At 39.5% G+C, this 72089-nt stretch overlaps 2 protein-coding genes across 7 annotated transcripts in view; one reads left to right on the plus strand and one right to left on the minus strand.

Moving 5' to 3' along the window:
- Nucleotides 1-7268: 7268 nt before the first annotated feature.
- snta1 (syntrophin, alpha 1) lies at nucleotides 7269-39829 on the plus strand. The gene is made up of 8 exons (XM_053636441.1): nucleotides 7269-7744; nucleotides 15764-15949; nucleotides 29298-29481; nucleotides 29716-29905; nucleotides 29986-30107; nucleotides 34263-34459; nucleotides 36412-36599; nucleotides 37048-39829. Exons 1-8 carry the CDS (start codon nucleotides 7327-7329, stop codon nucleotides 37138-37140), a joined length of 1578 nt encoding a protein of 525 aa, XP_053492416.1. The 5' UTR covers nucleotides 7269-7326; the 3' UTR covers nucleotides 37141-39829.
- Nucleotides 39830-51620: 11791 nt separating this feature from the next.
- tox2 (TOX high mobility group box family member 2) overlaps nucleotides 51621-72089 on the minus strand; it is a 114694-nt gene continuing 94225 nt past the window's right edge. For 2 of the 6 annotated variants that reach the window (XM_053637050.1, XM_053637049.1), the window contains exons 5-10: nucleotides 69698-69931; nucleotides 64735-64965; nucleotides 59895-59975; nucleotides 56598-56987; nucleotides 55949-56085; nucleotides 51621-54269 (exon numbers count right to left, since the gene is read on the minus strand). In XM_053637050.1, coding sequence (XP_053493025.1) covers nucleotides 54227-54269; nucleotides 55949-56085; nucleotides 56598-56987; nucleotides 59895-59975; nucleotides 64735-64965; nucleotides 69698-69931 — 1116 coding nt within the window. In that variant the 3' untranslated portion in view covers nucleotides 51621-54226. The remainder of the gene's footprint in view (nucleotides 54270-55948; nucleotides 56086-56597; nucleotides 56988-59894; nucleotides 59976-64734; nucleotides 64966-69697; nucleotides 69932-72089) is intronic. The other 4 variants (XM_053637052.1, XM_053637051.1, XM_053637054.1 and 1 more) reach the window with 2 other exon arrangements.

Genomic DNA, 72089 nt, shown 5'->3' on the forward strand with positions numbered 1-72089 from the left:
AAAAATAAAACCTGTATTTTGTGTTTACTCAGGTTGCCTTTGTTTTAATTTCTGAAACAATTTAATATGAGATATACACAAAAACAGAAGAAATCAGATGGAATTTCTAATGGAAATGAGAATAGTCATAAAATTAAATTATTTAATCAAGAAAGTGTACAATGAGACAGATTTAAATTCTTATTAATACCTGTCTGGTAAAGCTAGTGCTGTCTAACTATGTCATGCGTTTATCTCAATGCACTGTGTGTGTGTGTGTGTGTGTGTGTGTGTGTGTGTGTGTGTGTGTGTGTGCGTGTGTGTGAATGTCAGACAGAGACAGCCAGGATCCACATAGTTCCTGCTCCATATGGGCACTCAGTAGAAGCCAGGATTAGATACAACACTGGTCCAACTGGCTATTGTTTCTGAGGAGATAAGCTCTCGGTATGTGTTCAACAGCCATTTAAGACTTTTACAGTCTTTATAGTGACATCTACAGGGCAACAGAGCAAAGCAACCATGCAAACTGCATATATGAGTACAGGAGGGTGCTTTTTTCTTTTAGAGTTTAGGCTTTCTTGGTTCTTTTTCATTCACTTTTAACCCTGATAGAACACTAAGGGCACAATGTGGTATTTTTAGGGTTAGAATAAAATTAGGTGAAGCCTGTAATTATTTTTCAGAGACCAAGGAGGCAGAGTTGAATATAAACATCAAAAACGAGGGTCAAATAATCCATAATTCAATTTACTTGGGTACTGTCAGAGAGTAGAATATCCAAGCAAAAGGTCAAATATTATTATGCAAAAAACAGGAATATAAGGGTCGAGCAGGTTCAAAAACGGTAAAGCAAAACCAGGTCATACAAAAGGAAGGCATGTTAATGATTCAAGGCTCAGAACTTCACAACCTGTAAACAGAGACTTCACAATGAGTCCTATCTAACAGGCAGTTTAAATAGGTAGAATAGAAACCTATACATTGAAATAAATGGAAACTAAATGAAATGAATTGTGAACAGGTCTGCAGGTCATTTCATATCCTGAGTAGGACCTTTTGTGGTCATCAAGAGATGTGCAAATAGTGATTTTGGTTGTAACTTGTCTGATCTTGTATTCAATATACTTAGTATGATATAAATATACTAAATATACTTCCACTGTTACAGTCGGTGTCATCATCAAGGTCATCATCTTCATTTCTTGGTTCTGATGCTTCATTTGGTTTGATACCTTTTATCTTATGGAAAGGTCCTTGAAAGGTTCTCATTGTCAAATCTCGGAAGGCCAGAGCACCGCAGGCTTTCTTAATTTTGCTAATGAATCTCATCAGGTCACTGTCAGCTTGCATTAGGGAGAACACTGGCAAGATAACTGGCTAGATAACTAAAAGCCAACACATAAACATCCAAAACTGCATCATTATCATTTAGACAATGTCTATTGTAAAAAGCGCTATACAAATAAAATTGAATTGAATTGAATTGAATTTATATTCCTTGTATATGGAATTTGACTGACATGGAAAGTGGACAACTGTTGCATTTATATGGAGTGTTGGAGCAACTGTGGAAATGGTACTACAGTGAAAATAGACACGTGTAAAACAAAGTGATATACCATGCCTCAGATACTGTACATCTTAGTTTGTTGACTGGCCTGCTGCTGACTGACAGGAAAGTTCATATTTAGAACTGTTTAAAGACCATGCAAGTGCTTGCTATTGGTGATTTGCTAGAATTTGGCTTGTTAAACATCATTAAAATAATATGAAACCTAGCTTTCATCAACTGGAAATTTAAAAAGACAGCTTTAGCTTTTTGTTCTTGCAAAACATGGGGGGGAAAAGGTATATTGCTAATATAAATTCTGCATGATTATGCATACCTAAGTTAAATCTTGCACATGAATCTTGTTGCATCATCCCCTAGCGATGGACTGGTGTCCCATTCAGGGTGAATTCATCCCATGTACACAATAATTCCCAGGGTCAGGATCCAACTTGAGTGGGATGAAGTGGTTAGTGAGGGATTAATGATATGCATAACTCATCATTTCTGCCCTCCGACTAGAAAAAAAACAAAGTAAATGCCCCCTTAAATTGAAATTCCTACATGGAAAGTTGGTAACACTGAGCTCAGCATATGTAAAATATATCATAAACCCATGATTACTAATGTAATTACTAAAACAAACACTCTCATGGGAGTGTCCATGTTTTTGCCCAGTCAAATGTGCTAATGTGTTCAGACATTCCATCTCCAAGTTAAATCAAATGCGGCATAACTCTCTGAAAGGCAAGTTTAGATACAGCGTCCTATTGATGCACCTCCTATGAAAAGAATTTGACAGTTTTACTGATTAAAAAAATTACTGCCCATTGTATTAAAAGACGTGAAAAGTTGAGAACTAATATCTTGAAACAAAGTACTATTACCAAAGCTTGTGGAAATGTCTTTATAATAATGCAATATTGTTTCATTGACAAGATTTCCACAAAATTCTTCTTGTAACATAAATGTTTCCTCTTTCCTGATTAAAGACATTTAAAGCAATGTAGACCAAACTCCCTTTTCTAACCATTCTGTAAGTGATATGAAATTACTCCAGAAATGTTATGAGGGGTGTGAAGTTACAGCTTGTTAATATAACAAAACTTCTTGTTGGAATAAAGATGAAAAATTAAATTAACATAACGTTGAATGTTTAAGGAATTTACCGAGGCAAACATTTTGATCTGTTGCTGAAGTGCCTCATAACAAATTTATACAGAATTGAGATATTTTTGCTGTTCCCCATAATATAAAAACACTTTGGAGAGACATAAGAAAATACGTCCATCATGTCCTCTTAGCACCTGTCATAACTAGCTGTTCCATTAATTGTCAAAACATTCAGGCAAGATCAGAAAATATTCATTATCTGTTAACAGAATGACATGAACAAAACATTCTTATTCACTGTAAGAGGGAGAAACTTTAATTATACAACACTTTGATAGACCTGTATTACTGTATACAAAAAATATAGTTCCCTACAGAGCACAGTGACTAATTTCCCAGATTATTACTCAGTGAAGTAAGTTAAAATAAATAACAATAAACTTTAACATAGTCTGATTTTAAAGATAGACCAAGGACATAGCCTATGGAAACAATATTTGCACAAAATTAATATGCTTCCACATTCCCTTTAAGTTTAGACCCAGTGTTATGCTGCAACCAACTTATGCTCTGATTGTTTGTAAAGCTGTCCTAGGTTGTCCTCGGGCTGTGATGATGGCTGTGAAGGAACATCTACATTAAGTTTCCATATTTTGAGACAAGTTAGATCAGATCATGTTGGAAACACAATGTGACCACTCCTTAAAGCATCTGTATGTAACATTATGGGAATCAGAGAGCTTTCTGGTATAAGCAATTTGCTGAATATTTCAACCATTTTGCCATTCCAGAAAAACTATTGCATTCAATAGTCAGAACTGGTGGTAGCTTTAGGCAGAATAGGCAATTACTGGAGGCCTCCACATCATTGCTCCACACTGAGAGAAAGAGTCAATGTGTGTTAATTTTCTTTCCTAAATTTCTTATAGGATACATTGGTCATAAACAGAGTTTGGTATAACATATTACTGTATTCTAAATACTTTTTCTGATAACGCAGTAATGTAACATTGCATTTTAAATTTTATATAATTTGATTAAATTTACAGATGTCAATAAAATTACGTTGTGAAAACAATATTAAGTAAATGCATTTTTTGCAAAACATGCAAATCATGTTTTGTGTGGCTTATTCCCGCTACTCCTTGCTGCAGAAGCAGAAGTCTCGGAGCTGGAGTCGGACCTGTTCCAACTCATCCCATGTCACGATTTCAGTGGTATTGCTTTTTTTTTTGGTCCTTGCTTAGTACGTTGGTTTTGCTGCAGTCAGTTACCACTTGTAATTAGGGTGAATTCAGATATTTTGGAACTTTTTTGAAATTCCAAGCTGTCTTATTTTACTTTATGTGTATTTTTGCAACAGTGGTATATCTTATATAGGGTGAATTTGGGTAGATTGGAACATCAGGTAAACTGGGACAATTAAAATCATCATTCATTTTCTGCCCTGAAAAGTGTAAGTGAAGACTTATGGTACATGCTTATGGTAAGTGGAAGAAACTGGAATCTGACCCTGAGGTAAGAAGTCTAATGTACGAACACTACTGTAACTAACTAACTAACTAACTAACCAACTGGCTAACTAACCAACTAACTAATTAACTAACTAACCAAACAACTGGCTAACTGACTAACTAACTAACTAACTAATTAAACAACTGGCTGGATAACTAACAAACTAACTTACTAACTAACTGACCAACTAACCAACTGGCTAAATAACTAACTAACTAACTAACTAACTAAACAGTTGGTTAACTAACTAGCTAACTACCTAACTAAACAACTTGTAACTAAATAACTAAACAACTGGCTAACTAACTAAACAACTGGTTAACTAACTATCTAACTAACTAACAAAATAACTGGCTAACTAACTAACTAACTAACTACCTGGCTAACTAACCAACCAACCAATTAACTAACTAACTAACTAACTAAACAACTAACTAAACAACTGGTTAACTAACTAGCTAACTATCTAACTAAACAACTGTCTGTCTGTCTAACTAACTAACTAAATAACTGTCTGTCTAACTAACTAACTAACTAACTAAACAATTGACTGTCTAACTAGCTAACTCACTAACTGACTAACTAACTAACTAAATAAATAAATAAACAACTGCCTGTCTGTCTAACTAACTAACTAACTAAACCATTGACTGTCTAACTAGCTAACTCACTAACTAACTAAATAAATAAAGTTAGTTCAAATCACATACATATGTTTAAAATTCATTCAATTTGATTTAATATGCAAATTATGTGCATTAAATAGTGTTTTTATGCAGCAGGAGAATAAGGCAGACTGAGAAACATAGACAATTACTTAGGCCTACTACTTGTATGCAGAGATTTTTACTTTGTGTACTGTGCTCATAAAATTTTAGAGATTGCTATTTTGTGATATAGTCATGATGAATTTGGAGAAGATGATGAAGAATTTGGAAAACTCCGTTTATTGAAATGTGACTTATTGATGTAATGAACATATGCTGCAAATAAATAAGCTTTTAAACATTCAATTGAGGCTGTAAGTAAAGTCTTAAACCAGTGAAAATGTGTGTCCCAAATTACCAAACAGCTTTCACTCAGTCTTGACAAATGGGTAAGTCATGCTTCTTTAGAGTATGATACAAGCATTCTTCTTCTTCTTCTTCTTCTTCTTCTTCTTCTTTAAACAAATGTAAACAGTCAACACCTTGATGATTTCAGAAGGGTATAAGATATGATATTTAGGTTTAATAATGACAAGAACACTTAAACAAGCTGACAAACACTGCCCCAAGATTCAATATATGCTAGTCATGACAATTGTATTTAAAAAAAACAAAACAAAACAAAAAAACAACCATTCCTACACAAATCTTTCTGGGGTTCAAAAAATATATTATATTATGCAACTCCAGGCCTGGCTTAATGAAGGTCTCGTAAGAAAATTATGCAAATATTTTTTATGTCGCTTCAGAAATGACCCATATGTGTTTGCTACATGGAATTATCCTTTTTCGTCGCTATAAAATTCTCTACCACCAGGGGCCGACAAAGACTTGCCTTCAGAACGGCGCAGTGATGAAAAAACAATGAAACTGATCAGTGACGTCTAAACACCAACACCTTCATTCAGCAACAAGCACCACCAAAATGCCCCAAAGTTTTTAAAAGTTTCTGAACAATAAGCTTGAACCGAACCGAAAAGCTTTGTGGCTCATAGTGGCTGAGGATACGTTTAGCAGGTAAACGTAAGCCTAAATGGTGTTATTTCAGAAATCTAATTACACCAATTACACGTTAAAGCAGGCTAGTAAATGAATTAAATTCATCGTGGCTAGTTTAAATAGATTTTCCAAATCGTCCTAAACAGTCACTGATAAATAAATTCCATTTTAATTCATTAAAAACAAACAAATAGAAACCATCACAGAAATTCTAATGGTTTCCACTACAAATACCATTACAAACAATCAGCTAACCAGTAAAACCATTTCCATTATTGGTCCTTAATGGTATCCACTAGACATAACACGCCACCAACAGAATGCAACAAGTTACCCAGTAGAGACCCACAGGGACCATTACAGTCTCCATTAAAACCAATAAAATTCCCATTATAACCATTAAAACTGTTACAAACTCTATGAGGGTTTCTATTGTTTTGTTTTGTTTTCAGCAGGGCTCACTAATACGGAGGTGTCAAATAAGTGTCAACTACAACAAGAACATTAAAATGAAACAGTGTAAAAAATAAAAGAAAAACTAAACAATAAAGCAGGTATAGCACGTGAATCACGACCAGGTGATACTAGTAGATCAACAGGTATCTAAAAACAGTTACAATTCCACAAAGACAGAAAGAAAGAAAGAAAGTTAGAAAGAAAGAAAGAAAGAAAGAAAGAAAGAATGTCCCATCCAGTCACGGCCAATTTAACTGAACACAAATGAGGAAAAAGTGTGTGAAGTGTGTGTGAGTGAGAGACAGAGAGAGTGTGTGTGTGAGAGAGAGAGAGAGAGAGAGCGTGAGAGTGAGTGAGAGAGAGAGAGCGTGTGAGAGTGAGAGAGAGAGAGAGCGTGAGAGAGAGTGAGAGAGCGTGAGAGAGAGAGCGCGTGTGAGATTGAGAGAGAGAGAGCATGAGAGTGAGAGAGAGGGAGAGAGCGAGAGTGAGAGAGAGCGTGAGAGTGAGAGAGTGAGAGAGAGCGAGAGTGAGAGAGAGAGCGTGAGAGTGAGAGAGTGAGAGAGAGAGTGAGAGAGAGAGCGTGAGTGAGAGAGTGAGAGAGAGAGAGTGTGAGAGAGAGTGAGTGAGAGAGAGAGTGAGAGAGAGTGTGAGAGACAGTGAGAGAGAGAGTGAGAGAGTGTGTGAGAGAGAGTGAGAAAGAGTGTGTGAGAGAGAGTGTGTGAGAGAGAGAGTGAGAGAGAGAGCGTGAGTGAGAGAGTGAGAGAGAGAGAGAGTGAGAGAGAGTGTGAGAGAGAGTGAGGGAGAGAGTGAGAGAGTGTGAGAGAGAGAGTGTGAGAGAGAGTGTGTGTGAGAGAGAGTGAGAAAGAGTGTGTGAGAGAGAGAGTGAGAGAGAGAGAGTGAGAGAGTGAGAGAGAGAGTGAGAGAGAGAGAGTGTGTGAGAGAGAGTGAGAGAGAGAGTGTGAGAGAGAGTGTGAGAGAGAGAGTGAGAGAGAGTGTGTGAGAGAGATGCAGTTGGAGGAGGTGGAGTGGGGGTTGTTCGTTCCTGCTTTCTCTCTCTCTCTCTCTCTCTCTCTCTCTTTCTCTCCACCCCTATCTCTTTACGGGACTCTGGCAGGCCGGTATTCCAGGAATGTGTGGAACATGGCGGCCGCACCGAAGGCTCCGAAAAGCGGACTGCTCGAGGTTCGCCTGGCCGCGGAGCGCTGGAGCCGGGTGTTAGCGACACTCAGCGCGGACACGCTCACTCTGAGCCCGGGGGAGGTGAGCGCTGAGGCGGCTAAAAGCGCTCCGGCCACCGGCGGTACTGTGAATGGAGAGCCGGGCCACCTGAGCTCTCCCGCTGTCCCGGACTCCATCAGCAACGTGAAGAGAACCGTGCGAGTTACCAAACAGGACGTGGGAGGACTCGGCATTAGCATTAAAGGTAGAGAATAAGTTACACTTACACTCATTTCATTCTTAACACCATCAACTGTGTCCTGAGTTTAATAAAACACAAGAGCACAAAAGCTGAGCCACTCTTTGCCAGCTCTAGTGTTTGACATTTAAAGCTGTAAAGTGCTGAAAAAAAAAGTTACAATTCAAATCAGTATAAACTTTTTTCTCTGTCTTTTTGTTTCTTTTTGTTATGTGAATGTCTCTAACCTGGTCACTGTGGACAGTAGGACAGAAGACTTTTGACAAAGTGACTTTAGTTCATTAAGAAGGTCGAATAACTGTACAGCTTAACAATAGCTCACACTTATGAAAAGAGCCTTAACAGAATCATAATCCATTTGATTACATCCTTACTTTTATAATGTTGTGACATAAATGAGTTATAACACACTCCTTCCCAATGCAAAATCACCCACATGCCCAAATCAGGACTCTCTAAAGTCCTCTTGTATTTACAGACTGAAAAGTCGTCCACAATTCATCCAATTCTACTGTTCTCATAAATGTTTAAAGCGTTAAGAGCTCACTGTTTTACACCCACAATGGGAACAGGCTCATTAAATAGATTTAATGATAATATCTTTAAGTGGGTAGTTTAATGGCTGAGTTATTGGCATATTATAGCAGCTGTGAAGCCCAGCTTGTTGTAGACCTGGCTATGAAATTGGTTTGTTTCTCAACTCACATACTTGTGCTCTCGGTACATGAATGAGCAGACTGCGTATACTGATATCGTAACACCCCTCCCCACACACACACTTAGGAATTATATATGTCCCCGCTTATACACCCACCCACCCACACGTAGGAGTTGTATGTCTATATTTAATAGTGCCTTGAGTATGTCTCAGGATTGCAGCTGTTTCACTCATGTCTGACCAAGAAAGAGTACTTGAAGAAGTGTTCAGTATTATTAGGAAGTGTTAAACACTGTGAGTCACATTGTTCACTATATTGGGGGTCAGTCCTTATCAGTTATTAATGAAATGGCCTTTTCTCCGAGAGTGGTAGTTTGTGTCAGTAATTGAGGAGGTCATAGTGAGGGTTGAGGCAGAGTGTGTATGAGGGGGATGGGAGTTGCACCCCAATGCCAACAGCTGACAAGAGAATTACCCACAATGCTCAGCGTTGTCACTGGCTTGAAATGAAAGCTACGGGACGAGAGCAAGAAGGAGTGGTGGGATTGGTGCTATTTATTTCAGGTAGAGAGAGAGAGAGAGAGAGAGAGAGAGAGAGAGATGACCTTGCATTGAGTCCAAAGTGCAGCTGTATTTTTATATTTACTGTAGTGCCAGATGTAAGTAGATCTGCTGTAATTTTTCTTGTGGAAACCCTAAGTGTGACCAAGAAAGACTTCCATGATCTTAATTTTCCACTGAAGTATTTCCATTGGGTTATATACCTTCGCCAGTGCCCAGTGATTCTGGTTTGCAGTTTCTCTACGTGTCGTTAAATTATGGTGTGCTAACCAGGCAGAGGCTTCTTAGATGTTCGGTGCTTTTTTTCGCTGATTTTTCACAGACCTCACCAGGGAGCAACTTAGCAGAATAGAAAGTTACATAACTGGCTCAGTTATTTCGGTAAACCCTGATTCTTATAATCCAGCTCTGCCTTGTGCTTTTCCCTCAACTACAGATTCTTAATCTGACATTTCATACACATCATTTAATTTCCTTCAAGAGCAAATGAAGGCAATAAGCTAAGAATTTACCCCTCTCCCTGTCAGCATATGAAATGTCAACCGTTCCTTCTTATTACATATATAAATGACCATTATGTTCCTATTAATCTCTTCAAAGGTCAGATTGCTTCAGAGAAAGTTGTGCAGCAGTGCAGAAGGATCTCACTGCTCAAAATTTGCAAAGGCATACACATACAGAAGGTTAACAGTTCAGTTAATGGAGGAAATAATCCTTGTTCATAGCAATTATATAAGGTTTTATACTGGTATTCGACAACATAGACTACACCAGAATGATAGTGTACATATAACATAAATAAAAAAATATATATTTGCAGATGAATTGAGGCAATATTTAAGCACGAACAATTCGAGTACTGTTGTAATATATTAAAAGTAGCATGTTTCTTTAGCATTCTGGCTTTCAGCACAGGGGTGAATTAATGATTGGTAGAGTGGCGAAGATCCATTAAAAGGGTCAAAACATATCTAAGCCAATGGCACAGTTCCAAACCTCCAGCAGTATTGGTATTTAGCCAACGGTATTTAGGGCAATGACAAACCACCTAGAAGGTTGTAGCTGTCTTTAAAGGTCAAAGATCTTCAATAGGAGGCAATAGTTGGGGGCAGAATAGGCCAAGTAAGGTTGTAGTACATCAAAAGTGCCATATTTCTTTTGTACTTTTGTGTATGGTACATGTTTAAGAGCGATGGGGATCGATCAGAAGGGTTAAAACATATGTATGACAGTGGCACATTTTCAAACCTCCAACTGTATTGGTAGCTACCCAAATAAAGCAGAAGATTGTAGCTACATGTCTTTAGCCAGATCACCAACCAATTGGGTAAGACTAGAGAAAATAGCTAAGTGATTATTTAAAAAACAAACGTACCACATGTGAATAAAAAATATTGTTCCTACAGTCCTATATTATTCCTATTTCTACCATTGAAATGGGCTTGTTATGATATTGATATGATGCTACTTTTCCTGTGTTTTTTAGGCTAACAGTGATTAGATTTTTTTTATTTAAATGTAAATAATTTAATATATATATATATATATATATATATATATATATATATATATTTCAAATGGGAAATCACAATCAGGGAAAAATCAATATTGCACATCTTTGTAAATATACCAATATACTGTAGAGTGTATATGAAGTATATAATATAGTTATTAAACCATACCATTCTGATGTTTTAACATGTCTAAAGGGTATTTAAAGATTATTTTTAATCCTTCTCAGGAAAGAAAATGATGAAAACTAAATCAATGTAAAAAGTATTTTCTTCTAAATTAGCAGCATTTTCTAAAGTAGCCAGTGTGTAAAATGTGTATGCTTTGTTTTCCATGTAGTGTTTCGTAAGGCAAACTCAAGGGCATTACTCCACTTCCTCTAGCATCACCAGATGGATGTCTGATATTCAGAAACCCTTGAGACCAGTTGCAATGGCTACCCAATGTTCATTGAAAATGATTTAGAGATGCTTCCTCTGAAGATATACTGCAGGCATAACCTTCCTGTACTCAAGAAGATCTATGTCTGTGTTTTGGAGCATGCTCCATTGCAAGGATCAAGCCAAGCATAATTCTCATTGTCAGAGTGTTCAGTGTAATTCACAGGGAGGTAGAGGACATCTGATATAGGAAAGTGGTCAGTGTAATGAAATTATGTATTCCGAGCTATATTTTTCACCTTACACAACTTATACATTTCATGCAATGCATTTCTTTGTAAATTTGATTAGCATGTACTGTTTCCCTATCCAGTTTTCACATTTCATTTTTAAGTGTGCAGTCAACAAATGTTGGCGTCTCTTCAAAAATGTCTAATGCACTCTGGGCCTGGGACACACTCAACCTGATCTTGACACCTCTAGTGTATTACATGTAATATTTCTTGGAATTATCTAAAACCCCTCTTGAAACACAGACATTGATAGATATAGATGCAGACATTAGCATTTAACCTTCCTCCAACCCTTATAAATCCTTACAAGGAGCTACCAGGTGAGATAGGGGCTGAGAGTTAACATGATTTAATCTGCTCTTATCAACATTATTAATTTCCTGAGCAGCGAAGATTTGGCTGGAATCCGAAATTATTCCCCAAGAACTACATCTTGCTGTGGAAGCATTTAGTGGAATACTCTGGAATCAGATCATGCGCCGGTCATATTACCTAGCTCCAAGAAATCAAGTGCCAAATGCTGAAAAAACAAGCTGGTGTGAAATTACTTAAATAAATATTTAACTTTATTTTGCATATTGTACAAATAAATATAGACATAGTGTGCAAACACATTTTACCTCGGAAAAATTTGGATTCATTATACAATATGGTGGGTGAAAAGCATCAGAATGTACTTTACTATTCCTTTTTGTCTGCAATATTATTGCACATTAGTCACTTGCTCTGTATTACAGTCGTGAATTTTCAATCATGATTGTGCCCTAAGAGAATGTATTTCTCATCATCTTGGGGCTCTTTGGTCTCCTGGGCCATTAACACATTCTGCCAGAACACTGCTATTGCATTCTGCTTTGGACCGTCTGAGATATTTCTCTGACTGTTTTTCACTCACTTTCTCTTGCAACAATAGGGAGGTGAATGCTAAGAGTGAACGTCTTCCACCAAATTGGGAGCAACACATTTTTCTGTCTGTGACACAGCCTGAATTTATCCCCCTAAATCTGACAGGAACTACAGGCAGTCAAAAAATGATGCAGTATTAGACCACACATGATGCAGTGTTAGACCATAAGCACATCATAATGAAACTAAAGCCGAATCCGGGACATACTCTTTTAAGGTCTGAAAAAGAGGACATGTCTGGGAAAGAGAGGACGTATGGTCACCCTAACAAATGCATTTCAGAGAACCATTTGTATTAATTTCTACCAAATTAACTTTGTGCAAAATGTATTTGAGCATTCACCAGGAGGTTGCTCATGTGAGTCACGACTGGCAAAAGAGAACCAGAACTGTCTATATTGTGTTATGTCAAAAGATTCATTTCTTTGGTTTTAAATGAAAAAAATTGTAATCGTGATAGTATTCCCATTTTGTACAAAATGTACCTGTAATCTGATTACATTGTTTTTTGACATAACTGTAACGGATTACAGTTACCAGTTTTTTGTATCCTGATTACGTAACTCTGTTACATGTATTCCATTAATCCCCAAGCCTGCTTATAGATAACCTTAAGGCTAAAATATTCATATTAAAAGCCATAAAAGTTTAAATACTACTCTTTGGTGCGCTTACTTCTGACACAGGACTGCTTAAATAGGTATGTGCACACTATTTATAATTATACCTTAGTATCTTGTAAATAAATTAAACAGTCGGAGTAAAGATAGCTATTAAATAACTATAGAGTAGCCAAATTAATTATAATTCACAATGCTGAAGTATCCCAAAGTCATCTTGCTAATATATGGGAAAGAAGGACTTCTTTAAACTGTTTCTTTCTTTAAGGACTTCTTTAAGTTTGATATATCTCATGGGATAGAGGAACTCAAGCTGTTCAGATTAAAATCATTCCTGATTAAAACTTTTTCCAGTTTCTTACACTAATTACACAGACGTAATAGGTTCTTATAAAACATACTGTATATTCCAATCTCAATTGTGTGGTCGCTTGCCTGTTGTTGAAGATTAGCTAGATATATTGAGTACTTCTGCTGAAAATAAGGAGGCAGGAGGCAGCTAGCTGACTTTATTGTGTGCTACTGAAAGCCTTATAGCTAGTGAAAGCCTATTTTCTCTCACACTCACCATCACAAGATGTGGGATTTACAGGTCAAAGGAAGAGCTTCCTTTGTTCAATTCTTCTATGTTTGCAGATTAATATCTACTAAAAAAAAGTAAGCACTGTAGTTTTACCCAAAAAATGTTCATCTTCAGCAAATTCCATCAAGAATGTGTCATCTATCAATTTAAAAAACCACACAAGATTGAGAAGCTAAGACTTATTTGATTTCATTATTATTCAAAATAGTGTGTTACAGTATATTGGCTCTCTGAATTCACTCTGAATTCCACCGATATCAGTTTGTTCGTGGGATCCTGTGGGACATAACAAAAAGTGGCAGGAGCATGCAGGATTTTTTCTCTCTGATGTGGGGCAGAGCAGGAAGTCTGATATGAAGCTCACGGGACAATGGATGGACATGTTTATTGTCATGGGAGTGCAGTGGATGTGGAGTGGTGTTTATTTGCATTCACTGCATTCATTCGTTCATCAGGTTCAGTGAATACGGTATCCTGGTCACGCATGCAAATACACCAATATAAAAACAACATTAGGAAGCAGGGATGAGTAGGAGGGGGCATGGTAGCTTAGTGGTTAGCATGTTTGCCTCGCACCTCCGGGGTTCGGGGTTCAAATTCTACCTCCGGCCAAAAGATGTACAGAATTTGCATTTTCTCCCTGTGTTTTAGGGGTTTCCTCCAGGTACTCTGGTTTCCTCCCCCAGTCCTAAGACATGTGTTGTAGACTGATTGGCTTTTCCAAATTTTCCATAGTGTGTGTTTGTGCTGTGCACTGGGTTGGCACCCTGTCCAGGGTGTCCCCCCGCCTTGTGCAAAAAGTGTTGGGAGCAGGTGGGGGTGTTATTCTCATGTGGGGCAGAACAGGAAGTCAGATATGAACTGAAAGCATATGTTTATTACCATTAGAGTGCACTGACGTGGAGTGGTGTTTGTGCTGCGATTACTGCATTTGTTCATTCGTTCATCTTCCATCTGCACTAAAAACGTTATCCTGGTCAGGGTCACTGTGGTATAAATTACTTTTTCATTTGTACTTTGGAAAGCTGAATCAACATTCAGCTGAATAGAAGTTCCTTAGAAAATACTATGGGCATGTACAGACAAAAGTAATAATGCTAATCCTTGCTCATGGTTGTGTGGCTGTGCACATCATTCATTTATTAGTCATTCACTTAATAGTCAGTCATTTTTAAATATGGAAATAAAAGTGAAGGGCCTCATAACACAACTCATTTAAACATTATAAATACATCAAGGAAAATGTTCATATTATAATTTTTTTCAGTAAATGGACGAAGCTGATGTGGTTGTCATGACTACATCAATTAGGTATGAGAAAGCGCAGAATGTCTTATACGTGAAATCTGGCAAAGTGAAGTGAGATGTAATAATGTAATCAATCTCAGTGCAGACAACGTTAAAGCCTGAGTTAAAACATATACACTAGGGGTGTAAACCTCAGGCATCCGCACAATACATTACAAGTTCAATTCATAAGGAAAGAGATTGATAGTTGATGTTACCACTGAATCTTCTATGATATGATACATTTCAATTCTAGTAGCTTTTCATTTCAATTCTATTCTCAGTCCCCTCCGAAAGTATTGGAACAGCAAGTCTGACTCAATTGTTTTCGCTATACATTGTAGACATTTGGGTTTGCAATCAAAAGATGAACATGAGACGATAGAGCAGAACTGCAGATTTAATTTTCCTCATATTTACATCTAGATGTGTTCAACAACTTAGAAAATGGCACCTTTTGTTCAAACCCACCCATTTTTTCATATGAACAAAAATAATGGAACGTGTGACTGGCAGGTGTTTCTTGTTGCCCAGGTGTGTCCTGTTAGATTGATTGTATAAACAATTAATAGCTATGAATGTCTACTTGGTTTGAGAAATGGGTTTCGCCTGTAAGAAGACTGCATTTGTTTAAAAAAAAAAAGGTTAAAAAACACGAATTCTTTTTTACACACCAGTTCTTATGCTGCACCGATTCATTACACACTTAATATACACATGACATCACAGAAATAGCAAATCAGTCTTTAACAGCATGTCTGCCATAACAGGGTTGAGTACGAAAGTTTTTTATAGAATCTTGGAGCTGTGAGTTGATGCATATTATGTGAAGCATTGTGAAGAATATGAGACATAATTATTAAAATTGGTGATATAATTACTGTAGAATATGTTTGTGTATTTCACAACCTTTATAAACAATAGCAAACACTTTTTTGACCTCTGGTAGTTTCAGCCTTAAGCTTGTTCTGAACTAAAACATTCACGAATGTATAGTTATTCTTACAAATAAAAATATTGCTTCTAATTGGATATTTCTTTTTAGTTTTGATTAATTTATTTATATTTCAGTTTCTGTTTCAGGTTTTCAAAACGGTTTAACTTCCAGTGTCAAATATCTTATACTGTTGCAGGCCATTTTATTTGAAATAAAATTGTTCTGTGCAAGGAAAATCAACAGTATGGCAGTGAACTGACTATGTGATTCAATTTGCTAATCGTTCAGGTGGTAAAGAGAACAAGATGCCCATCTTGATTTCTAAGATCTTCAAAGGACTCGCAGCAGACCAGACTGAAGCTCTGTATGTTGGTGACGCCATTTTATCTGTCAACGGATGCGACCTGCGAGAAGCTACTCATGACGAAGCCGTACAAGCTCTGAAAAAGACAGGGAAAGAGGTCATCTTGGAGGGTAAGAAATCATGGGTACTGTTATTTTGTTATAACTGTTTTGAATTTTTCATACAAAAATGAGCTAGTCTATTTATTCATATTTCAATCACACAGTTTAGTCTAAGGCTGCATTCGATTACAACTTGTAACTCATAACCTCTAGGAAGTTGGAATTCCTGCTTGTAATCTCAGGACGGTCTCTTCAACTCTTGAGTTCAGCAAGTGATGCCATATCGACATAGCTGCTCACAGCATGAACAGTAAACAAAGTAGCACTTCTTATCTATAAATAGGTTATATGGTACCGTATATACAAATATTTGATTAAATCAAACAACATACAGATGCATTAGCTTGTTAAATCTATAACATTGACTATACAGTTTGATGTTTTGAGGTGGCAAGTATACATCACTCATCACAGTCTTGATGCTAACAAAAGATGTACATTGAGGCATCCATGTTTTCCCCCCCAGTTTGTAGCTTGAATGCTCGGAGGTTAAAAATTACATAATTCTGAGTTCCAGTATACGAGGTAAGATGAATGCAGCATCAATACATCAGAAGGAAATTTATAAGGTAAAAAGTGATCTCAGATGAGGTCGAAAAATTGTACATACACACACAAATACACCAATATATATATATATATATATATATATATATATATATATATATATATATATATATATAAACATTAGGAAGCTTGGACAATTATGGAGGGAAGCATCCCCAGGGTTGGGGGTTCGAATTCCGCACCCCGTCCAGGTTGTCCCACGCCTTGTGCCCCAAGTTCCCTTGGATATGCTCCTGGCTCTACAATGACCCTGTATAGGATAAGCAGTATGGAAAATGGATGGATGGATGGGATAGATAAGTATGGAATCTAGCAAACAGTGAGATCAGCATGCACTCAGGATGTTCCCTGACTTAAGAGATTTAAGAAGGCTTTAGATCAGTGGTCAACAACCCTCTTCCTTGAGATCCACCTTTCTGTAGGTTTCATCAACAACCAAAATCTAACACACCTGTTTTAATTGATCAAGAACTTCTCAAGGCAATGATTAGATGGTCAGGTGGTTGGCGCTAAAGGCTTCAGGAACTCCAGGAACAGGGTTGGTGACCACTGCTTTAGATGAAACTGCCGAACAGCAGTCTCCAAGGTTGTCCAAGGTGTGAAAGTGCACCATCATATCTTTAAGAGTAAATAAGATGAGTGAGGTGCAATGCTGGACAGTTTACCCATTCAATCTTCCGTAATGATAAATTGTAGTCTAAAATTATCGAGCTGTTTTGTCATCGTGTTTTTAACATACTTGGAAAGGCGCCGCACTTTCCATTCCATTATCTTGTCTGTAGACAACTTGCTCTCTGAAAATATGTGAGGAAACATAATGAACCTAAAGGAGTACAGAACAAAAGTCATTATATTCTGCTAGAGTCATGAAAAATGAGAAAGGGTATATGACATTCTGCGATAAATCGCAGAGCAGAAGAGTTCTTTCATATACATGGGGACTGAGGTTCACATTTAATTCGAGAGCAAATTTAACACTGAGGTTCCGTGTGAAAAATGTTCTGCCATTGTAGCCAAGGAATCTCAACAGGCTACAGACAAAGGAAGGTCGGGTAAATGTACCCATAAAATACTGCAGATGAAATCATAAAGCTACAGCTGGTCTCTGGCGATGACCTCATCTCAGCCTCGCCCTCGCATGCACGTGAAAAAAATACAATCCCACACCATCCCACACACACACAAATTCAGTAAGCCCTACTACATTTAATACTGTATTCTTACCACCATCATATACACAGACATGTGGCTATACATATGGTCATTCAACAATCTGGCATTGTCTTCAGGGTAAAATAAATGAAACACTTTGGGCAGTGTGAGGAGTGTGAGCTGTGTCTTAAACACTGCTGACTGCTTTCTCAGTTTAGCTTTATATCCCACCCAGCAGACATCATGCTCAGGCACGGGTTCAGTGAATAAATCAATGTGAGAAACGAAGCACACTAGAGCTGTGGATTAGCTGCCAAGGCAGGTTGCCAGATCATAGCGCAACATTTGTTCTATAATAAATCATTGAGAAAGGCTTGGACTACATTTGATGTGTTAATGATCGTTGTTCGATAGTGTGTCATGGTAGTACATTTTAGGTGTGAGGAAGTTCAAAATGGAAAGAGATGTATTTAGAGACTGTGGGAGTGAAACGAACAAATAGATGGAATGAGAGAAAGAAGACTGAAGAGTTAACTGGATATGATAAGTGCTGTAAAGTGCCATATCAGCATTTTACCTCCTGTAATAGGGCTCTTAGAAATGGAATAGTGCAACTATGAACTGTGTGTGTGCGCGTGTGTGTGCGTATGTGTATGCAGACATTCTCACTATTCTTTCTCCTTTTCCAACACTGATAGAGGGACCAGAGGAAAATAATTATTGTATCCCCCTACTGAGAAATGGAGATAGAGAGTCCACTAATTGATTAATTAAGTAGGAACAGCGTTGCGGAAAGGGAACACGACTGAATGAGAGAGAGAGAGAGAGAGAGAGAGAGAGGAAATGGAATGGTAGATGTCACAAAATAAAGCAGGCTCAGTTGCTTATGGTAACAAGTAAACTAAATAAACTCACACAGACAGGAACAGCCAAACACTGCCAGTTTGGTGTGTGTGTGTGTGTGTGTGTGTGTGTGAATTATGGTCTTTCTCACCCTAGTGTGGTGAGAAAAGCTGCGATGGATAACAGCAATTTTCACGCATCCTAAACTCCATTACTCACGAACAAATGCTCCCCTAGGCTTCTGTTTCTACTCATGTCCTACACACCGGTCCTTCTGGGCATCATATAGACGCCAGAGCCTGTTAGTGAAATACAAGCCAGTGAAGCTCATTTCTGCCTTCAGTGCTGTTAAAAATTTCCGTGATTTTAACATATTCTCTATGGTTTACAAGAGTTACAGGACATTTTATTGTGATATTTTGCTGGCCGTAGTGAGTCAGGAACATCCTTTCAGTGTTAGAATTGGTAAGGGCATTTCAGTTCTGTATGTACACTAATAGAGCACTTTATTAGGAACACCTGTACACCTACTCATTCTTGCAGTTATCTAATCAGCCAATCATGTGGCTGCAGTGCAGTGCATAAAATCATGCAGATACGGATCAGAAGCTTCTGGTAATGTTCACATCAGCAATCAGAACTGGGGAAAAATGGGATCTCAGTGATTTGACCGTGGCATGATTGTTGGTGCTTTCTGGAACTGCCGATCTTCTGGGATTTACACGCACAACAGTCTGTAGAGTTTACTCAGAATGGTGCAAATAAAGAAAAAACATCCAGTGGGCACCAGAAACGCCTTGCTGATGAGAGAGTTCGATGGTGAATGGGGAGACTGGTTCTAGCTGACAGAAAGGCTACAGTAACTCAGGTAACCACTTTGTACATTTGTGGTGAGCAGAAATGCATCTCAGAATACAGGCGGTTGGGCTACAACTGCAGAAGACGATGCCAGGTTCCGCTTCTGTCAGACAAGAACAGAAAGCTGATGCTGCAGTGGGCACAGACTCACCAACACTGGACAGCTGAAGACCAGAAAACATAGCCTGGTCTGATGAATCTCAATGTCTGCTGAGGCACACAGACGGTTGAATCAGAATTTGGCTCCAACAGCATGAATCCATGGACCCAACCTGCCATGTGTCAACAGTCCAGGCTGGTAGAGATGGTGTAATGGAATGCTTTCTTGGCACACTTTGGGCCCGTTAATACCAATCAATCATCACTTGAATTCCACAGCATATTTGAGTATTGTTGCTGACCATGTGCATCGCTTCATGGCCACAATTTTCCCATCTTCTAATGGCTACTTCTAGCATGATAATGCACCATGCCACAAAGCAAAAGTCATCTCAAACTGATTTCATGAACATGACCATGAGTTCAGTGTTCTTCAGTGGCCTTCCCAGTCACCGGATCTGAATTCAATAGAAGACCTTTGGGATGTGGTAGAATGGGAGACTCACCACATGAAAGTGCACCTGAAAAATCTGCAGGAATTGCATGATGCAGTCAGTCAACATGGACCAGAATCTCAAAGGAATGTTTCCAACATCTTGTGGAATCCATGTCTTGAAGAATTGATGCTGTTTTGAGAGCAAAGGAAGGCCCTACCAATATTAATATAGTGTTCCTAATAAAGTGCCGAGTGAGTCATATATGTCATATTTGCTATATAGTATTTATTTTCTTAATATAGCATTTGGTACCACTCAGAGGATATAGCAAACCATTCAGAGTTAAACAGAGTTGATCGGAGTAAAAGAAACATGTACTATGGTAATATTTGTGTGGTTTTCTGTAATGCAACATGTAAAAGTTAGATTCTACCTAAAGGAGTTTATATCTTAAAAAGTTAGATAAACATAAGTCATAAGATTATATTTTGGGGCGGCATGGTAGTACAGTGGCTAGTGTTGCTGCCTCATAGCTCTAGGGTCCCCGGCTTAAATCAATCCTGATATCAGGTTTCTGTCTGTGTGGATTTTCTCATGTTTTCCCTGTGTTTGTGTGTGTTTCCACCGGGTTCTCCTCTTTCGTCCCGCTATCCAAAAACATGCAGGTAGGCAGACTGCTTATGCAAAATTGCCCCTAGGCATGAATGAGTGTATGAGTGTGTGTGTGCATGGCGCCCTGCAATGGACTCAGTCTCGTTCATTCATTTTAATATAAGATAGGGACCTAGGGTATATGTTGTAAGTAAAATTAAATAGAAAATTATATTGAATGAACTCTATTACAATTGACTACTAAGACAGCTACACAAATGAGGTTTATTGAACTGATGTCAGCTATTAATAAGTACTGCATTGGTAAAGAAGAGTGGTGCCTGCCATCTGTGTAGTAGACAGTAGAGAGGTGCACAGGAAAAGAGGAATATTATGGTGTTCTGTGAAGATGGGGAAATTTCATCAGGAACAGAGAAAAGCTTAATAGTATTCTGAAATGAAAATAGTAACAACCATGAAAGGACTTTTTTTTTTTTTACGGGACATTTTACTTCCCGATAACACAATATTAGAAGTAAAAATCCCATTTGGCTGGGCTAAGCTGTGTCATTTGTTCTCAATTTAACACCACCATGTGGAAACTCGTATAGTACCACCCTGAGAAAAGCCAATCAATCCAAAATGCAAGAATGATCTTCACACATAGAAGTATTTCACTATGTAGACTGGTGAAGCCCGGTTTAAAATAGCCCTGCTCTGTTCTTTCTAATTTCACATAGTGACACAAGACGTCCAATTTGCTCATTCATTAGACAAGTGCCTGTTAGAGTTTTAGTGGAGCAGACCTAAAAGCGACGTTTGGCAATAATTTACTTTGGTTGAACATTGTGATGGCTTTTAATCACGTGTGACTCTTGTTCATAATTAGAATGGTCCTTATCCATGATAGTCGTGTGTGCTGAAATATTGATTGTAAAATGTACCTACATCAATTCCTTGTATATTTCACAGATGTATGATAAAACTCACGTCTGATCCGAGTGCCTGTAAACTTGAGAGCGACATTTTTAACAAGCTGTAAAATGCCTGACCTGAAGTGGAATCATTTAGTCATTATTAATACCATCAATAATTTTAGCAAGTATAGTAAGTAGATGGGGGTATGGTGGCTTAGTGGTTAGCATGTTTGCGTCGCACCTCCGGGGTTGGGGGCTCGATTCCCGCCTCTCCTGTGCGTGCGGAGTTTGCATGTTCTCCTTGTGTTTCTGGGGATTTTTCTGGGTACTCTGGTTTCCTCCCCCAGTCCAAAGATATCCATTGTAGGCTGATTGGCATCTCTACATGGTCCATATTGTGTGAATGGGTGTGTGAGTGTGTGAGATTGTGCCCTGCGATGAGTTAGCCCCCCGTCCAGGGTGTCCCCCGTCTTGTGCCCCGAGTTCCCTGGGATAGGCTCCAGGCTCCCCGCGACCCTGTGTAGGATAAGCGGTACTAATAAGAGGATTAGTAGTAGGCTATAAGGAATAGCAGTGTTTAACTTTTCATACTGGTGAAATGGTTTTTGTATTGTATATAATTGACCATAACCTTAATGACTAATGTTGTAACAATAGTTAGTTCTGGTCCACTAATCTGATTGGACAAGGGGTGTTCCAAGAGTGCTGATATTTAGTATAACAGCACTGATGCATTTCACTGTTTGTATCACTCCACTTGTCTGTGTTCACTATAGTACATCTGTATGTTCCAGTTACAGCAGTAATTCATTACATTGAAACCGTTACTACACTTAACCTGAGCTGTTATTCAGACTATGTGTTGGCACAGCAACACTCTATCCAGCTGTGGCTTCTTTGGTAGCAATTTTCATTGATGGAGCAAAAATAAGCAAACTATTTGTCCATATTGTGTCTGTAATGTCAGTTACTCAATATTAATTTCTTGTTTCTAGAAGTTTTGTATACAAGCTGATCTACTGAATATCAGCATGGATGTGATTACCCGTGGCCTCATGCTTACGCCACAGCCATGCTGATATTCAGTACAACAGCACTCTTTCTCATGCGTTATTGCTTACCTTTGCTGAGAAAGGAAGATAGGAGAACGAATAATAATTCATTATTATTATGAATCTTAAAAAAAAAACTGATGTGCTTTTTCAGGTCTCCATAGTGTCTCATTCTCAAGGAACAATATAAGCAAAAAAATAACCACTAGTGCATTATTAGTCAATTTACTAGTTCATTGTCTCTATGAAGGCGTATCTTGTGACAATATAAAAACACTCTTCCTGAATAGGATTTCCTTTTGTTGTCTTAAATCTGTCCTGGAGTGCATGTGATCCTAGCACGTTTAACGCTAACAGACAGAGGTGTGAATAGATTGCACAATAAGTTCTTTAATTCTTTCAAAAGACTGATCGGTATCCAAGTCAGGACTTGATTTTTCTTTGAAGTTTCACACTTAACTAAATTAACACCATTAGCCGTTATGGCCTTTTGTGCTGTATCATCAGAAAGTGCTAGCTTGTACCTATGATAAATGATCCAAAGAGTCGGTTTCCAAAAGCATGCTTCGCCCTGGCAGTGGGCCACTCATTTAATGAGCTCATGTGAGACATTGCCGATAAGGGGATCTTACGTAAATTGAGTTCTGCTAGTTATTCTGCTAATTTCCTCATCTGATCTCTGGAGGCTGCAGCATACTGAGCCACATAAGCTCTCATCCCCACAGAAGCTATAGCATCAGTTTAAATTGGAAAAAATTATACGCAGACACACTTACACACACAAATGCACACACAAGCTCATACTTTCCCACAACGTTTACACAAGCTCACATTTTTTCAAAAAATATTGTTTCATATTGCTGCATCTTGCATGTGTGATTAAAACTGTTCAGAACCCATTATCTGTGTAAATGAGAAACAGTGCATAATTTGTACTTTTGTCAGCAGTGTTATTGTGTGTGTGTGTGTGTGTGTGTTCGTTCTTATTGGTACATTTTTTTGCGGGGGCATTCTGAGGGACATTCCTGGCCTAACAGAGCTTTTACAGAGCCAAGCATGCTTCAGGAGTCATCGAATAGCCAATCAGGCGCATTCCAGCTGCACCCACGGCAACCGGGGAGCAGAAGAACACTGGGATAGGACGCCTTTGACTTTGACTTGGCAACCCAGTCTTATGTTTGCCCAATGAGGCAGCAAAATAAACAACTGGAAAGATTGACCAGTAAGCAGAATCTGAATCTTAAACACAGAATTCCCACATATCACTGTTTACTTCCTTTGTGTTCAGAAGTGTAGGAGTTTAACTTCCAGAAGATTCATGAACGCCTTAAACCGTTAGGTGAATGTTTAAATGTTTAAAGAGGCCTCTCTCATTCTCTTGCTCTCACTAGTGTAGAAATTCAGTTAAAAAAAGAGGCTCAGTGGTTTTCTTTAGTGTATGCTGCTATTAGTTAAATTTGGTCACGGTGTTAAAGGGGATTTCCGCAGATTTTTCTTCCTGCATAGTGCATTCACTGCATCCGCTCACTGAACAAAGTCATTTGGGTTGTTTTGATAAAAATGCACTGTTATAAAGAAACTTATTGAGGCAAAACTGCTATCAACAAAACAGTGATAGGAGCCTAGGACCGTATTACATTAACCTTCTTACTATATAATCCTATCTTATCTGTATACTAACCATTATCATCTACAGTATTACACACTTGATAATTTTTATATCTTAACTCCAAATAAGGAGAAGAGATTGCATAAGTTTACTAACTTGCCAAAATCTCAGATAACCCCAAGAATTTTTTTTAACTTCTTATTTAAAAAAGTTTTAGTTTTAATTTTTAAAAAGAATTAAAAGTTTCTGTCTCTTGTTAGATGTTGTGCTTGCTTCATAAGAAACAATGAAAGGTTGAATAACATTAGTTTGCTTACTAGCACAGTGGTATTACGTTAGTTTATCATTCAATACAGTAAATCAGTGCTTAATGATTGAAAAAATGATCAAGAGTGTGTTAATGTTAACTTTTTACAGAGGATACTAAAACTCATGGTTCATCAACCTTGAACTGTAAATTCTATAAGAGCCCTATTGTGTGCAATTAAAGTGAAAGTATATTAAATCAATATAAATACACATGATTGTGGAAGGATCCAGCGTGTTAGAGAACATACCTAAACACGACATCGTGAAGCCCAAAACATCTACAGGACAATGTTCTGGATAAGCTTCATTCAGAGTTTGGTTATACAATTATAGGAGAAACTTTAAACATCTCATGGAGCACCATTAAATGTTACTATTTTAACAAATGGTAAAAATGTGGTACAAAAATGACTGCCTAGAGGAGGCCATCCACTAAAATTAAGTGGTAAGGATGGTATTAGTCAGAGAAGCAACTAAGAGATCTAGGGTAACTCTGAAGGTAACTCTAAATCTGAAGCTGTTCACAGGCTAGAAGATAGCCATTACTGGGAAAAAAATGATATATGAAATCACATGTAGTTAACAAAAAAGCACATCTGAGACTCAGAAAACGGAAAAAGGTTTTCTGGGTTGATGAGACAAATATTTCCATATTTTGGATTGGGCACAAAGTGATACTTTTGGATGGAAGCCCAACACTGCTCATCACCCTGAGAACACCATCCCCAGTGAAGCATGGTGGTGGTAGCATCATGTTGGGGAGATGCTTTTCATCAGCAGGGAATGGGAAACTGGTCAAGGTTGAAGGCAAGAAGGATGGAGCCAAATACAGGGGTATCTTAGAAGAAAGCTGTTCCAGTCACTAAGAGACTTGAGACTATAGTGGAGCTTCACCTTCCAACAGGACAATGACCCTGAGAAACACTAGAGTTATTCAAAACCAAGAATCGAAAAGTATTGAGAATCTCTGCCAAGACTTGAAAATTGCTGTTCACCAAAAGTCTCCATCCAGTCAAACAGGTTTTTACCAAGAAGATTGGGTAAAAATATTGGAAAACCGGATGTGCAAAGTTCGTAGAGACATATCCCAGAAGACTTGTAACTCTAATGGCAGCCAAAGGTGGTTCTACCAAGTGTTGACTCAGGGGGCCAATAATTATGCAAGCAACAAAGGTTTGCTATTGTTCTTAATTAACGTTTGTGTCATAATCTATAAACAAAACACGCCATTACAACAATGGTTAAAAAACCATTGTCCATTTCAATTCCAGGTTGTAACACTACAAGGGGAGAAAATACCTATGCAAGCTTCTGTACATGTCAGAAACATGTTATTATATTTTACATTCTTTCCTACATTAATTAAAATGATGCAAATGGAGCCCTTATCTTAAGTATTAGTGCTACAGTGTTTTAATTTAACACCACTTTCCTAGTACTTCTCTTGTTGCCTAAAACCCAGGTGAAATCCATGCAAGGTGCGGACAGACACATGCAGGGACTTGCAGTAACAAAGTAGTACCACCATCTTAGTGTTATTAATTTTACACAGAAGTCTCTGAGGACACGTGGTAGTTTGGATAACAAAATGGCTGTCTTACATTGTAGACCTTGAGAACTCCAGTTCTCTCACAATCGTTATGAAGAAATTCGAGTCAGTACTTCTCAACAAGCATGTTATTATAATAAAATAAAAACAATCATTAAGCACTAGTTTGTTCGTCGAGTTTTTCTTTGGTTTGTTTCCGTAACCTTACCATGAGCTTTAATTTGTGCTTTTCCTCGCACTCGCTGAATAGAATAGAGTGTGCTCACCATCTTGTGGCATTGCCTGGTCTTTTTAATTTCACAAAAGGTCATTTAATATCACGTCCTAAGAGGCTTTTGTACAGGCAAAATCCCTGTTTCTAAAAATACACCCAGAAATACTCTATACCTCTCTAGCCGTGTTTGTGACTGTCAGAACTCTTTTGTTGGATATGATTACAGTTTACTAAGAGATTGCCACCATGCAGAAAGTCTATTGCAGGCATACTTTTGGGGAATTCTGGCTGGATGTGAAGTAGCAGTTGTAGCTGTATGTGTAAATGCTGAAGGGGCGTGGGTGTGATTAACTTTTTGCATGGGTGTGTGCTGTGTGCAATCACAACACAGCAGTGCGTGCCCCACTGGTTGGTATATGTGCTGACTCGGTGAGATGTGTGTGCGAGTTCGAGGCTAAACTTTTCATGTGCCGAGGAAGCCCTGCTTCACAGACACACACCAAGAGACCTCAACCCCAACACTGACTGAAACCTGATCTGCTGTGGCCTTTAGTGGCGCCTGCTATTTATAATCACTCACTGTGTGTGTGCATGTGTGTGAGTGTGTGTTTGTCAGAGAGAGAGAGAGAGAGAAATTAAAGTAATAGCTCCTGAGAAAATCATCCATCCAGCCATTTTCCATACCGCTTATCCTACACAGGGTCATGGGGGAGCCAGGAGCCTACTCCAGGGATCTCGGGGCACACCCTTGATGGTATGCCAATCCATCGCAGGGCATAATCGCACACAAACTACAGATAATTTGGAAATGCCAGTCAATGTACAATGCATGTCTTTGGACTGGGGAGGAAACTGGAGTACCCAGAGGAAACCCCTGAAGCACAAAGAATATGCAAGCTCTGTGCATGCAGGGTGGAGGCGGAATTCGAACCCCCAACCCCAGAGGTGTGAGGCAAGCATGCTAACCCCTACCCCACCATGCCCCTGAAGCCCTTACCCCTCCGAAAGAATCATGGAGACCTTTATTAATTTCAGAGGCTCAGAGGAATGAACTGTATGATTGGGGTGCTAAAGGTCCTGTGGACTAGAAACGAGCAAACTCTACAGTTGCATGTGTAGTTATCAGCATTTATGTAAATTTCTGTTTATATACAGTGGTTTGGTTGTAGTAAAGTGTTTGATGAACACTGTTGTGTTCTGAAGAAACATCCTTTCGTTCCAATGTACACAAGCCATATAGAGGAATGACAGTAAAAACCCACTCGACTTGACTTGACTTGAACAGTATAGTGTGCCATGGATACTGGATATGATGTTACGACCCGGAAGTTAATTATTTTTCCAATGATAGCAAGTCCCAAAGGGTTTTATTTCTCTTGAAATTTGTCAACACTAACAATTTATGTACAAATGAACAACAGCATGGTGTACATTTCATCCATTTATAGTTATAGGATGTTTAGGGATGTCCAAGAATCAGGTCAAATCCTGTTATCACTTATGTTATAGCAGCTATAAACAGTCATTCCCTCACTAGTCTCTCTTTTTTTCCTCTTTGTCATTGTCACTTAATGGAGGTTAAGATAGATTCAAGTGCAGCTTGGGTAGTTTAATACAAAAACAACAAGTCCAAGGGATCAGGCAGAAATCAATAAACATAGACAGGCAGAGGTCAGGTGACAAGGCAAACAATCCAAACAAGGCAAGGCAAAAAGACGAGGTCAGAAACATGAACAAAGTCAAAACCAGAACAAACAAACAAACAAGGTATCAAGGCTTGGTAATGGCAGAGACAAAACGTAACTGAGCGTATACTCTGCACTGGTTGTGTGTGAGAGTCTCTTAAGTAATGCGGTGTGATTGCGATTGTAATTGAGAGCAGGTGTGTCTGATGAGTTCTCAAGCGAAGGTGACGTGACAGTGTGTAGCTTCGGGAGTTGTAGTCGTCAGCCATGTTTGTAGCTCGTGGGTCATTCTGGGAAATGGAGTCGCTGGTTTGCCGTGACACGACAGTCATTTTTGCGAGAAACTGCTAATCCCATCATTCTGAAGACTGTATGCTGTAACTTAAAACTCAAAGTTGAGGCTTTACATCTCACTTACAAGCACTGACAGTGGAGACTCCTTCCAAGAATTCCTCCTCACCATATCAACAGTTATATCTTTATACGGAGCGTTCATCACGTAAGTCCCAGAGAAATGATAACATGTTAGAACGAGCATACTGTGAGAACCATGCTGTTAAAGAAAATTAATCAACACCTTTTGACCAATCATATTTGCAAATTCAACAGTATCGTGTTATAAACAACTGGTTGCATAATATTATATGACTGAAAAACTAAAATAGTTTGCAAAACAGCAAAAGGAACATATTATTATAATTTTCTCATCACTATACTATCCTTATAATGATACTATTTTTATCCAACCTTTCACCTCCTCTATCCTGTCTATTAATAGAAAGAGACCACCATTACACCACTGCTGACCAGGTGGTGTATTATTTGGGTGGTGGGGCATTCTCAGCACAGCATCATTCTCAAAAAAAGCCTACAGGGGAGTGTGTTTGAGGCACTGGTACGAGTGTATTAGCTGCAGCAGTGTTGTTGCGCAGGGTTGTGACTAGTCCTCTAACTAAAATATCCAGCTAACATCAGTCCTATAATCAGAAACCAATCAATGGCAATGGGTTCGGGACAACAAACACATGTTGTGCATGGAAAAAGATCAATTATAATCTCTACTTGTACACTTATAAGGTAGAACAAAAATGGTGTGTCTAAGAAAGTAGCCATAAGGGAATACACAGTGCTTAAAAAACCCAGCAGTGCTGTTAAACACTGTTGATACACTCTTACCCATTAACAGCAGTGTGTTCACCACTCAAATAATATCTGGTTAGCAATAACAAGAGATGAGCTAGAGTCAGTATGTGTTTATCTGTTTAAAATTGTTATCTGTTTAATAAATATTATTTTAGGAATATTTATGATTTTGAAAATGGTTTTAGTCGTGGCCAATTACCCAAATAATAATTGGCCTGCTGTGCTTAATGCATGGTGTTAAAATTGTAGTGCGGTCTTGCATACTACTTTCTGTTAATCTTTCATTCTCTCTCTCGCTCTCTCGCTCTCGCTCTCTCTCACTCACGCTACAGTAAAATACATCAAAGAGATGTCTGCATTTTTTAAGAATGCATCTTCAGGCGCTCCTCCTCTTCTGGACTCTCCTCCTTCGACGCCACAGAAGCAGGTCGACCCAGTCATGAAGGAGACCAGAACCATCCCACTGAAAATGTGCCATGTCACCCGCAAGCAATGTCCACCAGACACAGAGGACAGGTGAACTCACACAAGTACACACGCACACAGAGAGGAGGGTGCATATTTATTTCTTCCCTTCAACCAGGGTGTGAATTACAGTTGAGGGAGGATATGTACTAAATATTATTAATAGTAAACACTTAACACTTGTTTCTCCTCTCAGAAAGACCCTCCTCCACATACACACACACTTCATGTTATTATGTAATTTGTTCTTTCCTTTCATTCTTCCCTCTGTCTATCTTTGTGTAGATATTTTGAGGTGGTGTCAGCAGACAGGAAGCAGTCTGCGTTTTTGAGGGCAAAGGATCCTGCAATGGCCCAGTCATGGTATAATGCGATCCAAGCAGGCTGCGCTGCCCTGCTCTCTACAGCTAAAGACAGCCTCAGAGCCCTGCAGCCGGGCATGGACATCACACACATCGGCTGGATCATAGAGCAGGCATGTGTTTATTAATTAGAATACATTTTATGTGCGTGAAGTGAATAATCCAGCTGAGGTAAGTGTTTGTGTGTATGCAGGGATCCGAGAGACTGATACTAGCCGTGCTGACAGACAGAGATCTGCTGTTGTACAGCTCTTTGCCTGAGAGCAGAGAGAGTCTTAATAGCCCAGACAAGAGCCATCCACTCATTACCACCAGGTATACACACTCACACACACACACACACACACACACACACATACAAAAACAAAGAGCTATCACACAGAACACATATCTGCAGAGTCCTGCTGGTGACATCCGTATTTTATTTAAAAAAAAATAAAGCATGGCCATGACTTACAGTGCTGTGAAAAAGTATTTGCCCCATCCTTATTTCTTTTGTTTTTGTGTATATCTCATACTAAATAGTTTTAGATTTACAACATTTATAATGGGATTCAGCTGGACTATGCAACCAGGCCTGATTACTGCAAACCCTGTTCAATTAAACCAACAGTTAAATACTTTTTCAACAGCATGAAGTTGGTTAAAAGGTCTTACACAGTAACACACTATGCCAAAGTTGAAACATCACCCTCAACATCACACTTCCACCACCATGCTTAACCGTAGGTATGATGTTCTTTCTTTGGAGTTTGGTTTACGCCAGATGTAATGGGACCCCTGTCTTCCAAACTGTTGCACTTTCAACTCATCAGCCCAAAGAACATTCTCCCAAAAGGTTTGAGGATCATCAAGGTGTGTTTTGGCAAAATTCAGATGAGCCTTAATGTTCTTCTGGGTTAGCAGTGGCTTTCACCTCGCCATTCTTCCATGGATGCCATTTTTGCCCAGTGTCTTTCTGATGGTGGAGTCATGAACAGCGACCTTTATTGATGCAAGAGAGGCCTGTAGTTCCTTTGATGTTGTCCTTGGCTCTTTTGTGACTTCTTGGATGAGTCGTCACTGTGCTCTTGGAGGAATTTCGGAAGGTTGGCCACTTCTGGGAAGATTCACTACTGTGCCAAGTTTTTCCATTTAGAGTTCTTTGGCGTCCCAGAGCCTTTGAAATACAGTGCCCTCCACTAATATTGGCACCCTTAGTAAATATGAGCAAAGAAGGCTGTGAAAAATTGTCTTTATTGTTTAACCTTTTGATATTTTGTTAAAAAAATCACAAAAATACTCTGCTGTCATGGATATTTGTTAAATATAGGTGTGCAACAATTATTGGCACCCCTATGAATTCCTATTGTATATTCCTATTGATATTTTTTAGTACACTTGGGTAACTAGGAGCAGGAAATTGTTCCACCATGACTTCCTGTTTCACAGGGGTATAAATATGAGGTAACACATAGGCCAAATTCCCTTAGTCATTCATAACAATGGGTAAGACCAAGGAATATAGCTGTGATGTGCAGCAAAAGGTTATTGAGCTTCACAAAATGGGAAGTGGCTATAAGAAAATAACACAAGCATTGAAAATGCCCACTTCAACCATCAGGGCAATAATTAAGAAGTTCCAGTCAACTGGAAATGTTATGAATCAACCTGGAAGAGGACCCATGTCTATATTGTCTCAATAGGCAGTGAAGAGGATGGTTTGAGTGGCCAAAAAATCTCCAAGGATCACAGCTGGAGAATTGCAGAAGTTAGTTGCGTCTTGGGGTCAGAAAATCTCCAAAACTACAATCCGAAGTCACCTACATCACCACAAGTTCACTCTACTCTCATCCAAAAACAAACTCAAGCATCTTCAGTTTGCCAGACACTACTGGAACTTCAAATGGGATCGGGTTCTATGGTCAGATGAAACCAAAATAGAGCTTTTTGGCAATAAACACCAGAGCTGGTTTGGTGAACACAGAGAGGTAGCCATATGGAAAAGTACCTCATGCCCATGATTAAATATGGTGGTGGCTCTATCAAATATCAACAGATATTAAATGAAAACCTGATTGCCTCTGCCAGAAAGATTAAAATGGGCCATGGTTGGATCTAGTCCAGCTGAACCCCATCATGAATGCAGTTTCATAGATTTGGGGAATTAGTAACTACGATAACGGCATCGTTTTCAAAAACTTGCACTTTAAAACCCGTTTTCAAAAAAGTTTGAAGGCCCCAAAACGCTGTTGTCGTGTAAACGAACAGCCAAACCCTATAAAAAGATTTCCATTTTTAGTTGAAAACATTGTCGTGTTAACGGCCCCTTAGTTACAGTCACAAATGACTTGTTAATAACTTCTGATTCCAGTTCTCTTTCTATCCTCATCCTTCTGGATCTCAGGGCCACTTTTGACACTGTTGATCACACTCTTTTACACACCTGTCTGGAAACTGTCTTGGTTTTTCAGCAACTGCTTTGAATTGGTTTAGATCTTATCTCTCAGATCGTAGACAGTTTGTCTCTCTGGGCGGATCCAGGTCAGAAATGTATTTCTGGGATAAAAATATGGATGGCTCAAAATTTTCTCTGGCCATCCATCCATCTTCTATACCGCTTATCCTTCCTTCAGGGTCACGGGGAAACCTGGAGCCTATCCCAGGGGGCACAAGGCGGTGTACACCCTGGACAGGGTGCCAATCCATGACAGGGCACACTCACATACACATTCACACACCCATTCATACACTACGGACACTTTGGACATGCCAATCAGCCTACCATGCATGTCTTTGGACTGGGGGAGGAAACCGGAGTACCCGGAGGAAACCCCCGCAGCACGGGGAGAACATGCAAACTAGCTCTGCTTTAGAGTTTCAAACTAAATTAAAAATTGCATTATATTTGATGCAAGTTTGTCTTTTGATTCACATGGGCAGAATACTGTTAAAACATCCTTCTTTCATCTCAGAAATATTGCAAGATTGTGCCCTATATCTTTCTCTGTGGCTGAAAAGTTGATCAACACTTTTGTATTTTCTCGCATTGATTATTGCAGTGCACTCCTTGCCAGGGTCTCTAAGTCTACAACAACTAAACTACAGTATGTGCAAAATTCAGCAGCTAGAATCCTGACTAGATCCAGGACAAGTGAGCACATCACTCCTATTTTGGAATCCTTGCACTGGCTCCCTGTGTAAATTTTAAAAGACCTTGTATGGTTTGGCTCCCCAGTGTTTAGCTGAGCTTTTAACCCATTACACCCCAAAATGTGATCTCCATTCCTCCATTCTGGTCTCTTAACCTTCTTTCAGACCCGTTTACGTACTATGGGTGATGGGGCCTTTTATTCTTATGCTCCAAAACTGCGGCACTCACTACCATCTAATCTTAGAGAAGACCAGTCTTTTACTGTATTTTAATCTTCTCTTAAAACTTATTTCTTTAGGATTGCTTTTAGTTGATGACTTTGTTTATTTAACTATTATTATTATTGCTATTATTGTTATTATACTGTATTTTATGATTAACTGTTGTTTTTTTTAAACATGCCTATGTACTCTTATGTAAAGCGCCTTGAGAGGTCTTTTTAAAGGCGCTATATAAAATAAAGTTTATTATAATTTGTCACGCAATGGAGTTGAGGACGGATGCAAATGCAGATAAGAGCTTTATTAAAGAGAGGCAGGCAGACAAATCCAAATCGTGTATCAAAATCATGGTCCAAAAACAGGCAAAAGGTCAGGCGATTGGCAAACGGGTATAAACTAGGCAAGGCAAAGCACAAAACGAGAAACTAGAAGCGAGATCAAAAACCGTGAAACGGAACATCTCCTTCTTTCGGGAGTCAATAACTTCGTTTCTCGTGCGCTTTGATTTTTGAAACTTTGCAGACTTTTTACATTCACAAACAGCTCCATAACACACTACATGAAAGGTAATATTTCAGAAAACATAATAGACGCACTTTAAGGACTTGGTCTCGACTCAAACTCGACAAAGGTGGACTCGGACCCAACACTACCTTAAAGTAACTGTTTCTGTTAAGATTTTCAGCTCTGTTAAGACTTCCCTGAGGTGGTCTGATTGGTCATGTGATGATATGCACTGATAGAGAAGCGTTCCCATTGGCTGCAGCCTGCAGCTATTATGGCCAATCACGAAAGTCAACATTGCACAACCACACACATAATATCTCCACTATACTTTTGAACTCGCTTTCGTAGGAGATGTAGCCAGTTTGAACTGGAATCCCCCCCCCCCAACCTTGAAATTCTTTACCTCTGATAGATTGTGCTCCAGTGAATAAGAATAAGAAAAGCAGGTGTATTTTGTTATATTCCTTAAAGAATCCTTAAAGAGTGTCTAGTGTCTTGACAGGGGTAACTAAGTTTGTTTGATTCTATTACAGTCTGCAACATATGCACAAGTTTCAAGGACTTAGTCTCAGGTTCATAGCTCTGCCTTTCTCTGTCTATCTCTATTAGGCTTGTTCATTCTGGGCCTGGAAAGAGTTCATCAGGACAGGATTCTGATTTAACATTCGGCCTGCGTTTAGGCACTAAGCATGGTGTGGAGACCCACCTGTTTCGAGTGGACACTGCTAAAGAACTTTCCACTTGGAGCCACCTCCTGGTGGAAGGCTGTCACAGTGCTGCTGAACTCATCCAAGAAGTCACTACAGGTACATCCATCCTGCTTTCAGTTCACACATATTATTTACACTGAATTAGAACTCAAAATCCTTACCGTCACCATTATAACAGAAATCTGCATACTGAGCTCATTTCAATATAAAACAGGTAAGTGCTATGAGTACTGTGAGCAGAATGTAAGGAAAGGAGTCTAGAGGAAGAGTGGTGCAGCAACGAGTCCTAACATCCAGAAACGAGTTAGCATTTTAGCACTTCCGCTTCCATCGTCCCAAAGTCAGTGGGATTTTTGACTGGGTTTTTGGTTAAATGCCTGAAATAAGGTCTGTGGTTAACACAAGCTCAAGATATTTTCCTGTTTTATTCTTCTACATGAAATACATCCGTAAAACCCCACTCGTGATTTTGTTAAGCTTTTACGTGTCAGTTGCAGTAAAAGCAATAAAGACGGTTGCTAACAAGTGGCTAAATGGGACTACAGAGGTTGTTGGGGACATTAAACGTCATCACTCTGAGCAGGAAAACTCATCTACTACAGCCTCGTTGTGTTTATTCTCGCGCTCTTGTAGACTATTCCAACTCAAACTTTCCAACTTGTAGATTTATCAATTTATAATATTTTCCAACTGTAGTGTTTTGTTTTTTAAATTGTAGTGCTGTAATGCTTAGTGGTGGTGACGTTGAAGTCACATGACCATGGTGTAGTTTGTTTATAGCCTACCTAGCTTTTTACTTCTGCTGATTGAATTTAGGCATCAAAATTCATCAAAGTTGTGCTCATTTATGAAGATTATCTTGATGAACAAAATGTATAAGAATCATAAACGTTTGTTGGTCACAGAGCTTATTATCTGCAGTAATCCAAAAGCCAATGGAATGTAAAATTGGCTTTTTGTCTAGGGAACCAGATTGATGCTAACTTCCGGTTTTGCCCACAAAAATACGTCATCCCTGCAGCACTCACAACTAGAGTTGCAGTAATGCATGTTACTAAAGGCTTCAAATATACCAAGAAGTGACCAGAGGTCTTCACTGAGCCATGGTGGTGTGGAGAGCTGTAGCACAGTTATGTGTCAGTAGTGAATCAATACGGCATGATGTCGCCCTCTGCTGATCATACTGTTTGTTGCACCTTCAAGTCCTTGTCCTTACGAGAATAAATGATTGCATGATCACCCATTTTCAACTATTATAAATGTGTAATGAATAGCTAAATATACATTACTGTATTGCTGCACTAATAAGGTAATAATGAACAAGATTACAACCGAACTGTACACATGTGGAAAATCTGACAGGGGAAAAGTTCCTCTTTGCAGTTGTTACATACTCTGAAAAAATTGGTTCTAGATGTTCACATACGTCAGAAAGCTTCTCCAGGGTCTTTAAGATGCATCACCATCTATACAAGACACATTTTCAATTAACTGAATAAAAAATACACTTTAACAGCTAAGCAAAAAAAAAAAAGAAAAAAAAGAGGCTTGTTTGAATGAATATAAACTTTTCGTGAGGTCATGTTGGCATGGCATTATTATGGGACACCCAGATGTGTAACACTCTTAGACTTTCAAACATCCTTATTGATGAATAATGATCAAAATGAAAATGGTTTAATAGGCTGAATGTGAAAATGATTCAGTGTGTTCATAGTTGTATGTTTTTAAAGATTGAGTAGATTAGTGTTAGATGTTTGCTTAAAAACCCCCTTCTCTCTCTCTGTCTCTGTCTCTCTCTGTCTCTCTCTCTCTGTCTCTGTCTCTCTCTGTCTCTGTCTCTCTCTCTGTCTCTCTGTCTCTGTCTCTCTCTCTCTCTCTCTGTCTCTGTCTCTCTCTGTCTCTGTCTCTCTCTGTCTCTCTCTGTCTCTGTCTCTCTCTCTCTGCCTCTCTCTCTCTCTATCTCTGTCTCTCTCTCTCTCTCTCTCTCTCTCTCTCTCTCTCTGTCTCTCTCTCTCTCTGTCTCTCTGTCTCTCTCTCTCCTGCAGCATGCAGTTGGAATGGTCAGTCATGCATGCTCAGTGTGCACATAGAGAACGGTTTCACTTTGTTCACTGAGGAGGCAGGTGTGAGGAGACACATTCTTCTGCAGCAGCCATTTGAGCGTCTGCGCATGTCCTCTGATGATGGAGTGCGCATGATCTACCTTGACTTTGGAGGTCCAGACGCCGAGATTGTGAGAACTCTCTCTCCCTCTCTCTCTCTCTCTCTCTCTCTCTCGCTCTCTCTCTCAGTTCTACCTTTCTTCTCACTCCTCTTGTCTTTAGTTCTAAGTTTTCTCCTGAACATAACTCTCCATACCTTTTTGAACGCCCTGCCTTTTCTATCCTGTTCTTTTATTCTCACTCAGTTCATGTAGTCTTTCTCTTTCTCTTTCATCTCAGATCACAGGTCTGTATACACACTGAGCTCATAGTTATTCTCTTTTGACTTCTTCCATTCTTTTGGATGAAATTTTCAACTGTAGAATTCAGACTATTTTGTAAAGACTCGCCCATCTTTGTACCAGTCTGTACCCTGTCTGTATCTTTATTTCTCTTCCTTCTTTTCTGCATTGATTTCATTCCTTCATTCACTTTGCTCTCACTACTTTTTTTTTTTCTCCTGCTTTTTTTTTCTTCCAGCAACTGGATCTTCATGCCTGTCCTAAGACCATCGTCTTCATCATTCACGCTTTCCTCTCAGCCAAAGTGAAGCGTTTAGGCCTTCTTGCATGAGCGCCGATGTTCTAAACTCCACACACAGTTACGACGAGGCACAACTAGAGAGTTGGAAGGCGGACCAGACAGATCTAAAACCAGGGGCTGCCATTGGTGGAGTCCTACCACTGTTGTTCAACAAACAATTCAAAGCCATGCATCAAAAAGTGTTGATCTTATTATACATGTCAAACTTTTTCTTGTTTTTTTTTTAGAGAAGATTTTGTGTGCCATATCAGTTTGTATGAAACAATTGTTGCAGGCAAAAAAAAAAAGCAAATATTTGCAGGAATACTTCACTGAAAGAAAAAAATCATGGCAAACAATGGATTAAATCCAGTGGAGAAAGTGGTGTAGTCTAGTCTAATCTAGTTGATACTAGTTGATCTACCGCAATTAGGCATTTCAAATCAGAGATAAAATGCAACCATACAGTATATTTTTTTTATATTTCTTGTGGCTTCTGAATGATGCGATTTAATACAGAATAAATACATGGGTTTACTATCCAGTATAAACCCCTTAAAAAGTAGTATACACAAAAAGCATAAGGGCATACATCACTGAGTGTAACACCAATTAAAACAGATGAGTTTCATGAGATCACCAGCCTGGGCTGCACTGGCTTCAACTCATTGTTAGTCACACCAAGAGGCACACTCCCAGTGAAACGTTATTGACCTAGATTTCAGTATTTTAATATTTTTCATTGAGAAATGTTTGTGACTTGGGGCACGGTGGCTTAATGATAAGCACGTTTGCCTAGGACCTCCGGGGTTGGGGGTTCCTCCGCCCTGTGTGCGTAGAGTTTGTTCTCATGTTCTCCCCATGCTTTCCTCCGGGTACACCAGTTTCCTCCCCCAGTCCAAAGACATAGGCTGATTGACATTTCCAAATTGTCCTTAGTGTGTGAATATGTGTGCGATTGTGCACTGCGATGGCTGTCCCCCTGCCTTGTGCCCAAAGTTCCCTGGGATAGGAATCCAGGCTCCCATGCGACCATGTGTAGGATAAGTGTGACTTGTGACTTGTATTACACCTGATGTCAAACAGTGCCATATAATAATAAAAAAAAAAGCCCTAGTCTAGAGCGCCGTTGGGATCTGAGCACTTTTCAGTTAAAATGTCAAGTTAAATCCACAGAGTGAGACCTTTGATGGAACAAAGACCTGATTCTTTGCATTTACCTTATTTAATTACCAGTCTCTACCTTTCAGTTTTGTCTGTGGCACTAATAGTCCTTAAACTGTACTAAACCATAAAACAACTCCAGGTGTTCAAAAACTTCTGACTGACAGTGTAAAGTGGTGCTTTCATGTGGTTCTGGGTGTAATTAGAATATCCACAACGCACCATGCCATTAGGAGACAACATAAGCGCTCTTTAAATGCACCATGACATAGTGGGCTGCAAATATGGGAATTTGGGAATTTCTGCTTCAGAATTACAGCACAGAACAGCCTTCCTCAGCGCTCGTAAGACACGCAAACAGCTTCTATTTTGCCACGGAACACTAGTACCCCAGCTAATCATTTTTGATGTCATTCTTTTCTCCTGAGGGGAAAAAACCCCTCTTCAGTGAAGCTTCTAATAGACAGGCAGTCGAATCTAATCCTGTTTTTCACATACCTAATACTGTATGCAATTTAATCCTTTTTTTATTATTATTCTGAATCAGTCATTTCATGGCAGCTTGTCCAAATATGAAATCGTATCAGTTAAAAACAAAATCACTCACAATTTAAAAAATGTATTTATTCATACAACTTTACAGTTTCAGTGAAAATTGAACTCATGTGAGGCACCTTTTTCTAATCATGCAATCCAACCCTGAGGTATTAATCATTTGACATTCGAGTATTAAACACTCATGGGTGTAATAAAATTTTTTTTTTAAATTTATTCAAGAAAAAAAAAAGGTATTTAACAATGATGAAATGTTCATGCAATGCACCAGAGTACTGAGGATAACTGAGCTCACTGAGCTGACCTGTACGAATATATACGTGTGATACCATATACAAAATCTGAACACTCAGTTATTTATTGTCTAATTACAGAAACGATTTCTTTTTAGAGTTTTCTTCCTAACCTCTTTTTTTTTTTTTTTTTTTTTTTTTTCAATTTTACTGCCCTGACGTGTTTTTGTAAACATTGTAGAACATGCAGCTATAAGGAGCCATGGCATATTTTGAAAGGAACTTGTCAAAACTTTTAAATTTGGGAATGTTGAAGCAAAAGAAAAGAGCATTAGTAGTATTTCCAGAATGAAAGCTTATTTGACTAACACGTTGCTTGAGCGCTACTCTTATGAACATTAGCGTCTTTAAAGTCAGCGGTAAAGCCCAGGAACAAATTTGATCCCCACCAAACAAGTACACTAGTGCTAAGAACCCCTGTCTGCAGTGGTAGAATTATTGAATTGTTTTGCTTTGTGATTTTAAACTTGTGTTTAACACACAATTTTTTTTTTTTTTAACTGCAACTGTTAATGGTTTTGCGTTCAATGGATAAGTAGGTATCATTTATTATGGTGGCCTTTCACAAATCATCCTATAAATTAATATATATACTTAAAACGAAAATATGTTAGCTCTTAAAACCCGAGACTAAATTTTATTATACATGCTTATTTAAACAAGAGTGTGCCTTACAGGGTTGTTTGTACATAAAGTAAAATTGAATAAACTTTACTTGTTGACTTACACCATGTTTCCAGTGCACTGTGCATTAGATAGAACGTTTGAGGTGCATCGTGGTGAAGCATGGATTGACAACGCTAAGGCTATGTCTGATATTACACTATTCACTATTCATAACGTGCAATATTTTGTCCAGCAGTTTGTCCTGATTAGTCTGTCTGTACCAGGAGCGATACAGTGGAAGGTCAGGATGTTCTTGTGAGGCACTGATAAATGGACCCCATGCGTTAAAGTGGAAACTTAATTTGGAATGATGGTGAATTCACCTAAGACTTCAAATTGTTTACAGTTGATCCCTGTCATTGTTGCAGGTGATATCATTAGGTTTAATCTGATCTGCAGTTGGTGGGTTCAAGTCGGGTTCTGAGGTTTGGCTTTGGTCTTTTGTCAGATTGTGTTTAAAATCTCAAAAGTCAATTAAAGATCGAAAATAAATAAATAAATAAAAGAGCATAGTGGCAAAACATTTATGTGAGTCACACTCTCTGCATTAGTGTGCTCTATAGTGCTCCAGTGTGAGCAACATTACTGACACACCTCTCACTCAGGATAAAGGAGGCCATTAGTGAAATGGACAGCTCTAAATTGAATCATATACAACCTTGATAAATCTCTACAGTATCTGGAGAGAAGAAAAAAAAAAGGGAAGAAAACAATGTACAAAATGTAAAAACAATATACAAAAACAACACCATGATTATTGCCAAAAGCTGTAAACAGACAGCTATTAGAAGCAATGGTGATGTGCTTTGTCTGACAAAAGCATGGTGAATAATAGAAAATAATAACATGTGGCATCAGCCTACAAAAAAGAAAAGGAAAAAAAAAACGGTTCATATGAAAGCAAAGCCCCTTCCTGCCCCCCCATTTTACCCTCTAACTGTTGGCATGGCAACAGCAGTGCCATAAGATTGGCAGCAGGCTTCAGTGTTCTATATCAGTTAGTTGGAGAAATTGCCAATCAGTCTTTTAGATCAAAGAGAGAGAGAGAGAAAGAGAGAGCAGATATGGAGTGAATATATTTTGATTAGATAAAAACTAGACGGCCACTTAGGCGGGGGAGAAGAGAGAAAATTGGCTGAGGCTGGGGGAGGTGGTGCATTAATAAAAGGTTGCATCTTTCCATTTTCCTCCCGCAGTTCTCTTTTCTCTTCCACAATTAAGGTGATTGTCTCTGTCCTTCATGCTGTTGATTGGTATAGGATGAGGAGCTTTACTGTTCAGCAGCACACGCACTACTGTATATATCTGGAAGTCTATTTATGTATGACATATTTATCCACAGCTCGGTATTGGAGCTGATGGGTGGCCATTTTAGACAGGACAGACAGCTACAAGTGGAGCTCGAGGTCATTCCCATTGCAGCCTGGGGGGGAAATAAATAAATAATTTAGCAAATTATACACTTATGGTTGTACTCGGTGAACATGATCTAACAGGGTGGGTTGTGTTGATCATTTTACACATGAAGTGATGATGATACTTTGATACACTGTGTGTGTGTGTGTGTGTGTGTGTGTGTGTGTTTTGTCCTTGCTGAACCCCCCCCCCCCCCCCCCCCCAACAGATCCCCTAATAGATTATGTAATGCTTTTAATGGTTATATGGTTTTAATGGCTACTGTAATGGTTCCTGTGGGTATCTACTGGAAATTTGTTGCTTTCTCTTGGTGGCATGTTTATGTCTAGTGGATACCATTAAGGACATCCTTAATACATCCTACTACCTAACGGAAACCATTAGGTAATGCTTTTAATGGTTAACAGCTGATGGTTTGTAATATGGTATTTGTAGTGGAACTATTAGAATTTCTGTGATGGTTTCTGTTGGTGTTTTTTTTTTTCAGCAGGGATATCTTGGTCGGGACCAAATGACCCTGCAAGCATAGGAATATTTGACAGTTTTGAGCATATGGATGGTCCTCCCAAGCAACTTTTATTGAAGAATGTTTTTATCCCAATACGGAATATGTATATATGTGTGTATATATATATATATATATATATATATATATATATATATATATATATATATATATATATATATGTGTGTGTGTGTGTATGTGTGTGTGTGTGTGTGTGTGTGTGTGTGTGTGTGTGTGTGTGTTCTATCCCCTACACCGAATATTCACTGCACTCATTTACCCTGAGTTTATCCCACTGTCTACTTGACTTCTTCTCTCTTGGGGAATGCAACAATAACCTATAATTTACATTCATATCCCTACCACTGCACACACATATACACGTTTCAGATATTTTTCATCTAGATCATCAGTTCTGACAACCAAGAAAAAGGTAGTTCCAAAATACTGCTGGTATTGTTGGCTGACAAGCACAAAATAAAAAAATAAAAAACTGAAGAGAAAAAAATAATAATCATCTGAAAAAAACTGTAATACATCTGACAAGTTGCCAGGGGGCAATAGAACACCAACTGTAGCCAGAAATCAGATGAGTTCAACACTCATTCCTTCATTGTTACGACACAACTAACTAACAAGAACCGGAGGATTCTGGCATAAAATGATCATTTTAACAAAGTCAAGGAATAAATCTGCTTCCAACCACAGGCAACTGAACTCTGAGAGAAATGACCTGCGTTGAAAGTGTTGTAAGAGACAGAGATGTCCCTCTGTGAAACAGTAGGGGTCTCTGTGTCTCCACCAGAGAGAAAGAGAGAGAGAGAGAGAGAGAGAGAGAGAGAGCTCTGATTGAAGAGATGACCTAATTCAGTTCAGGACGTCCCACAATGCTTGCTCATGTACAAAACACACACACATGCACACACACAAAACACATCTTCCTTTCCTTCTCTCTCCAATACACACACAATGAGAGGGAAAGAGATTGAAACAGAGAGAGAGAGAGAGAGAGAGAGAGAGAGAGAGAGATTATTTCTCAAAGTACAGCAGTGAAATCCATATTGAAAAGGGACGCCATTGTCTGTCCCTTCTCTAACCTTGTGGCCAGCTGATGCATCCCCCCCCCATTTAGAACTCAAATGACATGCAAAAACACAATACACATCCAACTTAATAATCATAATCATAATCATAATAATAATAATAACTAATGACTAGACTGCAGAAAGTACAGGCATTATAATGAATCATGTAGGGCCACATTAAAATACTACTAAGCTCCAAAAACCAATCAGTTTACACTACAGAAACATTCAAATAATTCATTAATGCAGTTTCTATCAATTATAGTCTGTCACTCAGTTCTCTCTCTCTCTCTCTCTCTCTCTCTCTCTCTCTCTCTCACACACACACACACACACACACACATACACACTCTCCCCCCACATCGTTTTTTTGCTGGTGGCTGGAATTATAGGTAGTCATTTCATGCTAAGACATGGTTTGACTTTTTTCTTTCCCCCTCTTTTTTTTATGATTGTTATTATTACTGCATGTACTAAAGAGGCAGGATAGGGTTATTAAATATGCCAGAGCCAATTGTATTTTTGCTCAAGTAAGCTTCCTGGAAATATTCCATCTGTGCTGCTTTTATACTTGTGAATGTAGTTATGAATTTTAAAGCAGGCTGCTCTAAGTAAGGGAGAGGAGGGGGTGTGCGCAGAATTCTGAGTAATGCTGAGAGATTGGAATTTCTTGTTTGAGAAGCAGTAAAAGGAGAATGGGGGGGGGGTAAAGTGAAAGAGGGGGAGAAGGGAGAAAATGAGGTTGTATTAGACATACCGGTTTTCATCATGCCTCCAAAAATAATCTCTCTCTCTCTCTCTCTCTCTCTCTCTCTCTCTCTCTCTCTCTCTCTGGCTCTCTCTCTGTTTTTCTGGTACTCTGTTAATGAGAGTACATTCATGTTTGGATTTTCTCAGTGAACCAATAAGGTCAGTTTTGAAAGCTTTTGTCTGCATGTGAAACTCGTTCTGCGACGAAATTTATTCTGGAGAAATATTCCAAAATGAGAAAAACTGTCAAAACAAAAACCATGGCTGTGTGTGTGTGTGTGTTTTTAACTGAGTGTTGTCGCTTTTAAGAGCAGCTGTACAGCTACAGCTGTGCAGTGAGGCATTGTAACTTGCCAATCACATGAAAGGTCATTGGGTGTAGTTTTACCTAATGAGGTCCAGGTGGAACAATGCCTAATCAGGTCACCTTTAAAAAGCCCTTCATTTAAAGTGTGGACTCTGGAAGTAAAAAGGCCACACATGTGCTATGTTCAATACGTTTGAAGTCTACTCGAAATAGTATGCCACAACAGCATTGCGGAGAAACGAATGCGTTTTAAAACCATAGCATTGATCAAGCAGCCTGCTTTTGAAAGCTGAAGCTTGAAAAGAGAGGTGTAGTTTCTGAAACAGTCAGTTGTTGAGAAGATGGTGGATGTGGCTGAAGTAGTTTTCAGTAGACATGTCTGATTATTATACGTCCTTATACTACTTATTCGATCAGAACACATTAAAGCTGCAGAATATCATCTTGTGAAAACTATTTGGAGGCTCCTGTGGAAAAAAGTATGTAATTGTATGCAGCTGATTAGTTAAACATATTCAAATCGGCTCGTATTCAGGTCATGTCTAATGGTCTGAATGTAATCCATGATGAAGTGTCATGATCTACAAATCTCAGACCAAATCTGACCAAACAGTCATTTTTCCGCCCGTATTTTGCTTTTCAGTGCATATATCTTGCAGAAAGAACAAGAACATTCGGTTTTCATATTCTAGATATTTTTTTCTGTATTGTGTTTTATGTATTATTATTTTTATTATTTTTTACTGGCATCATAAAGCTAGAGTGAATTTTTTTTTTTTCTGTTAAAAATGTTCCTGAGCTTCTGTGAGTCACCCTGACCATCCTGTAATAGTAATAGAATTGGTGGGAAATTTATACGCATACATCATACACCAGCTCAGGTATGTCACATGTCATCATATCCAAACTTCAGGCCTTTAAGAAGTCTGACTACTCTGTGGCAGGCAAGAGACACAGCCAATTAGGTGGAAGAAAGAGCAAGGATGTTTCTTGCTAAACAGCTAAGGTGTTTATATGTTCTATAATTTGATAGGAAAAAGAGTGAATGATAGATAAATGTCATCTGATTTTTATCCTTGTTATAGAATTTGTATTGTTACCCAGTTGTTAAGTTGATTAGATAGGGAACTAGATAGTCATCTACTGACAGGCTGGAGAAGAAGAAAAAAAAACCAACCCATACAGATTAGATAATCAAATAAATGAAGATGTGAACAGAGGAGAGTTTTGTTCTCTGTGCTGTATTTCAAATACACTGTAAAAAGAAAAGAAAAGAAAAGTTGACTTAATTTAAAATTTCAAGGCAACATGCTGCACAGTTTAAAATTGAGTTAAGTGAAGTTGAGTAAACTCAAAAAAGCTGTGCATCAAGTTGCCATGAAATTTTAAGTTAAGTCAACTGTTCTTTTTCTTTTTTTTTCGTTTCTTTTCTTTATTTCTGTTTTTTACAGTGTAGTTAGCTGGAATTACTGGCCTAGCTTGCATCTTAGAGTTGCAAGAATTTGCATGGAGCTAAATGTGCGCCAACGTAGAAATACTCTACAGTGAGATTATAAACAAGATACCAAATGAGAGGTTTTGCTCTTTCACCTGTGACTCATTAACTGTCACAGTAACATTAATGTTCACAATAAAGTTTATATTCTCATAATGGTTGTGTAATATTGAGGAGATAATCATATCGTTTACTTAGGCCATGTCCCGTAATGTACAACCATACGAAATATGGTACATTTATTGGTAAAGCATCTGTCGTTACTCTTTAGGTATACTAATTACTGCATTTTATATGTTTTAAGATGCAGCCTTGAATTCCTTCTGAATGTGTACTGACTTGGCACTTACTGCAGTGAGTTTAATCTGTACAGTGGAAAAGATTGACGCACAACCAATCTATGTTCTTCTAAGTAGCTTACTGTACTGTTCTTCTATCAAAGAGAGAGAGAGAGTGAAATTTCCAAATGTTTGACTATTATTTATTTTTTTTAACAAAAACTGTTTTAAAAATATACAATATGGCCAAAGATGTATGGACACCTAACCATCACACCCATATGTCAGTCTTCCCACAAAGTTGGAAGCGCACAATTGTATAGTATGTCAGTGTATACTGTGGCGTTATGATTTCCATTCACTGGAACTAAGGGACCCAAACATGTTCCAGCATGGCAATGCCCTGTGCACAAAGCCAGCTCCATAAAGACATGGTTTGCCAAAGTGGGCAAGAGTGGAAGAACATGAATGGCTTTTTCACCCAACATCACTGTACCTCACTGCACCTCACTAATGTTCTTGTGGCTGAATGGACAAATCCCCAAAGCTACATTCTAAAATATATTGGAAAGCCTTCTCAGAAGAGTGGAGGTTGTTATTACAGTAAAGGAGGAATAAATCTGAAACAGGATTTTCAAAAAGCACATATGAGTGTGATGGTCAGGTGTCCACAAACTTTTGTCTGTATAGTGAATGCTGTAGAACACGTCTTCATATTTTTATATGAATAATAATAAAACTAATAATAATAATAATAATAATAACTAGCTCTAAAGCTGTAGTTTGTCCACAAATGTCCACTGTTCATTGTAAGGTATGCTAAATAAGCCAGAAAAAGTGTATGTTCAAACTCTGTATAAGCAAATTATATATACAGTTCCCTCTGAAACTATTGGAATGGCAAGGTCAATTCATTTGTTTTTGCTCTAGACTGAAGACATTTGGGTTTGAGATAAAAAAAAAAGATGATAAATGACATAGAACATAGCACGTTTTGTACCAGACCACTAAATTTGTTGGGGAGCAAAAATATTGGAACATGCGACTCACAGGTGTTTCTTATTACCCAGTAATCCTTCAATCCTGTTAGACTAATTGTTTAAACATTAAATAGTTCTGAACATCTACTGTTGGTTTTAGCCTTCAGTTTCACCTGTGAAGACTGCATTTGCTGTTAAAAAGGATAAACCAAACATGAAGATCAGAGAGCTGTCTATGGGGGAAAAGCAAGCCATTTTGAAGCTGATAAAAGAGGGAAAATCAATCAGAGGCATTGCACCAGCATTGGGCATAGCCAATACAACAATCTGGAATGTCCTAAATAAGAAAGAAACAACTGGTGTACTGAGCAGCAGACACCGAACGAGTCGCCAAGGAAAATAACAGCTGATGACAGGAATATTGTGAGAGCTGTGAAGAAAACCCCCCCAAAACATCAGTTAGTGACATCACCAACAACCTTTACAGGGCAGGAGTGAAGGTATCACAGTCCACCATTCGAAGAAGACTTCGAGAGCAGAAATATAGAGCCTATACCACAAGATGCAAACCACTCATCAGCAGTAAGAATCACAAAGCCAGATTGGAATTCCCAAAAAAAAAGAGACAAGACACAAAAGTTCTGGAGCCAAGATTATCCTCTACCAAAGTGATGGAAAGGCCAAAGTGTGGAGAAAGAAAGGATCTGCTCATGATTCAAAACATTCAAGCTCATCTGTGAAACATGATGTTGGTAGTGTCATGGCTTGGGCTTACATGACTGCTTCTGGAGCAGGATCACTAATCTTTATTGATGCAGTAACTCATGATGGTAGCAGCAGAATGAATTCAGAAGTTGACAGGAACACAGTGCCTGACAGTTTACAGAGAAATGCATCCAAATTAATCAGGAGGAACTTTATCATGCAGCAAGACAATGATCCAAAACACACTGCCAACTCAACAAAGGACTTCATCAGGGGGTTAGACTGGCAGTTTCAATCACCAGACCTAAATCTTTTGAGCAGCATTTCACCTCCTGAAGAGGAAACTGAAGGGAGAAACCCCCTGAAACAAACAACAACTGAAAGAGGCTGTGGTAAAAGCCTGGAACAGCATCACAAAAGAAGAAACCAACAATTTGGTGATATCAGTGAGAGTGCAGGCTTGATGCAGTTATTATAAGCAAGGGATATACAACAAATATTAAGTGTTATTTAGTTTAATTTATTCAAGACTTATCTGTTCCTATATGTTTGCTCTCCTAAAAATTGGGTGGTCTTGTACAAAAGGTTCTATGCTTTATGTTGTTTAACACATCTAGATGTAAATACCGGAAATAAAACCTCAAATCTTAAACAAACAAATGAATCTGCCTTGCTGTTCCAATAGTTTCGGAGGGAACTGTAATACTCGGATTCAATTGTATTGTTTTAGTACAACATTATCTTGTGCATCTTATACTTCTTTGAATGTCATGAGTAGGTTTCAACACACTGGCAGCACAGATGTCCATCCTGCATCTGCTGACCCTCAAGTGACCCTATAGAGCATCTGTGGATGGTCCAGGATCTCAACATCAGCATCAGGGCAATGTGAGGAATGCACGAATGGCAGAACATCAACACACAACTGCACATTTAATGGCTCTGTGACTCAGACATCAGAGATGGCTTTAAGAGTTGCTCGCACAAAGTCCTCAAGGGCTGCAGCACTTGATTTATTTATTTATTTATTTATTTATTTATTTATTTATTTTCCATTTAACCTTTATTGAACCAGGACGTCTTTTGCAAGAGATTGAACTGAGAGAATTGCACACACCCCATTATATACACAAACATATACACTAAGATATAGTATACACATGGTGTACATATACTCAGGGTATGGGAAGAAAAGGTTTTATCCTATTTCATCAGGTTTTTTTTGTGTTAAATGTGCTTCATTGTTTTATCACTATGGCAGTATCAAACACACCACTCTCACCAAATACTGCTATATCTACTGGTTTCACATCCTACAACCTCAGAAGCACTTTGCTTACACAGCTGATGAAGGAGATTTGCCCTAAACATGTTTTTTTCTTCTTCTCTAGAACAGTTGTCTCCTGTGCTTAATTTGTTTCTATGTACTATGTGTATATGGGTCGCTGTTTCTTTAATATCACGTCTTTTAGAGAGAGATATGTGATTATATATAATTGTAGAATTAATTGCTTAAGATCTGACACACACACACACACACACACACACACATACACACACACACATTCCAATAACAAATCAAAGACTTGATTCATTTAAGACTGTTTGAGAAAAATCATTCCTCTCTGTGTGCTCTTTTATTGAGTTGTTGTTATTAATTTGACAATCTAATAATTTTTCACAGGCATTCTCATTTGTGTTATTTTTCATTTGCGCATCACCGCCACAGGGTCATGTGGAGACTCAGAACAAACCTGATTAAGTAAATTAAAGGCACACACACAAATTGCAGGCTTTCATCTTCAATTCCTGATTGGATTCCTGACAAAAGCATTGCGTAGAAGGACACAGATGTGCCTTATTGTGGGATTGGGTGTGTGTGTGTGTGTGTGTGTGGATGTGGATGTGGGTTTTTGTGTGCTGTTGCAGGTTATTTGTCCATAATACACTATATAGTACTATGTGACATATCAGCCATCCTGACATCAGTGTGTTAACTAACATAACTAACATAACTAATATATAGTAAAGCAGTCATTTTTCAGTAGACATTATAAATAAAAACACTATGACAGTATGAATGAAAGTGCAACTGGGACAAATATGGAAATGAATAAACACAGATACAAATCTCCATGTGCAGGAACCCCTCTGGCCTTAATTAATCTTTCAATACACTGTAAACAGGTAATTATTGGACTGCAACACTTTATATTATTTGCTTCATCTTTTCCTTTGTTGTGTTTTTATGTATTTATTTATTTATTGTTTTTTTTTTTTTTTTTTTTTTAAAAACTGGCATCATTAATGCTACTTTATGTGTAATAGAAATGTTGCATGCCGCAGCTTTAAAATATATTACGCAATACATGTATACATATCTTCACATGCTGAACTCCTACTATATTCTTGGGTTATGGTATTATTATTATTATTATTATTATTATTATTATTATTATGTTTTATGTTTGTATTTCTTCATTATTAGCCGTAGCTGAGTAGCTTCTATTTTGGTGATGTCCTCTAAAACTGTGAGAACCAGAGTTAACTCTGTAGTTTCAAAGTTTTGACTCATACTTCTGATATGAGTTAAGAGAAATCAGTTGAGGCCCAGGAACACGACTGTTATTTCAGTTCCAACATGGCCACTCATATGGTTTATCAGGGTGATGTGGGCTGTCGAGAGCTAGCAGCACCATAAAAAAAGAAAGAAAAGAAGAGAAAAAAAAAAGGTTAATGAACTAAGAAGCTTTTGTTCGTTCAAACACAACTTCCTGCCACCATAGAGCTGTGTGTTATAGCTTTATCTACACAATCTAGACACCCACTGTGTCCCAGTTACTGTGTGCTTAACAAACACAGGTGGTGCACAAGGTGAACTCCGCTGAGATTCTCCATCTTCCTTGAAGCTTTGTTATTGAAATGTAGCTTCTACTCGGAAATATTTATCATTAACTGTCAGCATGTAAGGGCTTTTACAGTTTTGCATTACATTAACATTACATTAACAAACGCTGACATGTAAATATCACCGAATGATCTTCTCTTCATCACAACATTGCAGATTTAACTTCTTCAGACTTACAGTCCTACTGTATGATTTATGTTCAATGCGTTTTCATAAACAAAGCCATGCTACAATAGCTACAGCGTTATGATTTCTGCAAAATTCTCAGAACCAAAACACCCGGCACCTTATACAGTTACCACAGTTATCATGCAGGTTGCAAATTCTGTCTTTTGAAACTTTTTTTTTTTCTTGCTGAATCTAAGAAAGAAAGAAAGAAGAAAAAAAAAAACGGAAAAGGAAACATCTTATAAAAGGAAGAAACTGAAACTCTTTTCTTGTCAAATCCGCCCACGTTTCCTGGGCCTGTTCGCACTCGTTCTCTCTCTCTTTCTCTCTCTCTCGCTCTCTCTCACTCCCTGACTGGGCTATTGTTAAAGAGAAGAAATAAGAAAATGAAGCACAGGATTAAGACCATGCCTTACATATGGACTTGCTCTGTTAAAGACTAAAAGCAGAAGAGTTACGTACTGTATGTGGCTTTGTTAGATTAAAATGTTGACGTGGAAACTGTAGCCCATACGTTACACGACCACTTCAAAGAACGAAAAAAAAAAAAAAAGGCCAGACGGGAGAGCAAAAAAAAAAAAAAATAAATATATATATATATATATATATATATATCCATCTCCTGTCAAAGAGAGTGTTAAGTGCACGTTGTACCACAAAGTTAAGCTGCTGCACGAGTGGAAAGTTCCTCTCTAGCGAGTAAGAAACGGCCTCTTTGACTACTTTAGATCTTTTTGTTCATATGTCCATCTCTTGCACCTGCTCATGTCTTTTTACTTTTACACTTTCTAATAGTTATTATTATTAGTAGTAGCATTATTTTTTTTAAAAAAATACCGTTTCAAATGGTTAGTAGAGAAATCATGGTGCAGAGTTTGCTATTTATTAAAGACAGCAGGCTTGTTCACATTACACAAGCGCAGTAAAACATGGGTGTATTTGCAGGTAAACAGTAGAGATAAGCTAAAGGTCTTTCATTACATTAACAATCACACACACACACACACACACACACACACAGAAAAAGCTGAAAGCACAAATATTCACCAAGAAGCTTATTAAATCTATTGCGTCAGTGTGCAGTGTACGTAGCAGAAACCGGTACAGAAACATTCTGTATGTGAAAGTGTATGTGAGAGGAGACACAAACACAACGGCTACAGCACGCACAGAGCATTTCTTGCCTTCCAGCCCCCCCATTATCTTGTGTTTCATTAAGAATGTATGACTGCGATTTCCACATAATGTGTGTCATAGCACGGAATGGTGCTTCAGGTTTCCAATTGCTCAATAATGATCTATTTGCCAATTCAATACTAGCAGAGGTGCCTGGTGTGGTATGAATAAAACATATAATGGCGTTTGGGGAAGTGGGGTGCTCAGCAATCCTACAGTATACTGTAGCTTTCATTTCACACTATGTTGCATAGAAAAAGCATCAGATACTTTATAGAATATCAAAACTCTGTGGACGTACAACCTCTATAATGCATTTGTTTTAATCAGACCGTATATGCTGTAACGTCTTATTAGTTATTCTTTTTTTTGTTTTGTTTTTTTTATTCCTGTGCAGGTCGTGCAATTCGGCATTCACGTCATGTATTCAGAGTTCAACTAATTCGCTCTCGAAAATTATTTCTATTTAGTACTAACTCAGGTTTATGTGAGGTGAAAATGAGCAACCATTTATGAGATTGTCTTTTATGAAAAGATATTTGAAACAGCGTGTGTGTGTGTGTGTGTGAAATGTGTTTGTGTTTGTAACCGCATTATGATGTTTTGAACGAGATACGAAATAAATAAATAAATAAAGAAAGACCATTTTATTTCACCTTTAACATTTTTTTTTTTTATTACGGACAAATGAAACCAAAAAGATATAGTGACACAAAATTACCTGGCTGCAAGGAAAGAATAGGCCAGTATCAAAAAGTAAAAAAACGAACGAACAAACAAACAAACAAACAAACAAACAAACAAACAAAAGCAATCTTCATCAAACCAAAAAAGCACAAAAAAAAAATCCAAACGAAATAATGTAGTTATATGCAAAAATGATCTCATTTTGTTCATAAATAGATAGGAAACCTGTTAAACAATTAAATAACTGATGGGCAACTTGCAAAAAAAAAAAAAAAAGGATAAGTTGGTAACAATTTAAAATAATTATAATTACTGGCTTTACAAATAAAATAACTACAATTGGCAGGTTTGTACACAAATTAAATGTCTTAAAAGTTTTTTTTTTTAACCAAACTAAAATATTATGCTACAGTGAAAGAAAAAAAAAAAAAAGCTTGACTAAATGATCAAATGTATTATTTTTTTTCCCACAAAACATAAGGATGAGATCAACACAATATAACACCTAGCAAAGCTACTAGAAAACTATAGACCCACTGTTGTTTTAAATGTGTGCTGAAATATCTCACATTGAGCACGGTTTAAATTCACCTCTAAATGTTGCACTGGTATGGATTCATCAGTCAGACCAGGCCAAAAGAACGACTCTGATTGCCTTTAAATGAATGCCTTTGTTTTAATACTGGGGTGGGGGGTGGCGGGGGTGTGTATTTGAGATAGAGTACAGTTCCTGTAAAACCTGGCCCCGTTTTTCATCCGTCTGAAATGTACAACCTGAGATAACAAACAAAGCCAATCGAATCCTGAACCAATTTCGGTTCTTAAAACAAGCCTGTTTGGAAAAATGTTACAAGCAAAAGGCCTGGGTCAGGGTTTTCTGCTAATTTACACGGTCCGAGCTGCAGTTTTTGCAGATCCCGAACGGAGACGCGGGTCATAAAGTTTGTAATGGTTTTGAACCATCAATCTTTATTCGACAATCCACCAGTGAGCACAGATTTAATGCAAGATTGTGTTCGTGTGAAACACTCCTCTAATATCTGCACAGGCTGATCAATTTTTCAACACACACACACACACACACACACACACACTCATTTGCACACATTCCAGCACACGCTCATAGGATACCATTTAAAATACAAATTAATGAATTATAAGTCATATTAAAGAAGAAAAAATATCTGGACTTCATTTTATTTTATTTTTTTTTCTCCAATTTTGATCCCAAAAAAAGTGATATTTACAATCACACTGTGACAGATTATTAAAGACCTATTAAGGTCTTTAAAATTACAAAAAAAAAAGAAAGAAAAGTTATTAAATGTATTTATCTATTCACCTGTTTCTTTTTTTTCTTCTTCTTCTTCTTCTTTTCTGACCTTACTAATATCTTTTCAAAATTCACAGAGTATCAGATGGACCTACAGTAAGATGTTGGTCTTTAATGACTTCATCATAAGAGTATTTCTCTACAGTACAGGACCTGTTATTGGCTAAAAAACAAAATAAAACAAAACAAAAAAAAACAACCAAAAAAAAAAAATTGTAGCAAGCAAGAAATAAATAAAAGAACAAACGAGGGCATGAGAAAGTAATCGAGAAGAGGAAAGCTTTCCTCTATTTTAATTAAAGCTCGTTTGCCCTGAGGGCCAGGTTTATGGTAGTTTGTTTAATTTTTCCTTTAATATATCTATGTTGTTTTTTTTTTTATTATTATTTATTATTTATTTTTTTTTGAAATTCAGAGAAAGTAAGAGTGCTCTGGAAGGTCTCCAGTGGGAGGCCTGTACATTTTAAGTGCTTGGCAAAAAAATGAGAGGATCACTAGTAGTCTTCAGAACACGCGTACACATCCTTCTAAAAACGAATGAAAATGACACTGAGTAAAAACAGAAGGTGACGGGGGAAAGGGTGGAGAGGTGTAGGGTACTCCCTGGTGTTGTTTCATCACTTTTTTTTTGTCACACATCGTCTTTTTGTTTCTTCTCCATTCACTTCAAGTGAGGTAGAGTGGCTTGTCCCTGCCTATCATGCTGCCACTGCAAAAAAAACCAAAAAAACAATTTAAGTCTGACAACATTCATAGCTCATACACTTCTACAAAATAGGATCATCCAGCGAAAAATCTTGATAGCCATATTTTATGCTGTCCAAACTACTCCAGATGTGAACGTATAAACGCGACTCTTCTGCTTTCAGGCTTTTTTTACACGAGTCTGGACTTTGTCAGTCTCTCAGATTCTCGGTCAGTCGTTTAAACACAGTTCACCTATGGGCCGGAGAGCACACTCTCTCAGAGCACAGGACAGGAAAAAAAAAAAAAGGACATAGACAAGGCTGCTGTGCCATGGTATTTGAGGTCTGGTGCTGCTCTATCGCATTAACACACAGGTGTATCTGATAGATTACTGTAAATACTGAAATATATCAGCTGAATAAGCACAGTGTAGAGTGTAGAATGGTTGCTTCAAGTCTGTCTCAAGCACACATGAACACCCTGAACCACAAGTTTTAATAAAAGGGTTTGAAAAGTGCTACAGTATGTTGTTATTTCGATAGGCCGTTATTTTTGACTCAATGTTATTTGGAATTAGTAACTCATTATTTCGAGTAAAGGTGTTCGGGGGGGTTGAGGTCAGGACTCTTCCACTCTAACTTTGGCAAACCACGACTTCCTGTTTGGGCCCCTTTAGTTCTAGTGAAGGGAAATTGTAATGCTACAGCATACAAATCAGTCCGTACAGAATTTCGCGGATTTTTATTTTAATTTTTTTGGTGATTGTTGTGGCCAAAAATGCTTGATTTTTGCTGCGGCTTTTGCGCTTTTTTAAAATTTTTTTTTGCGGGAAACTACTTGAATCGGCGAAATTGCAGTGGTTTTCTTTTGCAGCGATGTTTGTTGGTAAATAAGACCTTTTAGCTGTACTCGAATCGAAGACGGTGGTGACATCACATGATGCGTCTTGACCCGAATCTGTGGGAAAATCTGCGGTAATTTAGAAAAATTGCAAACTCCTGATATAATGTTGCGGAGTTTGCTTGAGTTTGCGTTCGTTCCAGTGCTCGCAAAATCGCAAATCCTGGAGGGACTGACAGTCTACACACCTGTGTGCTTCCGACTTAGTGGCCACAATTTGGGGGAAGACCCAATGTGAAGATATGGATATAATGGTTAAATGTCCACAGATATTTTTAGCCTTATAGTCTAGATTTAATGCTCGGTCATTCACTGAATGGTCAAGGTTTTTGACTCCTAACCCAGAATTCCATACCGGTCATAGCCATCATTTTGACTGTTTGAATTTGACATTCTTATTTATTTACACAATAACCTAGTGTCCATTATATTAATAAAGCATCCCTATCGGCGTGGTTGAACCTAAAGCGTTTATTACACTCAAACTGTTGAACATGTCAACGACAAAATTGGTCTAATTTAACCGACACAGAAAGAAAACAGGCCATGTAATTGGAAATGGTAAAAAACTACCAAATTTTGAAAATTCAGCGCTGCTTAAATATCCTAAATGGGCAGAAAATTACAATATGAATTATCACCCTACAGATATTAAGCAAATCACTGCTGTCTAAAGGCTTGACTGACGGGGGGGGGTCAAAGAACTGGGTTCAGTATCTGATATGGGAGTGCTTTTTGTTTTTAAGAGTCATTGGAAGGGAAGAATCACACACACACACACACACACACACACACACACACCTGCAGTGGTTTCCTCCACACTCCCGATTGCAGTACTCACTGTCCCAGTCAGGGTTCTGTCCCACTGGGTTTGGAGCTCCAGGAGACTGAGAGCCTCCCACAGTCTTCTGATATTCTGACTGTAAGTGGGAGAAACCCTGAGAAGAGAGACAGCGAGAGGCATCTTCATTAACTATTACATTGAAAGGACTTCAAAAATTGGATTTTTAAAAAAAACTTTTTTCTTTTTTTTAAATCAAATTCTCCAAAAGATGATGAGCAATTTAGAAACACAGGAGGGGAGAAATGCAGCTACAGTTTGACATTCAATCTTCTAACTGTAACCTCCTCCTTGGGCCTTAAATGTTTTTTTCCCTCCCCTTTAGCGGCTTTGCAGAAACGTGCTAAGCAGACAGAGAGAGTTTCTAAAATCAGGCAGTTTCACTCGGATTCACACGTTGCACGTCTCTGCTGATTCAGATGACACCTCAGCGCACACCTTCCTCTCACAAAACAACACAGCAACCGAGCACGCCTCTGCCCCGAGTCAAAAACATCACACCTCATTACAACATACTGTAATCACACACCGCTGGAGACCTGGCTCGCTCTGCACTCTAGCTAGTATGAGGTTTTGCTTTGAAAACTTAATATTGTGCGCGAAACTAACCTGCTGGCCTGGGGCCGGGGAGTGGAGTGAGGCCTGAAGGCCCATCTGGTGAGAGATGATTGGCTGCGACTGGACCTGCTGCATGCGGATTGGCTGGTTGAGGAGCGAGCCCTGGTGCAGGGAGAGCTGCTGGTGTAGAGGGGGGCTGATTTGGAACGAGGCTGGAGGGGAGGCACTGAGTGCGGGCAGCATGGCCGAGCGAGGCAGCGCATGCCGGGGTGCTCCGGCCACTGCGTAACTCTGTAGGTCGGTTAGAGGGAAGGGACTCGGGCCCAAATAAGGAGAGGAAGGCTGAGGGGGCACACTGTACAGCGGGGGGTTAGGGGGCATCATGTGGGGTGAGGGCTGGCTGGACTGGGCACTTTTACTCTCCACTGGGTCATTGTAGGTCTGACAGAACGAGACAGAACAACAAAATCAGATTAAAAGGGAAATCAAAAAACAGAGATACTTTAATTATACGACGTGTTAATGTCAGAACACGTTTAAAGTCAAGACAACGCAAACAGTACACAATGTAAAAACGCATGCAAGTATGCTAGCAAGAATAATGCAATAACACGAACGGACAAAATGTCTTACCTTAAAAAAAAAGCGTTTGTTGATAAGAACTATAAGAACTAGGCTATACAGAGAGCTATACAGGCACAGCAAATCTGTGTGTCCAAATAACTGCCATTTATTGTTTGCTTATTGGCAGCGTTTAGACTGTATGATGAAAAGCTGGTACTTTCATTAGCTGTCACAGTAACTGGCATGATCTACGAGCGCAGCTCTCAGATATACGGAACTGTGCGAAAGACATGATCGATATGAAAGTACAAGGTGGAGGAACGGAGTGATGCATTTACAAAAAAAAAAACCCAAACCCCCACGGAGAAACAAAAATAGGGAAACTATGTGAGCGCGGCTGAGTGTGTTTGAGCGTGTGTATGTGTGTGTGTGTGTGTGTTTGACAGAAGTCACCTGCTTCTAGAAATTTCCAAACAAATCCATCTTAAAATTAAACAATGGGACTTGGAAGTGCTCCAGGAAGTCATTTTTTAATATTGCTACACCACATCGCTTTAAAACCCCCGGGTTTACGTACACAAACCCTCTGATGGATGGATATATGGACAGAGGATTTCATTTTATTCGCTTAAGCAGCTCACGTGTCACGAAAACAGATTTTGCAAACACGATTTTCGGTAAACTATCTCTGTGAATTCGCCGCTGTTTTCTTTTCACATGTTTACAAGCGAGCTGAAAGACCACGCTGCGATCGGAGTTTTTCCGCAGTTAGCCGATGTGTCTGGAAGAAATGCTAATATCTCGTTTGACATTTGTATTATGCCTGAAGAGGGAGGAGGGCCTCCTTTAAAAATGGCTGCTTTCACTTGGCTCTCATAATCACCCAACATACATTTATCGAGACAAAACCCTCACAATAACGTATTAACGTACAAAATGCCGCCAGGTGCATACCCATTCCGAGAGCCGCATAAAAGCTAGCTTCTTCAGCCACGCGCACAATCACGTCTCTCTTTCAGTTTAGTTCAAGTACGCTCTCTACAACCTCTCTGAAGAGATATATGAAAAATAACATCCTTTAAGAACAACAGTGATTTTCTCGACATAAATATATGTTTCGAGCCTTGAAGACCTTGAATGTGCTGTGAAGTTTGGTGGTGATTTCATTTTTTTTTCTCATCCCCCCCCCGCCCCACATTCCCCCCTCCCCCAATTTTCTTTCTTTTCAGTGCCTGCTAGTTCACTGATGCATCAATCAAAGTGTCTGCGAGAAACAGATTTTGACGAAATATTTAATTATGCGAGACGAAGGACGAGAAAGGCGTTTAATAGGAGCTGCTGAGGGAGGAGGGCTTGATGAATACACCATTCATAGCTTAATCAAGCCTCTTGTTTTGGGCCAAAGAGCTCAGAGAGAGAAAGAGTGAGAGAGAGAGAGAGAGAGTGAGAGAGAGAGAGAGAGAGAGAGAGAGAGAAGTATAGAAAACGAGAGAGAGAGAGAGAGACAGAGAGAGAGCGCGATGCACAGAGGGAGAGAGAGAGACAGAGAGGGAGAGAGAGAGAGAGCGATGCACAGAGGGAGAGAGAGAGACAGAGAGAGAGAGAGATGCGCAGAGGGAGAGAGAGAGAGAGAGAGACAGAGGGAGAGAGAGGGAGAGAGAGAGACAGAGGGAGAGAGACAGAGAGAGAGACAGAGAGAGAGAGAGATATGCGCAGAGGGAGAGAGAGAGACAGAGGGAGAGAGACAGAGGGAGAGAGAGAGACAGAGAGAGAGAGAGAGAGATGCACAGAGGGAGGGAGACAGAGGGAGAGAGACAGAGGGAGAGAGAGACAGAGAGAGAGAAAGAGATGCACAGAGGGAGAGAGACAGAGAGAGAGAGAGACAGAGAGAGAGAGATATGCGCAGAGGGAGAGAGAGACAGAGGGAGAGAGAGACAGAGAGAGAGAGAGACAGAGAGAGAGAGATATGCGCAGAGGGAGAGAGAGAGACAGAGGGAGAGAGAGAGACAGAGAGAGAGAGAGAGAGAGAGAGAGAGATGCACAGAGGGAGGGAGACAGAGGGAGAGAGACAGAGGGAGACAGAGAGACAGAGAGAGAGAAAGAGATGCACAGAGGGAGAGAGACAGAGGGAGAGAGAGAGACAGAGGGAGAGAGAGAGAGAGAGAGAGAGAGAGAGAGAGATGCGCAGAGGGAGAGAGGGCGAAGGTGTTTAGCATGAAAATGCAATTTGCGTTTTTGAAAAGGAAAACAATGGCTGTGAAATTAGCGGTATGAAAATGGTGTGTTTTATTATGTAGATGAAAATACGCAATAAAACGATCCATTACACAGATACTGTTCAAACCACCCTGAGACGAAATGCTTTCAGAAATGAGAAATCGGCTATCGATCTATGGATTATGCATATTTCTGCCATTATGAAATTGAGTAATATATCAGTTCATGAAATCTAATGGATGAGCTGGGGGAAAAAAAAAACAACCCCTTCTCCCACAACCTTAATGTATAATGTATATTATTCTTATAGAGAAAGGAAAATGTAAGCTAATGCGCACGCACGCACGCACGCACGCGCACACACTCCACTCACTCTCTCTAAGAGGACTGTTTGGGGTCTAATTTTGCATGGTGGTGCATCCACACACACATACACACACACACTCCCTTGACAGCCCCTCCCAGGGGATTCTCTTGAATTTCTCCATCTAATGTATAATATAGCTCATCCCCCATCACCACTGACCCGTACATATCAAAGACATGACCCCCTCCTCCTGCTGTTACCTTGGAAACCAGGCTGGCTCGGTACGCTGCCAGGGCCTTCAGGTACTCCTTCTTAGCCGCTTCTGTTTTTCTCTTATACCCCTGAGAGAGAGAGAGAGAGAGAGAGAGAGAGAGAGAGAGAGAGAGAGAGAGATAACACAACAGTGGTTAGACACACACACAGTGCAAGTCTTCAGCCATTTGACCTGAGCCAAGGCCATGGTCAGTGTCATGTCAACCACATTAGATGCTCTGTGTCAAACATATTTAAAATATTTTTTTTTACCCCACTCATGAAAAAAAAAAGAAGCCAGATGAACTATTTTCTCTCCCTTCGTCTGGGATTATTGTACGAAACTCCGTCACAGGAGTGTAATTTCATCAACTGTGTCGTCCCCAAAAACCCGGCCCAAGACAATGCAAAAGGAAATCGGTTTCAGCATTTCTGCTGGAGAGTCCATTAAGAAGGCACATCGTTCTATCAGAGTGGGTGTCACATCAAAGGAACAGCACAAAGAGAGAGAGAGAGAGAGAGAGAGAGAGTGAGAGTGAGAAAAAGAGAAGAAAAGACGGCACGGTTTAACAGGGAAGGCAATCTATAGCAAAGGAATGAAGTCTGAGAAATGGCGAGATTGGAATGTAGGCTAATATAATGGCATGTCAATCATTTTCCCCGTCCGCAAAATTTTTTTATTAAATAAATAAATAAATGCAGTGAAATTGAGGAGAACAACAGCGGGACTTTAGCTGATGAGTGTAAATATGGACAAAAGTTGTGGACAGACCGATGTCACATTGTATCGAGGGCAGCAGCAGCAGCGTGGTTTAATTGATGAGAAAAACAACATTAAAGTGATGAGCGTGGCAACAGCGTTTAAACTGATGAGGAGAAACAGTGGTGCTGCTGCTCTCCAGGGAGCTTGTTACAGCGCGTGAGTAAAGAAAGGAGAGCAACATGATTTAAACATTTACATATGGCTGGGCCTGGCTCTGACTGCTATACTGTAGATAGAATTACCATTAAGCTTTAATGCCATACATGCTGCTACTGGGAAACGCGCACAAACGCACGTGTAAAAACACAACCGAACAGACGCTGGCGTTCAACTTCGACCTCACTATACGCAGTGGCCAGTGTTCACAAGAATAACTTCCTCACACACACACACACACACACAGAAAAATCTGTCCTATCTGATTATGCAAGATTATGCAAGCTGAAAGTAGCGGACAGCGACTGCCGAGGTTAAGGTAAAGGCCGTCCGATCGCTGGCTTCGTTGATCCGCGCCGTACTAGCTTCCTAAAGCTGACGCAAAAACAGCAAACAAACGTCCCGGGAACCTCCGCGCTAACGAGATGATTAGTCTTAAGCAGTGATAACGCAGGCTCCAAGTTTGAGTCCCTGCGTTGCTGACAGTTAAATATTGAACGAGGTTGTATGGCTTTTGTAATAATGAACTCTCGAGGAGCTCCCGGCAGCTCGGGTTTCAAATTAATTTAACCCGAGCTAATGAGTGGCTCTAACGACAGCGACTCTTAAATAAATTAACACGCCTAAGGATTTCTAATTATTCCAAAGTGAGCGGATTCATTAGCAATTGAAGCCGTCACAGAGAGAGAGAGAGAGAGAGAGAGAGAGAGAGAGAGAGAGAGAGAGAGAGAGAGGGGTCTCGAGGAATTAGAACTAACAAATGGGGACCTGCTGCCTGTGTGAACGAGCACCATGTTGCCTTCTTAATCCCGACATGGCAGGTGGCCCCCCAGCAGAATTAGCTGGTAATTGTATCTTAATGAAATGTTCTTGTTTGATAACCGGTTAATTATGGAAGACAATAACTTGCGGAACCTCCTGACATGAAGAAAGGGGCGTATACCCTCGGGGGTGTGTGTGTGTGGGGGGGGGACAGAACGAGAGAATTAAGGCGTGAGACAGAGGGCCTGATTTGTGCTCACACTACTTAGGGGTAGTGTAGTGCTGGAGAGCTCTGTTTCAGGGGATGCCGTCGAGGAAATACGGGAATCTCTCGTCGAGGCTACGCTGAAGTGTCTCGTCTAAATCGCATCCTGCGCCGTAGCCGTAATATTTCCTAATCTCATAACCGCAGCCGTGCTGGGAGAAACTCGGAGCCGACGGTAAACTGATGACGGACTATTTCGCGCCGTTGGCTGCCGCCGTGGTGCACCTTCACAGACACGCGGCGCGTTAATGAGGCAGACTGTGAAGCGAAAAAAGCACTAAATCCCATGGGAATTAATAGAAAATGGCAGGGCTGTTAAACCTCTGCAAGACAGCAAAGTAGATTAAAAACATAGAAAAAGAAACCAAACATGTAAAACATGCGTGGATAAGGCTCAAGGACAACACCAACGTCAAGCACCAAAACCAAAACAAAAGAAGGTGCTGAAAAGGCAGGCTCTATTTGAATCGCTTGACGTCGTGCGCTACGTTTGTACGTTTTCCAACTGACGCTACATGCTTCATATTTATGCTGTAAAGACGCTGCAACACTGATTGACATGTTATTGCTTCTACACACAGTATAAACACAGACAGCATGGGCCTGCGTTATAGCTTCCTGGTCGTCATGTTTCCGTGTCACTGATTCCTCAGTGATATAAGAGACGGGTCAGGGCTAAACACTCAACAAAATGACAGTCCTGCATCGGAGATGACGTCTATCAATCATCTGTTAATGGGCCGTCCTGCAGGCAGATAAGAATCGCTGGGCTCTTCGCTAGTCCATGGCTTCGTGAGGATGCTGGGGATAGAAACGCACCGACTGCACAAACTACACAGCGTTTCCCTGACAATATCCATCTGAAGATTATTTCAGAAACAGATGCTGGTCATCAAATATATACTGCGAGGATAAAATGTAAGTCATCTTCCAGGATGGTGTGGGAAACATATCTGAAGTCTTCTGAAAAAAAGCGCAATACAGCAACTGAAATATTTCAGATATGAAGATTTAGGATAGAAAAAAACATTAATATTAATTAGTTTGTCTACACCGACACAATTTTATATTGATAAAAACTATAAAGATTCATTTCGGTCGGTTGTACTGGCATCTGTATTATGCGTTCTCTCTCTCTTTTTTAAATATATTTGTGTGTTTCGTGTTATAACAATAAAAATATATAATCACAAAAACCAATTTTGTGAAGAAAAGATTACATTGAAGAACGATGGAAAGAATTATTATTATTATTATTATTATTATTATTATAAACTTTTTTTTAACGTTATTTGTTTCATAGGGCACTGTAGACGATTGACAGCAGGTGATGATGTCATCAAAAGATGACCTGGCCTCAGTTTAATCATCATGGAGATCAGCGCACTGATGACCTCAGCAGCTCCACTGATATCAAACAGATGTGTTCAAAAAGTCACGGACAAAAGGGTGGGGGGGGGGGGTTGGTGGAAAAATCAAATCCGCTCCATTCTGATGGAAAGGATATATTGTAATGATTTTCAGGAGGGAAAAAATAAAAAACAGCAAAACATTGGGCTTCGCAGTCCAAGGACAAACCATTTCCCCAGCACCATTCTCAAAAATGATGCAGTGTGATGACAAGGAGAAAAGGGACACAATCATGCACATACATATATATGTGTGTGTGTGTGTGTGTGTGTGTGTGTGTGAATGTCATGGGAGACAAAGGGTTAAGAAGCACAAACAATAACATTTCGGAGAGCAGATGTCCTTGAGGGAGAAAAAGAAGGGCGCTGGGCGATGGCTAATCTTGTATTCTCAGCATGATCAAATCACCAGGCAACAGATATAAATAAAAGGGCCCAGGAAATGAGGAATTCACATTCAAGGGTGTCAGCGGCAAAATGAAGATTCATGGTGAAGAGGGGAGAAGGGAAGGAGGCAAAAATTAACTGCACATAAAAGGACACAGCAGCTCTCAGAGAAGAAGATGAAGAAGAAGAAGAGGGAGAGAGAGAGAGAGAGAGAGAGAGAAATATCACATGGCAGAAGGGTGAGTGCTCTGTACTCCGTCATGGAGACAGGTGCTTTTATTTGACATGCAATAGCAGGCCTTTGTTATGGAGGATATTCTAAAAATACTGTGGCCCTTCTCTCTCTGTCTCACACACACATCATCACTCTGGTTCATGTGCAGCTCATTACTGACGAACACACACACACACACACACACACACACACACACTAAGTTAGTCTTAGTGAGGACCTTCTACTGACATCATTATTAATGCAGCTAATTAATGTACTCTTACTTAATTAATGCTATGCTACACTAACCTTAGCACTAACCTTAAGCTCAGTAACCAGTAGGAAACCTTTGGGCTTTTTTTTTTTTTTTTTTTTTTAGATTTTTAAATAAAAGCTACAGATTTCGTTTTTTAAAAATTCAGTTTTCCTTGTGAGGACCAGCCAAATGTCCCCACATGATCAAAGCTGTCAGAGATTCCTATCCTTGTTGGGACATATAAAACATGTATACACACACACACACACACACTAAAGTGGATTCATGGTAAACTATCTGATTAAAAAAAACTTCCAGCGCAATTGTGTACTATTTATATAGACATACGAATGCCCTTTAGCTCTATTACTATCATCATCTTGTGCTCAAACACTAAAAAAAAAAAAAAAAAAAAAAACCCAGAAATGCATCTGCATAGTAAGAACAGTTCTGCTCTGGCACACCTCATTAAGTCCACACCACAGCTGTTCGTTAGCTAGAAATGTGTGTTCCAGCTGGGGGAAAACGTCCTATAGACATCCAAGACCCTTTATGTTCCAATATAAGACCTGGCATTAGGGTGGCCAAATAAAACAGACAGAATCCTCTTACAGAAATGACAGGGAAACTCCTCACCTGCTTCTGCTCCTCTCCCAAACTGTCCCACATGGAAGCCACGATCTTGGAGACGTCTCCGAACGTAGCGTTGGGGTTCTGTCCCTTAATGGCCGCCTGAGTGTCCCGGAAGAAGAGGGCGTAGGCTGAGACGGGCTTCTGAGGCTCGTTGGGATCCTTCTTCTTCTTCTTCTTCTGAGGCTTGGGCTTGGGCTTCATCATGTCTGAGGAGGGTCTTTTCTCCCCCGTGATCTTGGGGAACAGGAGGAACAGCATAAGGATGTGCATACACACACATATTATATATACATATATATATATATATATACATATATATATACACACAGTAAAACCATTGTATCTGCTGTTTCAGTTACTATGGTTTCACTTAACCGTGGCTAACTGTGGTCCAAAATAAACAGAAATGTTCAAAAATAGAGTAAACATTCATAACTTAAATTGCCCCATTCTGAGTAATGTGATGGAATCTTGTGCATTTAATCAGCCCTTTGCCAGTGTATCCACGCTGTATAAGCTACGCGGCCAATAGCAGTCGTCTCGGTAATCAGATCAGCTCTCAACGTATCGCAGTGTTTGTGTTCAAGTGTCCCTTATTTTGCTGAAGAAATGACACTTTGCTACAATGTAAAGTAGTGAGTGTACAGCTTGTGTAACAGTGTAAATTTGCTGTCCCCTCAAAATAACTCAACACACAGCCATTAATGTCTAAACCGCTGGCAACAAAAGTGAGTACACCCCTAAGTGAAAATGTCCAAATTGGCAATATTTTGTGTGGCCACCATTATTTTCCAGCACTGCCTTAACTCTCTTGGACATGGAGTTCACCAGAGCTTCACAGGTTGCCACTAGAGTCCTCTTCCACTCCTCCATGACGACATCACGGAGCTGGTGGATGTTAGAGACCTTGTCCTCCTCCACTTTCCGTTTGAGGACGCCCCACAGATTCTCAGTAGGGTTTAGGTCTGGAGACATGCTTGGCCAGTCCATCACCTTCACCCTCAGCTTCTTTAGCAAGGCAGTGGTCGTCTTGGAGGTGTGTTTGGGGTCGTTATCATGCTGGAATACTGCCCTGCGGCCCAGTCTCCGAAGGGAGGAGATCATGATGTGCTTCAGTATGTCACAGTACATGTTGGCATTCATGGTTCCCTCAATTAACTGTAGCTCCCCAGTGCCTGCAGCACTCATGCAGCCCCAGACCATGACACTCCCACCACCATGCTTGACTGTAGGCAAGACACACTTGTCTTTGTACTCCTCACCTGGTTGCTGCCACACACACTTGACACCATCTGAACCAAATAAGTTTATCTTGGTCTCATCAGACCACAGGACATGGTTCCAGTATTCCATGTCCTTAGTCTGCTTGTCTTCAGGCTTTCTTGTGCATCATCTTTAGAAGAGGCTAACTTCTGGGACGACAGCCATGCAGACCAATTTGATGCAGTGTGCGGCGTATGGTCTGGCACCGACAGGCTGACCCCCCACCCCTTCAACCTCTGCAGCAATGCTGGCAGCACTCATACGTATATTTCCCAAAGACAACCTCTGGATATGACGTTGAGCACGTGCACTCAACTTCTTTGGTTGACCATGGCGAGGCCTGTTCTGAGTGGAACCTGTCCTGTTAAACCGCTGTATGGTCTTGGCCACCGTGCTGCAGCTCAGTGTCATGGTCTTGGCAATCTTCTTATAGCCTAGGCCATTTATGTAGAGCAACAAAACTTTTTTTCAGATCCTCAGAGAGTTCTTTGCCATGAGGTGCCATGTTGAACTTCCAGTGACCAGTATGAGGGAGTGTGAGAGCCATGACCAAATTTAACACACCTGCTCCCCATTCACACCTGAGACCTTGTAACACTAACAAGTCACATGACACCGGCGAGGGAAAATGGCTAATTGGGCCCAATTTGGACATTTTCACTTAGGGGTGTACTCACTTTTGTTGCCAGCGGTTTAGACATTAATGTCTGTGTGTTGAGTTATTTTGAGGGGACAGCAAATTTACACTGTTACACAAGCTGTACACTCACTACTTTACATTGTAGCAAAGTGCCATTTCTTCAGTGTTGTCACATTAAAAGATATAATCAAATATTTACAAACATGTGAGGGGTGTACTCACTTTTGTGAGATACTGTATATAATAAACTCAGTAGCAGGTCTGATTTTAATACACCTTATCTAACAGGCAGGTGTTGTGAAATTCAGTGTGCTACACACAACATCTGAAACTAATTTTCCCCGCATTGTTCTTGCAGTACCAGATAATGGATGAAAGATGAAGAAAGCGTTACGAGAGTCAAACATTTATCACTCTTACAGTGTTCATTATAAAGAAAATTCACCCAAACCTATTTAAAACACAAACTCAATCTCCTCTGCTTAGATTTTTGGGTTTTATATAATAACCACCACCTTGCGGGAAAAAACCCCCAAAAACAACAAACCCAAACAAACAGAGAAACAAAGCTAATGGAGGTCAGGGAAATGAAAAAGTAAAAAATAAATAAAATAATAATAATAAAAAAACAACAAACAAAAAAAACCAAACCCAATTATTTGGAATGACAGCCACTCAGTTACATGGCTTCAAATGAACAGTAATGTACTTGTGATTTTCGTAGGCTATTTCTAAGAGACTCAAGACAAAGGAAATATAAAGATCAACTCGTCCTAGTTTCGTACCTGCTTCTGAAACTGATAATGAGGTTCTAGTTGTGTTTGACTATGCAAATGTGAGATGTCTTTTATCTGCAAGCATTATGAAATAAAAATGGGATACACTGGAACCCAGTCAATGCTTTCACTCAAGCTCTGTCTGAGTAATCTGCTCTGACAGGTTATGGACAATGTCTGTCTGTCTATCTGTGTGTGTGTGTGTGTGTGTGTGTGTGTGTGTCTCTCTCTCTCTCTCTCTCTCTCTCTCTGTCTCTCTCATACACACACACACACACACACACAAAGTTAAAAGCCCTGGAAAAAGAGATCTGAAATATTCAGGGCAAAATTGATTTCTCTACCATAGGCCAGGCTGAGCAGGCATCGTTAATGTCCCATTTGAATCAGTGCTACATGGCTTCATCTCATGTCTGACGCACACTGATATTTGTTTCTTCTGCCGAAGCAGTTGCACGTTTAAAACAAAAACAATTTCATTATTCAAACGAGTGGAAGTGCAGAGAGAGAGAGAAAGGGAGAGAGAGAGAGTGACAGAGAGAGAGATAGAGACAGAGAGAGAGAGAGAGAGAGAGAGAGAGAGAGAAAGAGAAAGAGAGAGAGAGAGAGAGAGAGAGGCAGTGACATGTTTCAGTCGAAGTACAGAATACAAACCAATGAGTGAAAGAGGTTTCTGGGGCAGCGGTAGATTTTAGGGCGGCTTAAGAATTACACAGTCCTCATTATTCTCATCAGCGCCACTGCAGGATTCGTTCAGAAACAGGTGGAGTACCATGAAACTCTGCTTGATCAGACATTCAATACTTTTGCATAGCCATACATTGTGTTAAGTGTTAAATTAGAGCTAGAGGGAGTGAGGCTGAAAGGGAGGCGTGGACTCAGTCTGTGGCTAAATCTGGTGGAAATTAGCACGAAATGCCAAGATCGCTTATAGGATGCATATAGAACGAAGATCACTGGCAACGCTATGTTGAAAGTAATCATTTCTGTTGGCACAGACATTATGGCTGACATACAAATACACGTTTGCATGCCAAAAAAAAAAAAAAAAAGACCATGTCCAAACATGCGCTACATTTGTGGACGGTGAAAATGCAGAGAAATATATGAATATGAATGTGTGTGCAACAGTATGTACTCGCAATCACATGTGGTAAGCATGAGCTTTTATGTCCTCATTCACCCTTCATACTGCACAGCTGCAGATAAATATGCAAAAGTAACCCCCCCCCAATTGAGTTATGCTTCTATTGTTTTGAGAGGAGTGTGGCACGTGTGCTGAGAAAGAAGCTGGAACAGCAGCCAACAAACACGTTATTACGGATGGACCTTTGCTCGTTAAAATCTGTGATCCTTTACATACACGTATCCGAGCACACACACACACACACACACACACACACACACACAAACAACCCCTTTGGCTCAAAAAAATTACTTCATGCATTAACATGAAGTAATCTGTTTGTGTGTGTGTGTAAGGTGGGTTCACTACAACTTTGCCTTCCAGTAAATAACATGCTATTAGGAGACAATATGGCGTCATTGTTCTTGTTGTCAACGATTCTTTGCCACAGTAACAATACAGCTGGTTTGAAAGGATAGAGAACATTAAGGACGTGAAAAGTTACGCAGACTGCAATGCACCTACAATCTGCCAACTTTTATTAGCGAGAGTCAAATGGTCTAAAACAATGTAATTTAAGCATTGTGCGAGTTAATTCGCCCTTTTTATTCCGGGCTCCAATTAAGCGCGACGCATCACGATAATGAGGGACTTCTAGCAGACAGTGCATTAAATTAAATTCCGACTGACACTTTCAATAAAGGAAGAGACTGACGGACAAGCAGGAGTAATCGGATTTCTAGGACAATAAAAATAGAGAGGAGAAAAAGAGAGAGAGAGAGAGAGAGAGAGAGAGAGAGAGAGATAGAGAGAGAGAGAGAACAGCCAGCATGCTTTGGCAAAGAAAAGAACAAAAGGCAGTTGTATGTGAAGCTGAATTGCTGTAATTTGTAAACAATCTAAAAGAGGCCTCTTGCAGTAAAAGCATTTGTCAATCACAATTATTTGCACACAAACTACAAAAAAAAAAACAACCCAAAAAAAACAACAAGCCTAAATCCTTTACAAGACAGAAAATCACCTAACGTTATGAACAGCTGCTTAAACAACAATCCTCTAACACATAAGTCTGTACATCCTGCCTTTGCTAAATCCTAACCCTCAACCGTATAAGGCAACTGTCACTTCAAAGAGAAACACGGTCCACCTCCCTTCCTGTACCTTTGCGTGGTAATCTGCTTCCTCTTCCTGGGTGGAGTTCGAAGGGGAGGGCGTGGCTGACTGACTTCCCACGGACGAGGGGGAAGCGTAGGTAAAGGAGCCTCGGCCAATCCGAGAGCTGAGCTGGGACAGAGCGCTCATGGGATGGGGCAGTATCGTAGGAGGAGTGTTTAGCTTGGGGGCATGGTGGGCACGGGGGTAGTGCCCGCTGTCTGACCCGGCCAGAGCCTGCATCTAAAGGCAAGAGAAGAAACCACACTTTACTAAGAGCTAATCAGCCAGATCTTAACTCACCCTGAGTCTTTTTAACCTAACTACAGTCATGCTGCTAAGGCAAATCTCATCCACCGTTTCTCCGTGGTGGGAAAACAGCCGGTTCGTCCCTTCGGCAAAGAGGTCTGGCTAAACGCTACGTCCCTGGCACTATCCGGGATTCTGTAGTACGGGCTAACGTGCACTCCACACCACTTCTCAATACAAGATGATATCAGTATCTGTGTGAAAGTCAAGAGTGCTCACTTTCTCAAGGGCTGGCTTGGAACGGATGAGGATGTGAGCCAAACCAATACTGTGCGTGTATTCACTCAAAGTCCTCCAAAAAAAAAAAACAACCTCCATAAAAAAAAAATAAAAAATAACATAACCCACATCAATGGTGTCCTTATTAAAAAAACGAGTCCTCGAAACCTTAAAAGAATGCACACGTGTTAAGTAACACTGTAACGTTTACCTCTGGAGGTTCTATTCAACATTTGAATTCATGTAGTATTCTACTTTCGCACTGACTGATCTGATAAATCAAACACAGAGATCGCATAGATGAATACCAAGTTTACAGTAAGTCATTTACCGCACTTGTTTTCAACATGACTGTCAAAGGCACCAGAAAGCCGCTATACCATCAAAGCTTATCTTAAGGCAATCAGAGAGCGACCACAAAAGAAAAGCATCATCTAATAACAATTGAGTTTTACACACGCACACACAATATTTTAGATGTTGAAGAAAAACAGGTCACAAACTAGCACCTTTATAACCCCTCGTAATAAACTACAAACAAGTGCAACAATTATCGGCAGCATAAAAGACGAGTATCTGTTTCATATAACATTTTACAGTGCTTCAATTCTGCCTCCTCGGCTCATCTGACTCCACTGTAGGCAGCACATCCGTTCATTTACACATAAATAGGAATACTAAGTGTAGCACCAATCCCCCCGCCAAAATTTTTTGATGAACTAGCATTTATTAGTGGCATGCAACATTCATGTGCTGAATAATACATGAGATAGAAACTTAAAGTGATCGATGAAGTTAGAGACCTCGAGATAGGGCGACTCTGCGTACACGCTGGTTAGAGGCGCTGTGATCTTTGCCGGGCCTGTAATCGCGTTAATTGGCCTCAGCAGAGTCTCCGCTAAGAGTAAGAGCAACACGCTGAAACGGAGCGGGCTGTCCCGGTGGTAGCGGTGCTTCCGGTTTGCTGTATTTACAGGACGTTAGATGCTTTCCTCGCTGCCGATGACAAAGAGGGAAAACCTGAACAAAAGCAGTGCTTTTTGCATTTCAAATTTGCTCATGAAAACCCTTCCCCCCCCCCTTAACCCCCCACCCCCCTTCCTCCTCCTCCCTCTGAGGCTGAACACAACCTGAAATCATATTTCAAAACCACCATCACTTCAAATTTCAAACAAGACGAAATAGCTTCTGTGTTGGAGAAGGAGGAGGTGGTTGGGGGTTAAGGGGGAGACGACGGAGGGGAGGGGAGGGGAGGGGAAGGGGGGGGTGGAGTTGAGAGAATGAGAGTGAAAATCAATTCATTTTCCATCTTCAGTCGAGTTGCTCTTTAAGAACTTCCACAAACCAAGAAGCATTGAAAAACCAATTAATCAAACACGAATGGCCTATCATAGCTACTGCAAGCCTATTTCCATAGCAACAGCCTCGGGCTAGAAGCAGCCGCCGTGCTCTTTAATCTGGGCACACTAGAGCTTTTTTTCTAAACAACAGAAGAAGACAAGAGAGCAGAACAGTAAAGAACAACGCTCACCTAACACAAACTCAGCGCTCCTGCTCCGACCCATGATTGTAGCTGTTTTTTTTCTCTTTTTTTTTTTTTTGCCGTGGGGACAAAAGATATCTTCGGTTCTCCACTGTCAACAAGCAAAGTACCAATCTATCCCAATCTCTCTCTTTCTCTTGCTCTCTCTCTCTATAAAAAAAAATCTGAATAATTTATGGTATTTGTTTCAAAACTGGCATAGAAGCACCATGATTTAAATTCTGAATATCATTTCAATGGCATTGACTTGAATTACAGCTCCCATTGCCTGCTGGATGGACTGCGGCTCCAGTTTATAGCAGGAAGTGGAACACACACTTCATCTGTTAT

This window comes from Ictalurus furcatus, chromosome 11, assembly GCF_023375685.1.
Source record: "Ictalurus furcatus strain D&B chromosome 11, Billie_1.0, whole genome shotgun sequence".
In the NCBI taxonomy this organism is placed as follows: Eukaryota; Metazoa; Chordata; class Actinopteri; order Siluriformes; family Ictaluridae; genus Ictalurus; species Ictalurus furcatus.

Bases quoted from the DNA above. Each gene is read 5' to 3' on its own strand.
- snta1 (XM_053636441.1), top strand. From the start codon at position 7,327: ATGCAGTTGGAGGAGGTGGAGTGGGGGTTGTTCGTTCCTGCTTTCTCT. The intron at 29,906-29,985 runs GCATGTGTTTAT...GTGTGTATGCAG, and splicing joins TCGGCTGGATCATAGAGCAG to GGATCCGAGAGACTGATACT. The intron at 34,460-36,411 runs GTACATCCATCC...TCTCTCCTGCAG, and splicing joins CATCCAAGAAGTCACTACAG to CATGCAGTTGGAATGGTCAG.